Source organism: Lolium perenne, chromosome 7 (genome assembly GCF_019359855.2).
Source record: "Lolium perenne isolate Kyuss_39 chromosome 7, Kyuss_2.0, whole genome shotgun sequence".
Taxonomy (NCBI): Eukaryota; Viridiplantae; Streptophyta; class Magnoliopsida; order Poales; family Poaceae; genus Lolium; species Lolium perenne.
Genome location: NC_067250.2, coordinates 120468806 through 120540894, shown reverse-complemented (window position 1 = coordinate 120540894; position 72089 = coordinate 120468806). Strand labels below are relative to the sequence as shown.

Sequence of the window (72089 nt, the reverse complement as noted above, 5' to 3'; positions counted from 1 at the left end):
GGGACAAGGTTATTGTTAACGGTAATGCGAACATTATCAACTCTCCCCAAAGGTTTCTTTGTAGAATTATCAGCAAGATTAACATCCAAATAGCAATTTTTCAATGGTGGCAAGTCAAGCTTATTATAGATTTTCTTAGGCATAATGGAAATACTTGCACCAAGATCACATAAAGCATTACAATCAAAGTCATTGACCTTCATCTTAATGATGGGCTCCCAACCATCCTCTAGCTTTCTAGGAATAGAAGTTTCGCGATTTAGTTTCTCTTCTCTAGCTTTTATGAGAGCATTTGTAATATGTTTCGTGAAAGCCAAATTTATAGCACTAGCATTAGGACTCTTAGCAAGTTTTTGTAAGAAATTTATAACTTCAGAGATGTGGCAATCATCAAAATCCAAACCATTATAATCTAAAGCAATGGGATCATTATCCCCAATGTTGGAAAAAATTTCAGCAGTTTTATCTCAGGCAGTTTCAGCAGTTTTAGCAGTTTCAGGCAGTTTTTCATGTTTTGCATTAGAAGTGGAAACATTGCCAACACCAATTCTTTTACCATTAATAGTAGGAAGTGCAGCAACATGTGGAGCATTAGCATTGCTAGTGGTGGTAATAGTCTAAACTTTAGCTATACTAGGAAAAAACCCGTGCGTTGCTACGGCTCGGTTTCTATTAAATATATATCTATTGAAAACCCTATTCGAAAACCTAACAATTCTCATGCCCAACCGAAAACTCTTGGTCTGTTTCCTTCGCCCTCCTTGCCAACCCCGTGGAAATTATCATAGCGCACCACTCCTACCCTCATGTCTCCTCCGTGCCATCGACCTTCCACAAATTCTCCAGCGCGCCATCGAGCATGGGCATACATCGACATGCACCGACTGCTCCCTCGGCATACCGCCATGTTGATCTTTACTAAGTATAATTTTTTTAAATTCACCGAGAATTTTACTACTGAATATAAGTTATCCCATGAATGGAACAATAAAATTAGTTCAAATATCAAATAGTAACAAATCTGAGTTCTTCTCCGCTAACAAGCGCCCGACAAATCATAATTAACCCATCATGAGCTAAGGATCAACGCCCAAAAGCATATACGATCGCTCTATCGCTGAAACCTTTAGTTAAGCTAAGTCAATCGAGCGGCCATGGTTTTATATTTATCAATGTCTTGTGGAGGGCCTTCTCGTCGAACCGGCCACACCTCGGCTGTCACGGGTTGGCCGGAGACATAATTAATTGATGTAGCCACATATAGTGTTGTTCCATTCTGGATCGGACTTAAACCAGTTCAATTACGAACGCTTCCAGCCGGGTTGGATGATGGACGACGGATGGTTACTTGAGGCGAATAGGCGATGGAGACCGGACTTGGAGTCCCCGTCCCGTATGCGTGCGTATATAGACATGTAGTATAAAATACAGAGAGGTCTTGGCCGGCCGACCGGCTCCGTATGAGATTGGAGTTGCAGAGTCAGGGTTCAAACCGAGTAGGATTTAAATAGGCCAGCTTGATTGATTGACCGGGTTTCAAACAGATTACAACTTCAATCTCACGGCGACGGGCGGTTTCTTTTTGGAGAAACACCAGCCACACCAAAAGAAATGAAGCGTTACATGACACACATTATTTGAATCTTTTTTTACTTAGGGGTGGCAAAGGGGGTAATAGTTACTTTTCTAGGAGGGCAAATCGGTCTAAAAAATGTTGGACCGGAAGAAACCTTATTTTCTTTATTATTAGGTATATATTATCTTCTTTCTCATTTTTTTCTTTTTCCCACCTAGCACGCAATTCGGCCATCAATCTTATATTCTCATTAATTCTAACTTGGATGGCATTTGCTGTAGTAACAATCTTATTATTATGATTTTCATTAGGCATAACTTTCGATTTCAAAAGATCAACATCAGTTAAGACTATCGACTTTAGAAGCAAGTATATCAATTTTCCCAAGCTTTTCTTCAACAGATTTGTTAAAAGCAGTTTGTGTACTAATAAATTCTTTAAGCATAGCTTCAAGTCCAGGGGGTGTGTTCCTATTATTGTTGTAAGAATTCCCATAAGAATTACCATAGCCGTTGCCATTATTATAAGGATATGGCCTATAGTTGTTACTAGAATTGTTCCGGTAAGCATTGTTGTTGAAATTATTATTTTTAATGTAGTTTACATCAACATGTTCTTCTTGAGCAACCAATGAAGCTAACGGAACATTATTAGGATCAACATTAGTCCTATCATTCACAAGCATAGACATAATAGCATCAATCTTATCACTCAAGGAAGAGGTTTCTTCGACAGAATTTACCTTCTTACCTTGTGGAGCTCTTTCCGTGTGCCATTTAGAGTAATTAATCATCATATTATCAAGAAGCTTTGTTGCTTCGCCAAGAGTGATGGACATAAAGGTACCTCCAGCAGCTGAATCCAATAGGTTCCGCGAAGAAAAATTCAGTCCTGCATAAAAGGTATGGATGATCATCCAAGTAGTCAGTCCATGGGTTGGGCAATTTTTAACCAAAGATTTCATTCTTTCCCAAGCTTGTGCAACATGCTCATTATCCAATTGTTTAAAATTCATTATGCTACTCCTCAAAGATATAATTTTAGCAGGGGGATAATTTCTACCAATAAAAGCATCCTTGCATTTAGTCCATGAATCAATACTATTCTTAGGCAGAGATAGCAACCAATCTTTAGCTCTTCCTCTTAATGAGAAAGGAAACAATTTTAATTTTATAATGTCACCATCTACATCCTTATACTTTTGCATTTCACAAAGTTCAACAAAATTATTGAGATGGGCAGCAAGATCATCGTAACTAACACTGTAAAATTGCTCTCGCATAACAAGATTTAGTAAAGCAGGTTTAATTTCAAAGAATTCTACTGTAGTAGCAGGTGGAGCAATAGGTGTGCATAAGAAATCATTATTATTTGTGGTTGTGAAGTCACACAACTTAGTATTTTCAGGAGTACCCATTTTAGCAACAGTAAATAAAGCAAACTAGATAAAGTAAATGCAAGTAACTAATTTTTTTGTGTTTTTGATATAGCAAACAAGATAGCAAATAAAGTAAAACTAGCAACTAATTTTTTTGTATTCTGATTTAGTGCAGCAAACAAAGTAGTAAATAAAATAAAGCAAGACAAAAACAAAGTAAAGAGATTGGAATGTGGAGACTCCCCTTGCAGCGTGTCTTGATCTCCCCGGCTGACGTGGGCATTACCCTTCGGGTAACCAGTATTGCCCTATCTGGTATTGACAAATTGGAGGCCCATGAAGATACCTGAAGGCGAGATGGGCCACTAGGTCGGCGCATCAGAAGATTCCTTGACAGGCAAGACAAGGAAGCGAACAAACAAGGAAAGATTGGATCTAAAACTACTGTAAACTTAGTCATCCTCGGTTAGGACCCTTGAGACCTGGCCTCCTATAAAAAGGCCAGGAGAGGGGCTGCCGAGGGACACGAACAATCTTAGCAACCTTAGCCAGGAAAAGCTTAGAGCTAGGTAACCCTAGCAACATCAATCTCGACTAGATCGCAGCCGAAGTATTCGGCACCCCATTGTAACCTGTTTTCATCATAATCAAAGAACAGACAGGCAGGACGTAAGGGTTTTACCTCATCGAGGGCCCCGAACCTGGGTAAATCGCTCTCCCCGCTTGTCTGTGTACCGATGTCTCGTGTCAGCTTGCAGGATTCCATCAACCCTAAGCCCCTATCGGAGGGCATTGCCGAGGAGCACCCTCGACAATTGGCGCCGTCTGTGGGAAGCCTGTCGGCACAAGGCAGGACATCGGCAGCTCCGATCATGACATCGGCCGTTTCGCCGGCAAATTCGCCGGCAACTCCATCGGCGACTTCGTCGACTCCATCGTCGCCAATCCTGGGAAGCCCGATTCGATTCGGCTCCTACGAGTTTACTCCACACAGCGATTCCTCCCGCTCGAACTTTTCAGATCTACAAGGGAACATGGAGATGACCTTCGGTAGCGTCCACTACAACGTCAACGCAGAAGGAATCCTTCGATTGCTGGAATCTCCCACCTCCGGATCGACGAGGTCAAGCGCACCATCATCACCCGATCTGTCGGCTGGTCTGACAGAATCGACGTGCTCACCAGCGCCCTCGACTCCCCGCTCGGTATCCTCCATGTCGGTAGGGTCTGACGATCCCACGTCTTCGGAATTAACCTCGTACTACCGCTCGAATCGCGACACTGTGCACGGGCTGGGATCGAGCGACACGCCGTTCATCTGCAACGCCCAATATTCGTCGGGAGAGGACAGTATCGACAGCACCGTCCAGGGAATCACCCGAAGACCGGCACACCATCAGGTTTATGTCGCCAATAACACGGGAAACACAAGGCGTAGAGGTGACAAGGATCATACCCCTCGTTTCAGTAGAAGGGCGAGTTTTGAGAACAGCGCCAGCAACCGTGACAGCGATTACACCATCGCGGATGAGGAGTGGGCAGCAGCAAGGGCAGCAGTACTTAACAATACGCCGCTCCCCGCGGGGACTTCGGTTGGAACCCTCAATGCTTATCGCTCCATACTAGAGAAGAACCGGGAGCACCTGTCGAAAGAGCAAGCCTCCCTCGAGAGACGCTTATCTGCAGCGGATCGATCCAGCGAACGACGAAGGGGCTCACAAGGGAGTGCCTCCCGAAACACTCAGGGAGCAGGCAAGCACCGGTCAAGGATATCGAGGCTTTCGGAAGATGACGCCAGAGAGATAACATCGAATCTGACTAAATCCTTTATGACTACGGATACCGCGGGCATGCCACGGCCAAAAACCGTTGCAGGAGCAATGGCCAACCTCGCCGCTTACCTCATCAACCAGCGCCCCGAAGGATCCATGGCTCAAGCTCATCGAGGCGCCCTGGAAAGCCTCGCAATATTGGAGAACAACCTAGTCCCGTCAAAGGAAAAGACCACCTACCAAGGCAGTGGGTCGAAACATCATGCGAGGGATGCTCGGGACGAAATCACTCAGAGCAAGATCGACAAAGCAAGGCGGCGACGCGCCGCTAGAAAGGACGATGACAGTGATTCTTCGGATGAAGACTAGGAGTACGACGGCGAACTCAGGGGAGCCGATTGTCTAAGTTACAAGATCCGCGAAGCAATGCCGCCCAAAAATTTTAAGCCTACTCCTACCGACGCTGCCAAATACGATGGGCAGCAAGAACCAAGATCCTGGATAGACGACTACTTGCAGACTGTGATCTTGCACAAAGGAAACCAGATAGCGGCAATGCAGTGTTTACAGCTCTACTTGAAAGATTCAGCACGGGCCTGGCTAAGGGGGCTGCCGAAAGGTTCTGTCAAATCATGGGACGACCTAGTAGATGCCTTCGTTGCCAATTTCCAAGCAACATACAAGAGGCCCGACGGGATCGAAGAGCTACGGAACTGTCGGCAGAAGCCGAAGGAGTCAATGCGTTCATACATCGGGAGATTCACGAAGCTCCTCAATGCCGCCGAAGACGTATCTGTCAACAGAGCAATCGACGCTTTCAGCGACGGCGTTCAGCGGGAAAGTTACATAGAAGAACTCGGGCGCAAAAAGCCAAAAACCATAACCAAGCTAATGGAAATCGCCAACAGCTGGGCCGATGGTGAGGATAACGTACGAAGTCCACGGCAGCGTAGTGATGACGAAGACGATGACCAGCCGAAGCACGACTCGGGTGGCCGAAGGGATCGTCACAAGAGAAGGAAAAACCGCAACTACATGACAACAATCTGGTAGCCGCAGGGTATTCCGATCGGCAGGACGATCGAGACGACAGGCACGATGGTAACCGGAACAACTCTGGGAACCGTGGTAACTATAAACCACGACAGCAGAGAACTCCCGAACTACCTTACGCCGAACAGGTCAACGCCCCCTGTTACCTACATTCGTATGTCGATTCCAAAGACGGCAAGACGAAGTCAAGTCACCTGCTTAGGGACTGTCGGCAGTTCCTTGACATGCACAAACTCATCCAGCAGTCAGGTCAGCAACAGCTACCACCACCACCCCCACCTCCACCGCAGCATCAAGTCCAGCAGGCTCAAACCCATCAACCCAACGAGGCATTTCCACCACCACGTGGGCAGATGAGCATGATCCACAGGACAAGTGTTTCGAAAAGGGAGATGAAGAAGCTCACCCGAGAGATCAACTTAGCAGAAAGCATCATGGCAAATATCCCTGAATATGTCGATTGGTCTTCTCAGAACATTACATTTAGTCGAGCAGATCACCCGATGACCATACCAAAACCCGGACACGCCGCATTGGTAGTCGAAGCACAAATTGGGGGGTTCAAGATGAGCAAAGTCTTCATGGATGGTGGAAGCGGACTAAACCTGATATTCGTCGACACAATCAGAAGCATGGGGATCACCATGAGCATGCTGGAAGAAACAGACACCTGCTTCCACGGGATCCTTCCAACCGCACCGGGCCACTCTCTTGGCAAAGTTTACCTGAATGTTATCTTCGGTAGAGCCGATAATTTCAGGAAGGAAAAAATCGAGTTTGAAGTGGTGAACTGGGAGTCACAGTATCACGCTATACTCGGGAGACCAGCGTATGCCAAGTTCATGGCTGTACCACATTATGCATACCTCAAGCTGAAAATGCCTGGGAATAATGGGACAAACATCACAGTCTATGGAAGTTTTTCGCACTCGGACAATTGTGATCGCGACTTTCAGAGGATTGCTGCGAAGTTCGGGAAACAGCAAGAAATCATCGACCTTCCGCCCAAGCTGTCTTTACAAGAGATCAAGGAAGAAAAAGATGGCCGGGAAATAAAGAAGAAGCCAGCCGCTCTCGCCCTTAAAGCTTCGGCAGCAGAAGCTTCGCAGCGTAAGCTTCGCAAAGAAAGGGTTCGGCAGTTGATGGCACAGAAGATTTAGGAGAAAGCAAGATGCTGGCAACCACCGCTCAAACCCCTGATGAAACCAGCAACGCTGCAGCAATCACTAACGCGGAGAAGAAGCCAGAAGAAGAGAAGAACCCCTTCCTTGACTAAGCAGTTTACCAGCCTTTACTTTCTTTTTTTCCCTTCATTATAAACAGGGCCTTCCTCTTTTCGCCCTCTAGCATCGTGCTTACCTTATTAATAAGAACTTAAAGCTTCGATTCTTGTTAAGCATTGCAGTAACTACAAACTTCTAAGCCCCATCACTATGCAAACATAGTACAGGGCGGAAGATCGTGCTCCAAAAAGCCTCTACGAGTGCTAAAATGACGTCACCTTTCCCTCCGCTTCAGATGCCTCTACGAGTGCCGTATAAAGCAAGAGTTTGGAAAAACTTATACACAACCCACGCTCGATATTTCACTTATGGAAATATCAGAGAGCAACGGGCTCATCGGCAGAACCATTACACCCGAAAAATTCGGGAATGACTGTCGAAATTTACAAACGGTTGAAAGCAAAGTTGCGCATACAACAGGTTTAGCAAAACCTGCAACACGAGCTGATCACTCATAATGATTTGCTAACCAACTAGTACTCATACATCCAACGGGCAATTAAGCTTCGCCCCTTTAAATATTTGCCAACGGCATGGTAAACGTACACATTCATGTACCAACCAGAAAAGAAGTTTTTGGCCCAAAAAACCCGAACACTCGGATGAATTTACCAATACAATTTACAAAAGTAACTTTACACCTTTACATCACCCTTGCGGAGTTTCCTTTTCCTCAGGTACCTTTGACATCTCCTCAAGCCTGTCGACAATTACATGAGCAGGAGCTAAGACCTTCGGGTACAGCTCCTCGAAATCACCAGTTGCATTGGCAATAGACAGCAAGCAAGCTGAAGGATAACAAGCAAGCACAAGGGCAAGCGTACATTTGGCCCCTGCAAAGACTTGAGATCTTACTAGCTCCCGAACCTTCTTGGCACTTCCAAATTCAGACATCAAAGTCAAAAGGGTAGGGGGAACTGCATTGAGAGGAAACATTGTTTTCCAAACTATCCTCATGGCCTTGTAGCACTTGTCGAAGAACTGGTGGACCTATTGCACTCGATCTTGAAATTTGACGACGGCCGAAGCCTTCGAGTGTTCCCGCCAGAAAATCTCTTCGGATGAGGAAAGCTGAGTCAAAGCATGCACCCGCTCGTGTATCCGCTTGTTCTCTTCCGCAGGGTTCAACGCTATGACTGCCAAAAGAATTAGTAAAAGACTCAGACAAGAAGTTGCTAACAAGCAGGCAAAAGGATCAAGAAACTTACAGTTTAAACTTTCGGTAGCCTTATGCAGCTCGCCAAGAATGTACCGCTCCACGTCGGCTGCAATCTCGCTCTTTTTATTGACGATGGCAGCTAAGGCATAAGTGCTGCGTAAATCCTTCTCCATCTGTGTTATTCGGTCTTTCATGCGCTGGATCCGATCGCTTTCAGGAAGCGCACCCGACGAGTCGTCTGCAAATGAGGGTACTGGGAAGAACTGCAAGAAGTACTGGTTATAAAAAAGTGATGGATATGGTACAGCCCAACGTCCAAAATAACTCCCATCGGGAGAAGTGCAAGAAAGTGATATCATAGCAAAAGTGGGCCTACAACAAATTCTAGCACGAAGTTTATTACAAAACATGAGTTTGGCGGCAGAGCAATGTTTTGCATCAACTCAAGGCACAAGTTTGGTACAAGAATCAAGGAAGCTGAGTTTGAGTTGATGAACTAGGGCCAGTCGACGATTTCCTTGATGAAACCAGTTCAAGAAGCTGACGGGCACAAGTAAGAGCAGATGCCTTAAAGGTGCTCAAATCAACAGGCTGCCCGTCTTGCCCTTTTGGAAGCCCCTTAGTCATTTCCTCGATGTCACCCTTAAAGCTGTAACCCATCATAAGCTGGAAGGCTAGGACAGCACCAAAAGTGCGCGATGTGCACTTGAATACCTCGATGACCTCCTTGGTGTCAACCGTGAAGGTATCGATCAGCTGTCCCAGGGTCTTCTCTTGCTTAATCTTGGGGAAGATCATCGAGTGCATCCGCGCCAGAGCACCCTTCCCCTTCACAAGAAGCTCTTGTGTAAGCTGGTGAGAAGCGAGAATCGTTGACACCGCGTTTGCTGGGGAATTATTTGGAACTCTTTCCAGGGCATCGACAGGAATGTTTGCTGCCTCTGCAATAGAAAAGAAGGAAAAAATTCAGTCATTGACAAAAAGTTTAAATCCATAAGAACGTCTCCCGACAAAAGTATGTTAGAGATTACCAAGCAAGGCCAAAGAAGATTGACGAAGGACTTCATCCTTTTCGGCTGCTCGAGCCTCAGCTACCTGCCTGGACGCTTCTTCTTCCTTCAGCTTCCCTTTCAGTTTGGCCAGCTCCTCCTTCAGAGAATCAATCTCTTGGCGAGCCGCGGCAGCTATCTTGACTGCGCCATCTAGTTTTGAGGAGGAAGATTCGACTTCTTTTTGCAGCCGAACTTTGTCAGCCTCTAGAGAAGTGAATCGAGAGGCGAAAACCTCCAGAGAGGAGATAACGCCACGTGATACGTCTCCGACGTATCGATAATTTCTTATGTTCCATGCCACATTATTGATGTTATCTACATGTTTTATGCACACTTTATGTCATATTCATGCATTTTCTGGAACTAACCTATTAACAAGATGCCGAAGTGCCGCCTCGTTTTCATTGTTTTTGGTTTCAGAAATCCTAGTAACGAAATATTCTCGGAATCGGACGAAATCAACGCCTGTGTTCCTATTTTTCCCGGAACCATCCAGAACACCCGAGAGCCGCCAGAGGGAAGCCCTGGGGGCCCCACACCACACCCTGGCGCGGCCAGAGGGGGGGCCGCGCCGCCCTATGGTGTGGTGGCCCCAGGCCCCCTCCGAGGCTGCCCTTCCGCCTATTTAAAGCCTCCGTCGCGAAAACCCTGGGACGTTCGACGAAACCCACAGAAACCTTCCAGAGCCGCCGCCATCGCGAAGCCAAGATCTGGGGGACAGGAGTCTCTGTTCCGGCACGCCGCCGGGACGGGGAAGTGCCCCCGGAAGGCTCCTCCATCGACACCACCGCCATCTCCATCAACGCTGCTGTCTCCCATGAGGAGGGAGTAGTTCTCCATCGAGGCTCGGGGCTGTACCGGTAGCTATGTGGTTAATCTCTCTCCTATGTACTTCAATACAATGATCTCATGAGCTGCTTAACATGATTGAGATTCATATGAGCTTTGTATCGCTACTAGTTGTGTGCTACTCATGTGATGTTATTAAAGTAATCTATTCCTCCTGCATGGTGTAAAGGTGACTAGTGTGTGCACCATGTGGTTCTTGTCGTAGGCTATGATCATGATCTCTTGTAGATTGTGGAGTTAATTATCATTATGATAGTATTGATGTGATCTATTCCTCCTTCATAGTGTAATGTGGGCAGTGTGTGCACTATGTTAGTTCTTGGTTTATTTTGCAATGATCTATTATGCTCTAAGGTTATTTAAATATGAACATTATTGTGGAGCTTGTTAACTCCGGCATTGAGGGTTCGTGTAATCCTACGCAATGTGTTCATCATCCAACAAAAGAGTGTATGTAGCACATATGAGAAAGAGTTATTTATTATGCGATCAATGTTGAGAGTGTCCACTAGTGAAAGTGTAATCCCTAGGCCTTGTTCCTAAATACTGCTATCGCTGCTTGTTTACTGTTTTACTGCGTTACTACTGCTGCAATACTACCACCATCAACTACACGCCAGCAAGCTATTTTCTGGCACCGTTGTTACTGCTCATATATATTTATACCACCTGTATTTCACTATCTCTTCGCCGAACTAGTGCACCTATTAGGTGTGTTGGGGACACAAGAGACTTCTTGCTTTGTGGTTGCAGGGTTGCATGAGAGGGATATCTTTGACCTCTTCCTCCCTGAGTTCGATAAACCTTGGGTGATCCACTTAAGGGAAAACTTGCTGCTGTTCTACAAACCTCTGCTCTTGGAGGCCCAACACTGTCTACAGGAAAAGGAGGGGGCGTAGACATCAAGCTATTTTCTGGCGCCGTTGCCGGGGAGGAAAGGTAAAAGGTACTCACACTCCGGATCTCGGCTACTAAGCTATTTACGCCGTTGTAAGTACTCGAAGCTATTTCCTTTAGATCTTGCAATTGCATCTTTTTGTTTCTTGTTTACACTAGTTAGGCATAATGGAAAACAACAACAAAATTGGTGAGCTTTTTAATCTTTTTCCTGATTTAGAATTGTTTGATGTGAAAATTAAAAAACCTATGGAACCTTATTTGCATGCTAGTAGCGATGTTATTAGTATGAATGCAATTACTGCTAATGCTATGGAGAAGTCTAAGCTTGGGGAAGCTAGTTTTTGTGATCTTTTTAGCTTCCCATCTTTAGGGGAGAAAATTTGCTCTGATAATACTTTATCTCCCATATGCAATAACTCTAATGATGCTTGTGATATTTTAAATGCACCTACTGAAAGTATTCCATATAAAATACCTATGAAAATTATTGAACGTGTTATGGATAACCACTATAAAGGGGATGGAACTGTCCACCCTAGAGATCATTTACTGTTTTTGCATGAATTATGCGGGTTATTCAAGTGTGCAGGTATCTCTATGGATGAAGTGAGGAAGAAGCTATTCTCTGTTTCGCTGTCTGGTAAAGCGGCGCATTGGTATAAATTGTTGGAGAATAGTCATTCTCTTGGTTGGGAGGAAATTGCATCTCTCTTTTATTCTAAATTTTATCCTCCTCATGAAGTGCATATTGATAGGAATTATATTTATAACTTTTATCCTTGTGATGGAGAGAGTATTTCTCAAGCGTGGGGGAGATTGAAATCACTAATGCTCAAATGTCCCATTCATGAGCTCCCCCGTAATGTTATTGTTAATAATTTTTATGCGAGGCTTTCAGGACAACACAAGGACCATCTGGACGCGTGTTCGGAAGGATCTTTCACAAGCAAGGAGGTTGAAGCTAGGTGGGATCTTCTTGATCGGATTGAGGAGAACACCGAAGGATGGGAGAACGACAAAGGTAAAGAGTCAGGTATAAATTATGATTATGAATGCATTGAAGCTTTTATGGATACCGATAAATTTCGAAATATGAGTGCTACTTATGGTCTTGACTCTCAAGTTGCTGCAAATCTTTATAAAGCCTTTGCTTCTCATTTCGAATTGCCTAAAAATAATTTTGATAAGTATCATGAACCTTTTAAAGAGGCTTGCATGAAGAATGAAATTGTTGTTAATTATTGCAATAAGCATGCTCAAACTCCTAAGAATGCTATTTCCTATAAGCATGTTAATTTTTGTGGAATACATAGACCTTGTGGAATTAATCAAATCAAAGATAAATATTGTATCCATCATGCTAATGAAAAAACTAGAAAGTGGTTTAGGGCTCTAGATGATCTTGGTAAAAAAGTTTGTGCCCTCTATCCTTTTATTTGTGAAGTTTGCCATGAAGTGGGTCATTTTAATTTTCAATGCTCCTCCAATGATAATTTGAACCCAATGAGTGCTACAAATTTGTATTGTGATGATGAAATTACTCCTAATCAGCATGATGAACTTACTTTATTTTTGGGGTGTGAAGAACTGTCGAGAAAAATCTCTTTGTTACATATGAGTGATCTTGATATTGATGATGTCCTGCATGGGTGTTTTTCTTATTGCATTGATAATAGCCATACAAATACTTACATACAAAATATTTTAGAAGATGACACCTTGCCAAAATATGATAGGGCCGCTGTGTGTTTTCAACTAATTAATGAAAAGGAGGGATTCTCCCAAGTTTTTTCTATTGTTTCTAAAAGTAAATCAGGTTATGCGGACAAGCCACCCTTCAAGCCTCTTCCTCCTAAAGAAGGGAACGAGGAGAAGGAAGAGAAGAAGAAGAAGAAGGGAACGAAGAAGAAGAAGAAGAAGAAGGGGAATAAAAAGAAAGAGGTAACAGCATATCCCCGCGTATATGAGATAACGATAGGTAACCGTAAGTATGTTGCTCCTAATGATTATTGTGATAATGAATCTGAATACGATGATCTTCCTATGCCCTTTACATACATTAGCAATCATGATTTGAATGAGCACACTACTTTTGATATTGCAAATCTCTGGGAAACTAATTCTGAAAATGATGATGATAATAATTGCCATAGTGTCAGTACTATCCATGCTTCCTCCCATAATGATATAGAAAGCTCTAAGCTTGGGGAAGAGGTGTTTGCAAATCCTTTAGCTACTGGTCATTATGTTCTTGATACATCTCCTTCTAATAACAATAAGGGTGTGGACACAGATAAACCGATTGTGAAAGATAACTATTCTATTTCTTATGATGACATTGTGCCTCCGATCTCTAAAGATTATTATAAAGAATGCTATGATATAGGTTCTAACTACCCTTATGAAACTTGTCATAGTCATGATTGGGTTACCAAAAACAATTCCCTTAATATGCAACTTGTTTACAATGTTCAAATTCTTGATAATAATCTTGCTCCAATTACTATTAATGAGAATAACTCTTCTTATGCCAAATTTAATGATACTTCTATGCATATGAACCATGATAAGAATGTTTTAAGTGATGGGTATATTGTGGATTTCATCAATGATGCTACTGAAAGTTATTATGAGAGAGGGAAATATGGTTATATGCATCTTAATAATATTAAGTTTCCCCTCTTTATGTTGAGAATCTTAAAGTTACTCGTGTTTTATCCTCTTATGCTTGTCACTTTGTTCTTCATGAATTCATTTGTGTATAAGATTCCTTTGCATAGGAAGTGGGTTAGGCTTAAAGTTGTTTTGAATTTGCTTCTTGATGCTCTCTTTTGCTTCAAATACTATTTTCCCGCGAATGCATCACCAAAACTGCTGAGCCCATCTTAATGGCTATAAAGAAAGAACTTCTTGGGAGATAACCCATGTATTATTTTGCTACAGTACTTTGCTCTATATTTGTGTCTTGGAAGTTGTTTACTACTGTAGCAACCTCTCCTTATCTTAGTTTTGTGTTTTGTTGTGCCAAGTAAAGTCGTTGATAGAAAAGTTCATACTAGATTTGGATTACTGCGCAGAAACAGATTTCTTTGCTGTCACGAATCTGGGCTAAATTATCTGTAGGTAACTCAGAAAATTATGCCAATTTACGTGAGTGATTCTCAGATATGTACGCAACTTTCATTAAATTTGAGAATTTTCATCTGAGCAAGTCTAGTGCCATTTTAAAATTCGTCTTTACGGACTGTTCTGTTTTGACAGATTCTGCCTTTTATTTCGCATTGCCTCTTTTGCTATGTGGGATGGATTTCTTTGTTCCATTAACTTCCAGTAGCTTTGGGCAATGTCCAGAAGTGTTAAGAATGATTGTGTCACCTCTGAACATGTGAGTTTTTGATTATGTACTAACCCCTCTAATGAAGTTTATGAGAAGTTTGGTGTGAAGGAAGTTTTCAAGGGTCAAGAGAGGGGGATGATATACTATGATCAAGAAGAGTGAAAGTTCTAAGCTTGGGGATGCCCCGGTGGTTCACCCCTGCATATATCAAGAAGACTCAAGCGTCTAAGCTTGGGGATGCCCAAGGCATCCCCTTCTTCATCGACAAATTATCAGGTTCCTTCTCTTGAAACTATATTTTTATTCGGTCACATCTTATGTGCTTTACTTGGAGCGTCTGTATGCTTTTATTTTTGTTTGTGTTTGAATAAATTGGATTACATCATGCTTTTGTGGGAGAGAGACACGCTCCGCTGTAGCATATGGACAAGTATGTCCTTAGGCTCTACTCATAGTATTCATGGCGAAGTTTCTTCTTCGTTAAATTGTTATATGGTTGGAATTGGAAAATGATACATGTAGTAATTGCTATAATGTCTTGGGTAATGTGATACTTGGCAATTGTTGTGCTCATGTTTAAGCTCTTGCATCATATACTTTGCACCCATTAATGAAGAAATACATAGAGCATGCTAAAATTTGGTTTGCATATTTGGTCTCTCTAAAGTCAAGATAATTTCTAGTATTGAGTTTGAACAACGAGGAAGACGGTGTAGAGCCTTATAATGTTTTCAATATGTCTTTTATGTAAGTTTTGCTGCACCCGGTTCATCCTTGTGTTTGTTTCAAATAACCTTGCTAGCCTAAACCTTGTATCGAGAGGGAATACCTCTCATGCATCCAAAATACTTGAGCCAACCACTATGCCATTTGTGTCCACCATACCTACCTACTACATGGTATTTCCTGCCATTCCAAAGTAAATTGCTTGAGTGCTACCTTTAAAATTCCATCATTCACCTTTGCAATATATAGCTCATGGGACAAATAGCTTAAAAACTATTGTGGTATTGAATATGTACTTATGCACTTTATCTCTTATTAAGTTGCTTGTTGTGCGATAACCATGTTTCTGGGGACGCCATCAACTACTCTTTGTTGAATTTCATGTGAGTTGCTATGCATGTTCGTCTTGTCTGAAGTAAGAGAGATCTACCACATTATGGTTAAGCATGCATATTGTTAGAGAAGAACATTGGGCCGCTAACTAAAGCCATGATCCATGGTGGAAGTTTCAGTTTTGGACATATATCCTCAATCTCATATGAGAAAAATAATTGTTGCTACATGCTTATGCATAAAAGAGGAGTCCACTATCTGTTGTCTATGTTGTCCCGGTATGGATGTCTAAGTTGAGAATAATCAATAGCAAGAAATCCGATGCGAGCTTTCTCCTTAGACCTTTGTACAGGCGGCATAGAGGTACCCCTTTGTGACACTTGGTTAAAACATGTGCATTGCGATGATCCGGTAGTCCAAGCTAATTAGGACAAGGTGCGGGCACTATTAGTATACTATGCATGAGGCTTGCAACTTGTAAGATATAACTTACATAATACATATGCTTTATTACTACCGTTGACAAAATTGTTTCATGTTTTCAAAACAAAAGCTCTAGCACAAATATAGCAATCGATGCTTTTCCTCTATGGAGGACCATTCTTTTACTTTCATTGTTGAGTCAGTTCACCTATTTCTCTCCACCTCAAGAAGCAAACACTTGTGTGAACTGTGCATTGATTCCTACATATTTGCATATTGCATTTGTTATATTGCTTTGCATTGACAACTATCCATGAGATATACATGTTACAAGTTGAAAGCAACCGCTGAAACTTAATCTTCCATTGTGTTGCTTCAATGCCTTTACTATGAATTTATTGCTTTATGAGTTAACTCTTATGCAAGACTTATTGATGCTTGTCTTGAAGTACTATTCATGAAAAGTCCTTGCTATATGATTCACTTGTTTGCTCATGTCATATACATTGTTTTGATCGCTGCATTCACTACATATGCTTTACAAATAGTATGATCAAGGTTATGATGGCATGTCACTCCAGAAATTATCTTTGTTATCGTTTTACCTGCTCGGGACGAGCAGAACTAAGCTTGGGGATGCTGATACGTCTTCGACGTATCGATAATTTCTTATGTTCCATGCCACATTATTGATGTTATCTACATGTTTTATGCACACTTTATGTCATATTCATGCATTTTCTGGAACTAACCTATTAACAAGATGCCGAAGTGCCGCTTCTGTTTTCTCGCTGTTTTTGGTTTCAGAAATCCTAGTAACGAAATATTCTCGGAATCGGACGAAATCAACGCCCAGGTTCCTATTTTTCCCGGAACCATCCGTAACACCCGAGAGCCGCCGTAGGGAAGCCCTGGGGGCCCCACACCACACCCGGCGCGGCCGTAGGGGGCCGCGCCGCCCTATGGTGTGGTGGCCCCAGGCCCCCTCCGAGGCTGCCCTTCCGCCTATTTAAAGCCTCCGTCGCGAAAACCCTGGGACGTTCGACGAAACCCACAGAAACCTTCCAGAGCCGCCGCCATTGCGAAGCCAAGATCTGGGGGACAGGAGTCTCTGTTCCGTCACGCCGCCGGGACGGGGAAGTGCCCCCGGAAGGCTCCTCCATCAACACCACCGCCATCTCCATCAACGCTGCTATCTCCCATGAGGAGGGAGTAGTTCTCCATCGAGGCTCGGGGCTGTACCGGTAGCTATGTGGTTAATCTCTCTCCTATGTACTTCAATACAATGATCTCATGAGCTGCTTAACATGATTGAGATTCATATGAGCTTTGTATCGCTACTAGTTGTGTGCTACTCATGTGATGTTATTAAAGTAATCTATTCCTCCTGCATGGTGTAAAGGTGACTAGTGTGTGCACCATGTGGTTCTTGTCGTAGGCTATGATCATGATCTCTTGTAGATTGTGGAGTTAATTATCATTATGATAGTATTGATGTGATCTATTCCTCCTTCATAGTGTAATGTGGGCAGTGTGTGCACTATGTTAGTTCTTGGTTTATTTTGCAATGATCTATTATGCTCTAAGGTTATTTAAATATGAACATTATTGTGGAGCTTGTTAACTCCGGCATTGAGGGTTCGTGTAATCCTACGCAATGTGTTCATCATCCAACAAAAGAGTGTATGTAGCACATATGAGAAAGAGTTATTTATTATGCGATCAATGTTGAGAGTGTCCACTAGTGAAAGTGTAATCCCTAGGCCTTGTTCCTAAATACTGCTATCGCTGCTTGTTTATCGTTTTATCACATTACTACTGCTGCAATACTACCACCATCAACTACACGCCAGCAAGCTATTTTCTGGCACCGTTGTTACTGCTCATATATATTTATACCACCTGTATTTCACTATCTCTTCGCCGAACTAGTGCACCTATTAGGTGTGTTGGGGACACAAGAGACTTCTTGCTTTGTGGTTGCAGGGTTGCATGAGAGGGATATCTTTGACCTCTTCCTCCCTGAGTTCGATAAACCTTGGGTGATCCACTTAAGGGAAAACTTGCTGCTGTTCTACAAACCTCTGCTCTTGGAGGCCCAACACTGTCTACAGGAAAAGGAGGGGGCGTAGACATCACCACGCATGTCCTTAAAGAGAGAAAGAAAAACAATTAAACAGGGCACGCTCCAAGGAATTTGTATTAAGATCAGAAGAGGACTTACAGAAAAAGGAGCTGCAGTAGCAGCAGTTGGAGAAATATCCTTCCCTTTGGAAAGGGAAGACGCAGTCGATGCTTGAGCCATGGGGGCAGCCTTAGGAGCCGAAGCTTCGGAAGCCACCACGACCGGCGAAATAGCATCAGATTTGGCCTTTTTAGGAGGAGACTCGATAAAGCCCTCGTCACTACAAAAGTAAACAGTCGACTGTGATTATAACAGGAGTATGGAAGGTAAAAAAAGGCACAGTATAACTTTCAGAAAGGAACTACTTACATGTCGAAGAGATCATCTTCATCGGCAAAGCCGCCGGTTGATCTCTGATGCGTGTAGTTGACACGTCCGTTGGGAACCCCAAGAGGAAGGTGTGATGCGCACAGCGGCAAGTTTCCCTCAGTAAGAAACCAAGGTTTAATCGAACCAGTAGGAGTCAAGAAGCACGTTGAAGGTTGATGGCGGCGGGATGTAGTGCGGCGCAACACCAGAGATTCCGGCGCCAACGTGGAACCTGCACAACACAACCAAAGTACTTTGCCCCAACGAAACAGTGAGGTTGTCAATCTCACCGGCTTGCTGTAACAAAGGATTAACCGTATTGTGTGGAAGATGATTATTTGCAGAAAACAGTAGAACAATATTGCAGTAGATTGTATTTCAGTAAAGAGAATTGGACCAGGGTCCACAGTTCACTAGAGGTGTCTCTCCCATAAGATAAACAGCATGTTGGGTGAACAAATTACAGTTGGGCAATTGACAAATAAAGAGGGCATGACCATGCACATACATATTATGATGAGTATAGTGAGATTTAATTGGGCATTACGACAAAGTACATAGACCGCTATCCAGCATGCATCTATGCCTAAAAAGTCCACCTTCAGGTTATCATCCGAACCCCCTCTAGTATTAAGTTGCTAACAACAGACAATTGCATTAAGTATTGCGCGTAATGTAATCAGTAACTACATCCTCGAACATAGCACCAATGTTTTATCCCTAGTGGCAACAGCACATCCATAATCTTAGAGATTTTCTGTCACTTCCTGCATTCACGGAGACATGAACCCACTATCGAGCATAAATACTCCCTCTTGGAGTTACAAGCATCTACTTGGCCAGAGCATCTACTAGTAACGGAGAGCATGCAAGATCATAAACAACACATAGATATAACTTTGATAATCAACATAACAAGTATTCTCTATTCATCGGATCCCAACAAACGCAACATATAGAATTACAGATAGATGATCTTGATCATGTTCGGCAGCTCACAAGACCCGACAATTAAGCACAATGGGGAGAAGACAACCATCTAGCTACTGCTATGGACCCATAGTCCAGGGGTAGACTACTCACTCATCACTCCGAAGGCGACCATGGCGGCGTAGAGTCCTCCGGGAGATGATTCCCCTCTCCGGCAGGGTGCCGGAGGCGATCTCCTGAATCCCCCGAGATGGGATTGGCGGCGGCGGCGTCTCTGGAAGGTTTTCCGTATCGTGGCTCTCGGTACTGGGGGTTTCGCGACGGAGGCTTTAAGTAGGCGGAAGGGCAGGTCAGGGGGCCACACGAGGGCCCCACACCACAGGTCGGCGCGGCCAAGGGCCAGGCCGCGCCGCCCTAGGGTGTGGCCGCCTCGTGGCCCCACTTCGTCTCCTCTTCGGTCTTCTGGAAGCTTCGTGGCAAAATAGGACCCTGGGCGTTGATTTCGTCCAATTCCGAGAATATTTCGTTACTAGGATTTCTGAAACCAAAAACAAAGAAAACAGAATCGGCACTTCGGCATCTTGTTAATAGGTTAGTTCCAGAAAATGCACGAATATGACATAAAGTGTGCATAAAACATGTAGATAACATCAATAATGTGGCATGGAACACAAGAAATTATCGATACGTCGGAGACGTATCAGCATCCCCAAGCTTAGTTCTGCTCGTCCCGAGCAGGTAAAACGATAACAAAGATAATTTCTGGAGTGACATGCCATCATAACCTTGATCATACTATTTGTAAAGCATATGTAGTGAATGCAGCGATCAAAACAATGGTAATGACATGAGTAAACAAGTGAATCATATAGCAAAGACTTTTCATGAATAGTACTTCAAGACAAGCATCAATAAGTCTTGCATAAGAGTTAACTCATAAAGCAATAAATCAAAGTAAAGGTATTGAAGCAACACAAAGGAAGATTAAGTTTCAGCGGTTGCTTTCAACTTATAACATGTATATCTCATGGATAATTGTCAACATAGAGTAATATAATAAGTGCAATATGCAAGTATGTAGGAATCAATGCACAGTTCACACAAGTGTTTGCTTCTTGAGGTGGAGAGAAATAGGTGAACTGACTCAACAATGAAAGTAAAAGAATGGTCCTCCAAAGAGGAAAAGCATCCATTGCTATATTTGTGCTAGAGCTTTGATTTTAAAAACAAGAAACAATTTTGTCAACGGTAGTAATAAAGCATATGTATCATGTAAATTATATCTTACAAGTTGCAAGCCTCATGCATAGTATACTAATAGTGCCCGCACCTTGTCCTAATTAGCTTGGACTACCGGATCATCGCAATACACATGTTTTAACCAAGTGTCACAATGGGGTACCTCCATGCCGCCTGTACAAAGGTCTAAGGAGAAAGCTCGCATTTTGGATTTCTCGCTTTTGATTATTCTCAACTTAGACATCCATACCGGGACAACATGGACAACAGATAATGGACTCCTCTTTAATGCATAAGCATGTGGTAACAATTATTATTCTCATATGAGATTGAGGATATATGTCCAAAACTGAAACTTCCACCATGGATCATGGCTTTAGTTAGCGGCCCAATGTTCTTCTCTAACAATATGCATGCTTAACCATAAGGTGGTAGATCTCCCTTACTTCAGACAAGACGAACATGCATAGCAACTCACATGATATTCAACAAAGAATAGTTGATGGCGTCCCCAGTAACATGGTTATCGCACAACAAGCAACTTAATAAGAGATAAAGTGCATAAGTACATATTCAATACCACAATAGTTTTTAAGCTATTTGTCCCATGAGCTATATATTGTAAAGGTGAAGAGTGGAAATTTAAAGGTAGCACTCAAGCAATTTACTTTGGAATGGCGGAGAAATACCATGTAGTAGGTAGGTATGGTGGACACAAATGGCATAGTGGTTGGCTCAAGGATTTTGGATGCATGAGAAGTAATCCCTCTCGATACAAGGTTTAGGCTAGCAAGGTTATTTGAAACAAACACAAGGATGAACCGGTGCAGCAAAACTCACATAAAAGACATATTGTAAACATTATAAGACTCTACACCGTCTTCCTTGTTGTTCAAACTCAATACTAGAAATTATCTAGACTTTAGAGAGACCAAATATGCAAACCAAATTTTAGCATGCTCTATGTATTTCTTCATTAATGGGTGCAAAGCATATGATGCAAGAGCTTAAACATGAGAACAACAATTGCCAAGTATCACATTATCCAAGACATTTTAGCAATTTACTACATGTATCATTTTCCAATTCCAACCATATAACAATTTAACGAAGAAGAAACTTCGCCATGAATATTATGAGTAGAGCCTAAGGACATACTTGTCCATATGCTACAGCGGAGCGTGTCTCTCTCCCATACAATGAATGCTAGGATCCATTTTATTCAAACAAAACAAAAAACAAAAACAAACCGACGCTCCAAGAAAAGCACATAAGATGTGATGGAATAAAAATATAGTTTCAGGGGAGGAACCTGATAATGTTGTCGATGAAGAAGGGGATGCCTTGGGCATCCCCAAGCTTAGACGCTTGAGTCTTCTTAGAATATGCAGGGGTGAACCACCGGGGCATCCTTAAGCTTAGAGTTTTCACTCTCCTTGATCATATTGCATCATACTCCTCTCTTGATCCTTGAAAACTTCCTCCACACCAAACTCAGAACAACTCATTAGAGGGTTAGTGCACAATCAAAATATACATGTTCAGAGGTGACATAATCATTCTTAACACTTCTGGACATTGCACAAAGCTACTGAAAGTCAATGGAATCGAAATATCCATCGAACATAACAAAACTGGCAATGCGAAATAAAAGGCAGAATCTGTCAAAAACAGAACAGTTCGTATTGACGAATTTTATCGAGGCACCAGACTTGCTCAAATGAAAATTCTCAAATTGAATGAAAGTTGCGTACATATCTGAGGATCACTCACGTAAATTGGCATAATTTTCTGAGTTACCTACAAAGAATTTTGCCCAGATTCGTGACAGCAAAGAAATCTGTTTCTGCGCAGTAATCCAAATCTAGTATGAACTTTACTATCAATGACTTTACTTGGCACAACAAAACACAAAACTAAGATAAGGAGAGGTTGCTACAGTAGTAAACAACTTCCAAGACACAAAATAAAAACAAAGTACTGTAGTAAAAACACATGGGTTGTCTCCCATAAGCGCTTTTCTTTAACGCCTTTCAGCTAGGCGCAGAAAGTGTATATCAAGTATTATCAAGAGATGGTGCATCTACAGCGGGATGCGGAGTTTTCTCAACTAGGCATAGTATATTAGATACATAAGTTTTAGCGTCCCCCTTTTCATTAGTCTTGGGCTTGCTACTCTCATCAAACAAATTTTCAGGAACAAGCCAAGCATAATTATTTTCTAGTGCATCATTCATTGCTAGGAGCTTACATGGTATTGGTGCTTTGATCTCCCCACCATCATTAATATTATTAGTGTACTTTATTCTATCCATATCCATCTTTTCAAGGAGACTAACAAAATTGGTATAAGAACCAAGCATATCATATTTAGCAAAGACCTTTCTAGCCTCTCTTGCTATACCACCAAATTCTCTAAGAAGGGTTTCTAAAACAAAGTCTTTCTTTTCCCCTTCTTCCATATCACCGAGTGTAAGAAACATGTGTTGGATTATAGGATTGAGATTAACAAATTTAGTTTCCATCATGCGAACTAAAGCAGCAGCAGCAATTTCATAAGTAGGAGCTAGTTCTTCCAAGTGTCTATCTTCAAAATCTTCAACGGTACTAACATGATTGAAAAATTCTTCTATATTATTTCTCCCAATTATAGACCCACGTCCTACCGGTATGTCTTTCGTGGTAAAATTAAAAGGAAACATGATGAATCAAGTAAAGTAAATGCAAGTAACTAATTTTTTTTGTGTTTTTGATATAGAGTGCAAGACAGTAAATAAAGTAAAGCTAGCAACTAATTTTTTTGTGTTTTGATATAATGCAGCAAACAAAGTAGTAAATAAAATAAAGCAAGACAAAAACAAAGTAAAGAGATTGGGAAGTGGAGACTCCCCTTGCAGCGTGTCTTGATCTCCCCGGCAACGGCGCCAGAGATTTGCTTGCTGCGTGTAGTTGACACGTCCGTTGGGAACCCCAAGAGGAAGGTGTGATGCGCACAGCGGCAAGTTTCCCTCAGTAAGAAACCAAGGTTTAATCGAACCAGTAGGAGTCAAGAAGCACGTTGAAGGTTGATGGCGGCGGGATGTAGTGCGGCGCAACACCAGAGATTCCGGCGCCAACGTGGAACCTGCACAACACAACCAAAGTACTTTGCCCCAACGAAACAGTGAGGTTGTCAATCTCACCGGCTTGCTGTAACAAAGGATTAACCGTATTATGTGGAAGATGATTGTTTGCAGAAAACAAGAGAACAAGATTGCAAGAGATTGTATTTCAGTAAAGAGAATTGGACCGGGGTCCACAGTTCACTAGAGGTGTCTCTCCCATAAGATAAACAGCATGTTGGGTGAACAAATTACAGTTGGGCAATTGACAAATAAAGAGGGCATGACCATGCACATACATATTATGATGAGTATAGTGAGATTTAATTGGGCATTACGACAAAGTACATAGACCGCTATCCAGCATGCATCTATGCCTAAAAAGTCCACCTTCAAAGTTATCATCCGAACCCTCCAGTATTAAGTTGCTAACAACAGACAATTGCATTAAGTATTGCGCGTAATGTAATAAGTAACTACATCCTCGAACATAGCACCAATGTTTTATCCATATTGTAAAGATCACATCAATAATCTTAGAGATTTCTCACTTCCTGCATTCACGGAGACATGAACCCACTATCGAGCATAAATACTCCCTCTTGGAGTTACAAGCATCTACTTGGCTAGAGCATCTACTAGTAACGGAGAGCATGCAAGATCATAAACAACACATAGATATAACTTTGATAATCAACATAACAAGTATTCTCTATTCATCGGATCCCAACAAACGCAACATATAGAATTACAGATAGATGATCTTGATCATGTTCGGCAGCTCACAAGACCCGACAATTAAGCACAATGGGGAGAAGACAACCATCTAGCTACTGCTATGGACCCATAGTCCAGGGGTAGACTACTCACTCATCACTCCGGAGGCGACCATGGCGGCGTAGAGTCCTCCGGGAGATGATTCCCCTCTCCGGCAGGGTGCCGGAGGCGATCTCCTGAATCCCCCGAGATGGGATTGGCGGCGGCGGCGTCTCTGGAAGGTTTTCCGTATCGTGGCTCTCGGTACTGGGGGTTTCGCAACGGAGGCTTTAAGTAGGCGGAAGGGCAGGTCAGGGGGCCACACGAGGGCCCCACACCACAGGTCGGCGCGGCCAAGGGCCAGGCCGCGCCACCCTAGGGTGTGGCCGCCTCGTGGCCCCACTTTGTCTCCTCTTCGGTCTTCTGGAAGCTTCGTGGCAAAATAGGACCCTGGGCATTGATTTCGTCCAATTCCGAGAATATTTCGTTACTAGGATTTCTGAAACCAAAAACAGCAGAAAACAGCAACTGGCACTTCGGCATCTTGTTAATAGGTTAGTTCCAGAAAATGCACGAATATGACATAAAGTGTGCATAAAACATGTAGATAACATCAATAATGTGGCATGGAACACAAGAAATTATCGATACGTCGGAGACGTATCAATCTCTTCGCAGGAGAAGCTCTGACCCCATCCGCAGCTGCATCAACAAAAGTATCACGATCAGTGTCGACGTTACGCACTGATCCATCTGCGATACAAGTATTATCGGCTGAGGAGGGAAGATCAGCGCGGGCAACTTCAAGATTCATTGGACCATTATATTCATCCTCTAAACCTGTTTGATCGATGGTGTGGAAATCTACTGGGATTGAGGAGCCTTTCCCCTCAGAGGTATCACCCGGTGAATCACGTGTATTTTCAGAAGCTATAGGGATCTGGCAAAGAAGAATGACAAGTAAGAACAAAGGTAATCATGTCGGCTAAGCAAGGAGCTATAATAGAGATGTGAAAAAAGGAAAATACCCCTGATGGTGGATGATCAACGTCAAGGGGAGCATAAGAAGAGATCAGCGGAATCGAATCTTCCTGGTTGAAGGAAGTAAGACGACGAACTTCGTCAAGCAACTCTTTTTCTGATAGATCGGCAGCATTGATCCTCGTCTCATCCTTTGGACCTGAGTACAACCACATTGGGTGAACTCTGGCCATGACTGGCTGGATTCGGCGCTTCAGGAAAACTGCTGCCACCTCCGTACCAATCATAGTTTGGCCATCGGCCTCTTTGATTCGAAGGAATTTGGCAAACAATTCTTCGGCTGAGGCCCTTTCGTTGGCTGAGAGGATGTTCTTTCAAGAGTCCTTGGGCTTGGCTTCAGTAACGTCGGCATAGCAGGGGAGTCGACATTCGGGTGACGAGGAATCTTTAACGTAAAACCATTTCAACCTCCATCCTTGCACAGACTCTCTCATTGGAAAATTAAAGTAATTAACTTCTGAGCGAGTAACAAAACCTACTCCTCCGGTGACAAAGTACCCATTACTACTGCTGTATCTTTTCACATAGAAGATCTTCTTCCACAGCCCGAAATGAGGTTCAATACCCAAAAACGCCTCGCAAAGGGTGATGAACACAGCAACATGGAGGATTGAGTTGGGGGTAAGTTGCCACAATTGGATTTCATACGTCCGCAAGAGATGGAGGAGGAATCCATGAGTGGGGAGTGAAAGGTCTCGATGAAGAAAAGATAAGAACATCACAGAAAATCCAGCAGGAGGATCAGGCCGAGAGATCGCACCTGGAAGGATCACATCTCCCGCGTCGGAGGATATCAATCCTAAGCTTCGAGACCTCTTTTCGCCGCGCTTGGTGACGGTTGAAGCTACCGAGTCCCCAGGTTTGGCCATCGAGCCCGACGGCGCTGGCGGCGCCGGAGCTGGGGGAGGGGCGTTTGGAGCGCTCCCCTTCGGAAGAGAAGAGGAGGACTTGGTAGCGGCACCTTCGCTGGTGGAGCTAGCAGCGGCGGCGGTATTCTTCTTCTTCACCATTGCGAGATCTGAGGAAGATTGAAACTGTGGCGGCGGCGCAACAATGGCGAAAGAAGGAAGAAGAGGGAGAATGAGGAGATGCTGCGGGAACCGTGGAGAAAATTGAGAACTTTTTGTCCCTTGGAGATTTTAAGGAAAAATTGAAGTAAGCACGTGGCGCTTGAGGAAGGGAAGGAAATGACTGCCCACTACGCCCACGATTGCGCGAAAATCGAGGAGCCACCTCGGTCGTTACGCGTATAGTGGTCAAGCCCTAAAATACTGATTGAGCAGGGCTAGGGCTAGCTCGTCATGATGGGCCCGTCAAATCAGCCTGCAGCAGTTACACGTCAGCAATGACGTCATAATTTGGAAGCATTCGAAGGAAACATAAAAAGTTATCGGATGAAGGATTCGAGTCCACGCACAGATTTCAAGCATCCGTACCTAGACTCGGGGGCTACTCCCATCGGGAGCGCTGACGCGCACCCGATAAAATGAAGACTCGACAGAATGGGCAGTCGAAGGAAGAAGGTTTGAGTCAGCACTCGGTTGCAAAGCGCGTGCACCCAGGCACTCGGGGGCTGTTACTCCCATCGGGAGCTCGTGATGCATACCTGATAGAAATTTTTTGCACTCCAGGATCATGCCCGGGGACTTGATTCTGTGTAGGGTAACGGTGTTTTGCCATCGGCAGTTAACCAAACAACAGTTGGGCACGTTACTCATTATCCTTTGCATAAAGAAAATATATCGGATGACTTATGAAGATCTCGGCAGAGGAAAGTATTTGAGTAGTACAACTTGAGTCTATGCACGGATTGCAAGCATCCGTACCTAGACTCGGGGGCTACTCCCATCGGGAGCGCTGACGCGCACCCGATAAAAAGAAGATGAAGCATAATCAAGATGAACAAAAGCAATGAAGGAGAAGAATGTTAGGAGAAAACATGCATTAGTCTCTACCCGAATTATCTTCGGCTAGACACTCGGGGGCTACTGACGTGGGCATTACCCTTCGGGTAACCAGTATTGCCCTATCTGGTATTGACAAATTGGAGGCCCATGAAGATACCTGAAGGCGAGATGGGCCACTAGGTCGGCGCATCAGAAGATTCCTTGACAGGCAAGAGAAGGAAGCGAACAAACAAGGAAAGATTGGATCTAAAACTACTGTAAACTTAGTCATCCTCGGTTAGGACCCTTGAGACCTGGCCTCCTATAAAAAGGCCAGGAGAGGGGCTGCCGAGGGACACGAACAATCTTAGCAACCTTAGCCAGGAAAAGCTTAGAGCTAGGTAACCCTAGCAACATCAATCTCGACTAGATCGCAGCAGAAGTATTCGGCACCCCATTGTAACCTGTTTTCATCATAATCAAAGAACAGACAGGCAGGACGTAAGGGTTTTACCTCATCGAGGGCCCCGAACCTGGGTAAATCGCTCTCCCCGCTTGTCTGTGTACCGATGTCTCGTGTCAGCTTGCAGGATTCCATCAACCCTAAGCCCCTATCGGAGGGCATTGCCGAGGAGCACCCTCTTTTTTTGTATTTTGATTTAGTGCAGCAAACAAAGTAGTAAATAAAATAAAGCAAGACAAAAACAAAGTAAAGAGATTGGAATGTGGAGACTCCCCTTGCAGCGTGTCTTGATCTCCCCGGCAACGGCGCCAGAAAAAGAGCTTGATACGCGTATAGCACGCGTTCGTTGGGAACCCCAAGAGGAAGGTGTGATGCGTACAGCGGCAAGTTTTCCCTCAGTAAGAAACCAAGGTTTATCGAACCAGTAGGAGTCAAGAAGCACGTTAAAGGTTGATGGCGGCGAGATGTAGTGCGGCGCAACACCAAGGATTCCGCGCCAACGTGGAACTGCACAACACAACCAAAGTACTTTGCCCCAACGAAACAGTGAGGTTGTCAATCTCACCGGCTTGCTGTAACAAAGGATTGGATGTATAGTGTGGATGATGATTGTTTGCAGAAAACAGTAAAACAAGTATTGCAGTAGATTGTATTCGATGTAAAGAATGGACCGGGGTCCACAGTTCACTAGTGGTGTCTCTCCCATAAGATAAATAGCATGTTGGGTGAACAAATTACAGTTGGGCAATTGACAAATAGAGAGGGCATGACAATGCACATACATGATATGATGAGTATTGTGAGATTTAATTGGGCATTACGACAAAGTACATAGACCGCTATCCAGCATGCATCTATGCCTAAAAAGTCCACCTTCAGGTTATCATCCGAACCCCTTCCAGTATTAAGTTGAAAACAACAGACAATTGCATTAAGTATGGTGCGTAATGTAATCAATAACTACATCCTCGGACATAGCATCAATGTTTTATCCCTAGTGGCAACAGCACATCCACAACCTTAGAACTTTCTGTCACTGTCCCAGATTTAATGGAGGCATGAACCCACTATCGAGCATAAATACTCTCTCTTGGAGTTAAGAGTAAAAACTTGGCCAGAGCCTCTACTAATAACGGAGAGCATGCAAGGTCATAAACAACACATATATAATAGATTGATAATCAACATAACATAGTATTCTCTATCCATCGGATCCCAACAAACACAACATATAGCATTACAGATAGATGATCTTGATCATGTTAGGCATCTCACAAGACCCGACAATGAAGCATAATGAGGAGAAGATGACCATCTAGCTACTGCTATGGACCCATAGTCCAGGGGTGAACTACTCACTCATCACTCCGGAGGCGACCATGGCGGTGAAGAGTCCTCCGGGAGATGATTCCCCTTTCCGGCAGGGTGCCGGAGGCGATCTCCTGAATCCCCCGAGATGGGATTGGCGGTGGCGGCGTCTCTGGAAGGTTTTCCGTATCGTGGCTCTCGGTACTGGGGGTTTCGCGACGAAGGCTTTAAGTAGGCAGAGGAGATAGGTCAGGGGGCGTCACGGGGGCCCCACACGCTAGGGCCGCGCGGGCCCCCCTTGGGCCGCGCCGCCCTAGTGTGGCGGCGCCCCGTGGCCCCACTTCGTCTTCCCTTCGGTCTTCTGGAAGCTTCGTGTGAAAATAGGCCCCTGGGCGTTGATTTCGTCCAATTCCGAGAATATTTCCTTACTAGGATTTCTGAAACCAAAAACAGCTAAAAACAAAGAATCGTTCTTCGGCATCTCGTTAATAGGTTAGTACTGGAAAATGCATATATATGGCATAAAGTATGCATAAAACATGTAGATATCATCAATAATGTGGCATGGAACATAAGAAATTATCGATACATCGGAGACGTATCACGGGGCAGTTCTTGAAGGGCGGCAGCCTCCTTTCGCCCGCCGGGTCGGAGACGTCCTTCAAGTAGAAGAAGCCCCCTGACCAATACCGCACGGATTCGTGGCGGTCGGTATGGGGGTAGACGCGGCCAGGGCGGAGCATGAAGGTGATGGACCCGCATGTCGCCAACTCAGAGGTTTGGCGGATCTTCTCCTTCTTGACAGAGAAATAGTATTGGAAAAGAGAGAGTTCGGGAGGTACCCGGAGATGGCCCTCGCACAGAGTGACGTGGTTGCTGATCGCTAACACGCTGTTCGGTGATATGTTGTGGGGTTGAAGCCCGTATACCTTCAGGATTTCCGAGAAGAAATCTGAAGGCGGAAACGAAAAGCCTCGCTCCACCAGCGCCTTAGTCAGCACCATCTCGTCATCCTGAGGGGCTGGAGCCAAGGAGTTCGGAACTGTTTGCCAGCTTCCGGGTTGCAGGAAACCTTCCGCCTCCAAGTTCTTCAGCTCCATTTCAGTGGTGGTGCAGGGCCACCATTTCCCTTTGGCTTCGGAGTCTCGTTGACGAGCCTTGGATTTCTTGGCGGCGTTTTCTTCCGCCTTCTGCTCTGCCTGCTCCGCCCCGGAGGTTTTCTCTGGGTTAGCAGAAGTGCCCTCGGCGTCCTTACCGGAATCCTTAGTGGGATCCAGTTGGACTAGGACGAAGGGAGGAGGGGCGGAGGAGAGGGGCGTTGCCATGATTGGATCGGAGCTCGGAGGCGGAGTCGCAGAAGACATCTGAAGACAAAGAAGTGGCGAAAAACATGGCTTAGTCGGATCCACATCGTCATCTTAAGGATCGTCCCTACCAACTACGGCGGAAGGTTGAAGCTCGAGAACTCACCGTGATGGATTCCGCGGTGGTCGGAGTCGCCGGTGGCGAGGATTTCGCGCGGTGGCTCGCCGAAGTTAAGAACTCGATGAACTGTGCGGTGGTGAAATCACTCCGGCGAGACTCCGGCGGATTTTCCGGCAGACTCCGGCACAGCGGAGGAGGAGCTCGCGGGCGGCGCTTCGCAGAGAGGTGAAAGAGGGGGTGAATGGGAGGTTTAGGGTTGACGGTGGATATTTATAGGCCGCGGGGAGGAGATTCGTGCTCCGCATCCTATGGTCAGAATGCAAGCGTCGCGCCGTTGGATGCGTGGCACGTGTCCAAACCCTAAACGGTAAAAATGGCTAAGGATAAGTTACCGCCCAAATCGCGCGAAAATGGCGCCAGAATTGGCGGAACCGTTTGAGTCTTTTAAGATTCCGGGTAATCGCGGGAAGATAAGCAGTTCTCGTTCGCAAGCAGGGGAGTAACCCGGAGACATGTCTTGAATTGTCGATGGATGAAGTCCCGCAGGATGGGAATATTTTCCGACTAAAGGTTGGGAAGAAAAGGAAGCGTGAAGTTGGAGTTCTTCAAGTTTCTCCGCGTTACCAACATTGCCAGAGACCATGAGGCGCTAGCAAGGCGGAAATAGGAGGTGAAACTCGGAGAACTCTGGGGGCTACTGTTGTGGGTATACTTCATGGGTGTACCATCGACAGTGCCTAGATCCGGCAAGCCCGGGTGGCCCACAGATGGTGATGTGGCATGTGTCCCATCGGGCGGCCCAGTTGTTGTTGATCCTGAAGGATGAAGTCCGGCCCAGGAGAAGGGAGCCTGATCCGACCGACCTCAGGAGGAACCCGGATCCACGAAGGCCCATTAGGAACCCGGATCCGGTACGACGTACAAAGGGAGGCGTATCCTTGACGTGCACGATAAGATATTGTACCGTAGTTAGGCAACCTGTATCCGGCTAGGACTCTCCATCTAAACCCTAGATCCGTGCGCCTTTATAAGCCGGATCCCAGGAGCCCTAGAGGCACAACCACAACTCATTGTAACATCGCGAAAGCGCCCAGATAATTCCAGACAAGCAGCAGTAGGCCCTGTCATCGTGCAGGTGTTCCGAAGCTGGGTAAATCGCGTACCACCGTCCCGTGGCCCCTACTTCTTCTCCCCCTCGTGAGGATCCCTCCTCCGGGATACCGTCGATTAGGCAACGACAGCCGCCATGGCAGAACCCATCTCGGGGCTCTTCCCGGCACCCTACCGGAGGGGGAAATCATTGCCGAAGGCATCTACATCGCCATGCCCGCGTCCGAAGTGATGCATGAGTAGTTCATCCCTGGACTATGGGTCCATAGCAGTAGCTAGATGGTTGTCTTCTCCACTTTGTGCTTCATGTATAAATCTTGTGAGCTGCCATACATGATCAAGATCATCTTTATGTAATCCTACATATTACGTTTGCTGGGATCCGATGAATATTGTATACTATGTTGAGATTGATTATATATTCATGTCATATGTTATTTGTGATCTTGTGTGCTCTCTGTTGCTAGTAGAAACTCTGGCCAAGTGGACACTTGTGACTCCAATAGGGGGTATTTATACTCGATAGTAGGTTCATGCCTCTAGATTTCTGGAAGAGGGACAATAACTTCTAAGATTGTAGATGTGATGTTGCTACAAGGAAGAAAACAACAATATTTTATCCGAGGGTAATTCTATTGTTTACTTTACACACATTTCTTAATGCGATAATCTATTGCTTGCAACTTAATACTGAAAGGGGTTCGGATGATAAGTAGAACGTGGATTATTAGTCATAGACGCAGTTGGATTACGGTCTATGTATTATGTTGTAATGCCCAATCAAATCTCATAGTAATCATCTTATCATGTATGGTCGATATTCTGTCAATTGCCCAACTGTAATTTGTTCACCCAACATGCTATTTATCTTTATGGAGAGGCACCTCTAGTGAACTGTGGACCCCGGTCCTGTTTCCTTTACTGATAAATTCTACTGCAATCATGTTCTGTTTACTTTCTGCAAACATCTCTTTCCACTCGATACGTCTAATCCTTTGTGTTCAGCAAACCGGTGAGATTGACAACCTCACTGTAAGTTGGGGCAAAGTACTTTGGTTGTGTTGTGTGCAGGTTCCACGTTGTTGCTGACTCCGGTAGTGCGCCCTGCCACTAGTCAGCTAGCAACACCTTCAGAAGTCACGCCTTTCTCCTACTGGTCGATTAAATCTCGGTTTCTTACTGAGGGAAAACTTGCTATTGTGCTCACAATACCTTCCTCTTAGGGTTCCCTAATAGTGTGAAGTCAGCGTTACGATAAGCACCATCACTTGACGCGAGGATCTCAAATGTGAAAACATATCGTAATTTCTACTTACGGTTTCAAGATATTTCATTTTAAAAAACGAATCTAGAAAATAAAGGAAAAACTAACACACCCCAATCCCCTCTGTCTGCTCTCTCCTCTCTCATCCCCACATTGCTTCCCCATGCAACACATGGTGAGGGATTTTCTAGCACCACAACGCGCCACTTGTCGCGTGCGGAGGAGTTGTCTTCCCTTCGCGAAGGTCGGCATTTTTCTAACGATTTCACATACCTTTTTGCGAATCATAAAATCTCAGTAATCTTTGGAAGGTGCATACATGGAAATTCAGGCATAAAATTGTCTACGACTCACCAAAAAAGGAAAGCAAGATATTTGTTAATTTTAAAAAATCAGTTCTCTTCTCATGCAATGTGCATGCAAATATTTCAAAATATATCTACGATAACAGGTCAAAGCCGACAATACAGACCAATCAGTTGCACAATCTTGATACCTCATCGTACGGCCACAATGCAAGGAGCCCATGCTCTTTTGGCACTAAATTTGTCCTGGCTTATTTTCTTGTTTTGTTCCTCTGGTATCACCATTATCTTCAGCGAGTACAATTAGATCATTTCTAATATATATATATATATATATATATATATATACATATACATATATATATATATATATAATTTTAGATGGCTTTTAACAACCAGAGCTCACTAAATTTGGCCTGGCTTATTTTTCTTGTTCTGTTCCTCAGGTACCACCATTATCTTCAAGGCGAAGAAAGTTTCATCATTGCTATTCCTTGGTGACACCCAACCACGATCCTACACAGATTAATCAGTACTTCATCAGGTTATTATCAGTTATTTTAAACATGTTTCCGTAAAATTAAGACTATATAATTGAGGATGGCACAAAAACATGGAGGAGTATTTGAAAGTTTACTACATGATGAGCAACATTGCCAAGATCATCAAACACGATTAATATATAACATGTACCATAAAGGTGAAGTCGAGATGCATCATCAAACATTATTAATTACCAAACTAGATAAAGGATAAGAAATTCATTATCTATTACCTTCTTGAGCCCTCTATACATCCCACATCATAAACTGCACCAAGGTTGAAATCAATTATGTTCTCAAGCCTGTAATGATAGAGATGCCCCATGCACTGTTAATTAGTACTCGAGTAATAAGAAATAAAAAATACTAGCACTAGATCCCTTTTGCATGTTGAAAATAAATCTATGTATCTATGTAGCCATAAGGTCGGACAAATTGAAGCAGTACACACTTGTAGGTAGTAGAGTTCCATATGCGTATGGTCCCGTCAAGTGAACCTGTAATTAGCACTGGAAACTCCGGATGCAAATTGACGGTACTGATATGATCGGCATGGCCTTCTAGCTTATCAACACATATTTTCATCCCCGCTTTCCAGATCTGGTTCAACAACAAGAACAAATTAACAGAGGACCAAACATTAATGTTAATGGGAATTCAGAGCAAGATTGATTTAAATGTATAGTCTGTGTCAGTGTAGTTGAAAGTGTATTTATCAAGGGAGCAGGGACTAGTGTACATACCTGTGCAGTCCTATCCTTGCAGCCTACGATCAGATGCTGCTGATCACGTCGTGTGAAGTAATCAACACAGAGCAGGCTTTCAACACTCCCCTCTAATTTCAAAGTAATGACGTTACCAGGGTCATCAGAAGAAATACTCCAGATCTACCATTAATTAAATCCGATTATAAGTGCATATAAAAAGATAATCTAGATATTAAAAAATACACAAATATAAATAGAAGAAAATTATAGCCAACCTTGACCGTGCCATCCCAGGAAGCACTAGCGAAACTGTCCTTGTCCTTTGGGTTATACGTTACCTGTGTCACTCTGTCAGTGTGCCCCTGAAATGTTCGGGTGCATTTCCAGTCCTTATTCCAGTCCCAAAGCTTAATCATGTGATCATCGTCATCAGATGATGATAGCACAAATGAATCTGTCGGATGCACAGCCAATGTTGTGATACAACTATTATGAGCATCAAAGCTCTTAAAATATGTGTCTTGTTCGTAACTGTACACATGGATGTCCCCATTTCTATCACCGGCAACGAGCCATTTCTCTCGTACAATAAATTTAGCTGCATGAACTGTGTGTGGCCAACAAAATAAATTTATGAGAAATATTAAGACGTGCTCCCACTTGTATGGTTTACTGTAATAACTGTGACATGTGGGAAGGCAAACGTGAACGATTAGTCAAGTACACAAACATTAAGCACACTTGCCTGGTTCATATGCCACTAACTGAAAGGTGTTCATCATCTCCAGCTGCATGCATTCCCGCGAAAGTTCATGAATGGTAACTTGAGTCAGTTTGAATATACACATGCATGCTAGTATCATTGACACCAAATTTGGACCCACCGTGTTCTTGTAGTAGTTCCAAAGACGAAGGCTCCCAACATGATTAGTTGTCATGATCCTTCATGCATATACATGTAGGATGAATTAACATATATACACATAGATATTATATCCACTTTACACTTTAACGACTTTGTTTTGCTTTATCGTTTGAGATATTATCTTGATTATTGTAGGATACTTGAACAGCACAGAAACATCATCGTAGCATGCTAATTTTGCTTATATACCATCTTATTCCAGTTTACCAATATAAAGGGGTATATAGCGAAAACATTGTACATGGCAGTATTTTTTTAATGCAATTCACTTTGGAGTATCTTGTAATCAGTAATAGAGATAGTAAAGTTGACTTAAAAAATGCACATACAAACATACAAAGGTATATAAGACATGCTAGTGGGAGTACATAATTACTTTGGTACACACCACCATTTTCCGTATTAATTAGGTAGAGCACACGAACACGCTCACCATGGCTCCGTTGGATGCACATCTATGAATAAAACTTGCTGAGCATGGGGCATTCCTATAATCTGAAAGATTCAAGGCCAACAAAAGATGGATTGTTAGATTAATAAAAAAGATTGATCCAAAAAGAAAAACAAATAAAAGACTGAAGGTGATCGATCGAGATGCTAGAAGCCTGCCAGATCACTCAAGGAAAGAGAAATAAAACCGAAACGAAGCCATATATGCAGAAACAAAATAACCAATAGGAGAAGTTTTTGATGAGTAAAGTTAATCTAAGATTTCTTATCAGTCAACCTGCAGACTTCTAATTGCCACAGAAGATGTGACATGATCAGCTTGTCTTCTTTGTTTTTTTTGTGGAGGCCCATGATCATCTAGTTGATAACAACGAACCTTCAACGTTACCTCTTGCACCTCATCGCGTGTCGCCTTCTCTTTGGCTTTCTTAAAGAAGTTTCTGTACTGGACCAAGACGGAATCTTTCTCAACATCCCTAAGGTCGTATTGTCCCACCATGACGCTATACAGTGTGAAGAAGTCGCTGCAGTCCAACAGCGGCGGTGGCTGCATGATCTTATTGGGCATCATTGTGAGAGTGAGGGTGTAGGTGCACCTTGGTGGCACAATGCCACAGAGTGGCTTCTTTGTCAAGTACCTCTTGGGCCTGTTAGCCACAAGCATGAATGCGACTTGATCGTCTCCCCTATTGTTAAGCTCCAGTGTGCAGGAGATCATGGCTTTCTTGTTTGATTCGAACGACATGAATGGGAGGAAGCAGAGCTCCATGGGGTGGACGTCAAGCAACTCGCAGTTAATCAAGGTTTCTGTCTCATTGATCATATTAAGGATATTGGTGATGGCAGGTCTCCTGTATATTTCATGCTCCACACAACTCAACCCTATCTCCAAGCATTTCTTAACTTGTTGGCAATAACCTTCAACTGACGTGACATGCACTGTTTTCTGTAGCCTCTCCCTCCATTCTTCATGTGCCTACAGAATTTGATAAAAGAGTACATACCACCAAATTAATATACAACATTAACACAGTTCATGTCAGTGTAACAAATGACCAACTTACCTCCTCGATAAACTGCATAGAAGAAATATGATGAAGGTTCATATCAAGAAACCCCAATCTGGTCCCAGTCATCAGTTCTATGGCTATAACACCCAGGCTGTATATGTCAAACTTTTTCGTGACTACCTGTCTTTGAACGAATTCTGGAGGCATGTATCCACTGCATAGCGATACAAGAAGTATTACATTTATTGTCAGTTTAAAGCATATGGATCAAACACTACGTACAAGGGAAAGAGTGCATAGCTAGGGTAGGGCATTTATTGACAGTGACATCATCAAGATTTTCGGGATGGATTCGAAGTTGCAAAATATCAATCAAATAAACCTAAAATTGATGTTGTGGCAGCTCAAGAGTTTAGGATGAGCGTTCAAATAATAGTGTTCTATGAAATAAGCCAAACAAAGTAAAATGAATAACCAATAGAAAGAAGACACGTTACACATTTCACGGAAAAAGAGATGGGTAAGAATATGACACATTTTTATTCTTAATGGGTTTTATAAAAAAAAAAGATGAAATATGAACAACATTTCATTATTTTAAGGAATTTTTATAAGATCAACAGTAGTAGACCTCACGACCTTGCTGACAAAGCTCAAGACGGTAAGCCTCCTTACAATTTGTGACAAAATCGGGTTCCTATTATTATTATTATTATTATTATTATTATTTAATTTTCAGTACATGAGTAATGCAACCACTTAACTACTTATTTGTTGTCAAACCCTGTGGGTGTAGATCGTCTGTGCTCCTGCCCTTTTCTTCATTAAGGAATCTTGGGATACCGAAATCGCCTATTTTTGGTATCATGTTCTCATCCAGCAATATATTTCTAAGTTTTAGATTCGTGTGGATGATAGGATTTTTCAATCCCTCATGGAGGTGTTTTAAACCCTCACATATGCCTTTAAATATTCCATACCGTGTCTGCCAATCAAGTCCACAACTTATTTCTGTAAAAGTACACAAAGGTTGTATATAAATTATTAGTTTATTTTTGAAAAATATAGCCAAATAATATATCATGTTGCAGTGTCATATATACCTGAAATGTACTGATCAAGGGATCCATTTGAAAAATACTCGAAGCACATCGCCATATGCATGCGCTGACAATATAAATATCTTCCCCCGAATGGCACAACACATTCTTTTCTTTCCAAGCTGTAGCCAACTAATTGTACGATATTCTGATGATGGACATTCATGAGTGTTACAAGTTCTCGCATGTCAGTGTGCTTAAATCTTCGTAAGACACGCACCATCCTTACAGCAATGAGTTGTCCATTCCCGTAGACTCCCTATTTATTAATTTAGCATGCCGATCTTATCACCAAGCACTTAAAATAGTCGAAGTTAACTTGCGTAAAGCTGAGGGTACGAAAGAATTGGTTGAAGCAAAGCTAGCTCTCAGACAAGCCAGGATACAAATCGATGTGGATCCCCCATCCAATTGAAGACAATCCAATGGTTTATAGTTGATACAAAGAAAAAGAGAGCTAGCTGATTCTTTTTTTTTTTTGCGAATGAGAGAGTTAGCTGATTCTTAGTATGACCAGAGGCATGACTACGTTATTTTAATAGTGTCTGACAATATAAATCCTGACCATACCTTGTAAACATTTCCGAACGGCCGTTGACCAAGTAATCGCTTGTAAGAGAAATCATTAGTGAGGCTTTGCAGTCTGTTGAACGGCATAGCCTGAGGCTCCACAGGCTTAAACTTGGGTACACGGTGATCTTGTAATTGTTGTCATTAGAAATAGAGAATGAACTTATACGAAACTAGTCCACGATCAAGTTTTCTAGTTAAACTAAGATAAGCCTGCTAGCATGCATGCACTAACCTGAAGAAGGTGCGCGGATGTTGATGTTGTTGACCTCAGAAGGAAGGGTGTACTCTATGTTGTCTTGATATAACTGTAATATAGAAGAACCAGGTAAGCATACATATAGATATTTCAAACTACTCATGTGTATGCAATATCTTATTCTACTCGTTGGCCACCACAGATAGCTAACCACCAAACCAACCAACCATGGCGAAACCCAGCACTCAGTCCCGCATCATAAAATTTCCGTGAAGCTAGATCTCGGGAACATGAATTGATGATCATGTGAGTTAGTTAATAAAGTAATACAAGTACATTATAGAAAACTCCTACACCCATCAAAAGTAATACCAATTAAATAAATAATAGTAATACAAGTACCCACATGTACTTGTAATACAAGTACATTCTAGAAAACTCTTACACCCAACAAAGTAATACAAAGTACATACAACAGTAATTACTTCATAAAGTAAAATAATTTTGTATTACTTTTGTGGAATCATGGACCAACAAATGTAATACCAATTACACTCAACCTCTGCACAAACAAAAGTAATATAAAATTGATATAGTTGGATTTCTTATTTAAAAGGAATTTCTAGATAAGACTAAAATTCGTATATGTCAGTGTGGTTGAACCTGTTCATTTTGCATCCCTCGTTCACCAATTATTGTTTCAGTCTCATTCAAACTTGAAATGATATCATTTATAGTAGGCCTTTCTTGTCGGTTTGTCTTCAAGCAATCTAATGCTATCTCAATGCATATTTTCACCTGGTTGCAGTATACTTCGATTGAAATGTGATTCGTTTCGCACAACCTTTTTCTCCAACTTTCATGTACCTCAAATATTGGATTCTGATTCAGTGTTTCCCATAACCTTTTTCTCCAACTTTCATGTACCTCAAATATTGGAACTAAAGTTAGAGTGATACAACAAATAGATGTTAACATAACATTTTGTTGATGTTGGAACTGACAAATATACAAACTTATACTTACAAGCTGAACAAACTTCCGGGTTGTCATCTCAACAATTGAATTGTAGCCTCCATATCCGGTCATTATCTTTACTATGATAACACCCAAACTGAATATGTCAAACTCTCTTGATACTATTTGATGCTTTATATACTCTGGTGGCCAATATCCGCTGTTATGTATGTATGGCATAAACTATTATTCAGCAGACTAGAAACCCAAAATCAAATAGGTGTCAAGAATTCATGAATTGCTAGGAGTACCATTTATAGTTGGATTCTAGAACAAATATACAAAGTAAATATGAAGTGTCTAGAACAAAAAAAAAGAATTCTAGATCAAGTAAAAAAGTAAATATGAATTCTACTCCCTCTGTCCATAAAAGGATGTATCAACTTTATCAAAATTTGAATTTATCTACACCCATTTTAGTATATAGATACATCTAAATTTGTCTAAAGTTAAGACATCTTTCTATGGACAGAGGGAGTATAATAAATATACAAAGTAAATCAAATCTAGGATCATTTATAGTTGGATATTAAGGTGGGATATTTTGATTTATCATTATCTGAGTTTAGACACCCACTAACATAATATTTCTTATTTTAACGAAGGAAAAAATCTAAAAACCAGAACTATAGTTTGGGATTCATTTTTAACCCGACTCTCCAAAACCCTTTAATTTTTCGGATTTTCTATGTCTCGTTCAATCGAGTTAAGGTGACTGAGATATAAGAAAACCCCTTAATTTTAACACTCCACTATTTACACTGTCCAATCTCACCTCTCAGATGGTTTTGCATGTGGTTTAGTCCAATCAGACTGCACACTGGCGTCCATGTAAGTCAACATATTGGTCAAACGTTAAAACTGAAGAAACATGGATTGAAAGTGGATGATATGGAAAGATGGAGAGAGTCATGTTAAAAAAATCGAACTCATAGTTGTTTGAAAGATCTAAAAAAATCCTTAACATTTTTAAGCTTTTCAGAATTTAAGAACATACAATGACCCAGACGGCCAGACCCAACTTCCGGATTGGATTCTTACCATGTACCTACGGAACTTATCATCTGATTTGTGTTTTCTTCACCAAAGAGCTTTGATAAACCGAAATCTGCAATTTTCGGCATCATATTCTTATCTAACAGTATATTATCGGGTTTTAAGTCGAAATGCATTATTGGGGACTGCACTCCCTCGTGGAGATATTTTAAGCCATTACAAATCCCTTTGATTATTCTGTAACGTGTATGCCAGGTAAATCCCATACATTCATCTGCAACAAAGCAAAGAAAAGGAGTATGCTAAAAAATGTAATCTGAAGAATAATTATTTACGCGCTAAGCAAAATACACATGCACGAGAGGGCAGCAACTTAATTACCAGAAATATGCTTGCTTAGGCTACCATTATGTACATACTCAAAGCAGAGCGCCATACGCAAACGCTCAGCAGTAACGTGTTTCCCTTCGAACACCACAAGTTCTTCCTCCGATTCATTGCAGAAGCCCACTAACTCCACAATATTTGGATGCTTGAGGCCCCTTAGATTGTCGAACTCTTTGTGAAATTCTGTGTCATCCAATCCTGAAAAGTTATGTAGTACCTTCACGGCAATCTCTCCACCGTTCTCAAGGACACCCTGTCATCGTATATTGTTAATACTCAACATTCTGCTTGTGATATAGCTGTCATGATAATGTACAATTGTAGAAACTGCAAGCAATAATATGATTTGCTCCGTCTAGGCATCTTCAAAGTACATCTTCTTTTTTATGTAAGTTGAAGTAATGAATATGAAATGGCAAAATTGTGGCTACTTTTATATGAAATATCCATCAATACATGATGTGAGCATGTGGCAAATTCATCTATGCCACTCTACACTAAACATTTTGCATGGGTTGTAGAATAAAACCATACATCTTACCTTGTAAACTGTTCCGAATCCACCACTCCCAAGTATTCGATTCTTATGAAAATCATTTGTGATCTGCTTTAGAAATTGGTACGGTAGTTTGGATGGTTCATCATGTCCCTTGTTCTCCATGCTACGGCTGTTGGTGCCAAAAATAAAAGCTCTTGCATAAGAATAAATGACAAAAAACATCATATTTGGGGCATAATTACCACGTTTATCCTGATTCACATGAACACAACTTTTGAGGCTGGTTTGTGACACGCAGCACTGGTTCTGTGATTAGCTCGGTTCAAAACTTTTTTGACAGCTTGTGAAAATCCAAAGGCAGTTTCTCCACGGTATCATTTTGCGAGAAAGCCCCAAATCTTATTTACGTACCACATATGGATCCTCCTCAATTTCCCCAATTAGAAAACTGATGAATGAAGAGAAAAATTCTCCCGACTTGCAAGAATGGAGCAGCGAGCACCATCTGTTAAGAATTTTATAATTTACCACACTTTGTTTTAAACTTGTATTATTTGTCACATGACCAGCATATATCAGTGACTACGACGGGTGGTGATCATGTAATAGTTATGTAATAACGAAAAGTTTTAAACCTTGTGCGTGTTCTCGCTGCAGTGGCCGAGGCAGGCTCATATTCGACACTGCGGAGAGCCGGATCCGTGCTGGATGAGATCACGGTTAGGCATTGTTTGGTACTAGAGTGTTTGTGGGGATTAACGGGAATAATACTCTAGAGTATTAGATGAATCCCTAGTGTCACCCAATCTCCACAAAATCCCATCTGCAATCCACTAGGTAGGGGTAGAGTATTGGGATTGAAAAAAATACACTAGGATTTGGGAAAAAGTGGGGATAAGCGGGAATTCAACTCGCTAATACTCTAGCACCAAACATGGTATTTAAAATAAGTGGGGATTCGAAATTTGGCTGGGATTTCTCCTAAAACTCTAGAACCAAACGGCCTTAAGGAGTGGGATCACAACGGCCTCCTCCCGTCGACGCCGCCGCCCGAAGATGCGTCAGAGGAAGGAGGACCGATTTGCTTGAGGCTGGACCACAACCGCGCCGCCGCTCTTCTGCAGCCTGGGAGCTTAAGCCACGCCTACCTACGTGACCACGGGGTGACAGTGACACCGGGCAGATGTGCATGGTCGTGCTCGTTCGCCGACGGCCGGTGGTGGCACGCTAGATGGGACAGGTCGCGTCGCCGGAAGATCCACCCGTTAGCCCTCGAGAGAACCGAGCGGCGCGCCAGCTAGAGGAGAGCAAGGCTGGTGGGCGAAGATGGGGCGCTGGAGCCTGGAGCTGCGGCTGGCTGGAGTTGGAGGCGGCCGTCGACATCGGCGCGGCGAGCGGGTGGCCTCGTTCAGTGAGGAGGCCGGTGCAGGCGGGCGTGCATAGGGAGCTCGGCCATTAGCGCGCCGGAGACGGGTTAGAGGAAGTCCTCCGGCGGAGCTCTCCTGTATCCCCTCTGCACACGAGGTCGTTGCCGCGCCGTCCATCATGGAGGAGTCCGCCTCTCCGAGCTGCTCCCTGACAAGCCGCCGCGGGGATGGAACACCGTCGGCCGGCCAGCCGCCACGACCTCGAGGCGGACCTGCACCTCATCGACGACTTCACTGCCACGGGGGGCCCTTCCGGTACGACGCCAGACGCAGCGTCATACGCCTGCTGCAGTTGCGGAAGGGCAACGTCAAGGAGTACGTCGAGCGCGCCAGGGACCTCGTCGTCGACCCCGTCGCACCGGCCGACGTCGGCTGGAGCATGGCCTATGGTAACTGCGTTGTCGCCAGCCCGACGGAGCGCGGGGAAGGCGGCGGAGGTGAAGGCCGCGGCCCAGGGCGGAAGCTGGAGCCGACCCACCCGGGCGGCAGGAGGTTGAAGTAAGCCAAGCGGCGGCGGCCCTTGAGGAGGATGTGGTGCGCCTTCAACACACCAAAGCCATACCTTGTCCTCCAGTCTACTTGGGTCCGCCTCACTGGGGTTCCAGAAGATCTGATCGAGCGTGAGCGGCTGATGGTGGCCTTTGGGATGGTGGGCAGGGCTATTGATGTTGACGACCTCTCTATCTTGAAGAGGGAGACTGAGCCGATTCGGGTGCGATTCCAATGCCGCTATCCAGACCGTATCAAGGGCTCGGTGCAAGTGTTTGTCAATGGCGAAGGCTTCACCGTGGGGGTTCAGGCGGAGCATGCTCCGAGGGGTGGGAATGGTGGGGGGGCTGGGGACCCGCCGCCGCCACCACCTCGCGATGACAGGGAGGAAGACGACTCGGATTACTTATCTTCAGATGGTGAGTGGAACAAGCACGGGAGGAAGATGAAGGACAAGGACCAACGGGCCGAGCCGGGGCTCGGGGCTGCGCCGGCGGATGGGTCGGGTCCGGCGGGGGCCAAGACGGTCGCCATGGGGCTGCTGGGTCCTGGAGCGCCCCTACAAGTGCTCGTGCAACATACTGGTGTGCCAATGGGGGTTTTAATCAATACGGTACCAATCTCGGAGTGGCCATTGAATCCCTCCCGTTTCAGCTGGACAAGAACGATGAACTCAAAGGAGTGGAGAAAGAGAGGACTACTACGCCTGCAGGGACTATGGGCCTGATTACGAGGGTAGGGGACCCGTCATTGTCTACAGACACCACCTCACAGATCACTGATCCTGTCCCATCCTGGGTGGATGTCAGCCAAGTGATGGAGGGACATCCGGAGAGGATGGACATGACAGGGGCTAGGAGGCCCAGGGGACCGACTCTGTGATGTTGGAAGATGACACGGTCTCGGTGGACAATGCCGTGGTGCAGCCACGGGACGACCTACACAAGGCTCTGAGGGAGACGGCTCCGGTAGCGCAGGGTCGACGCTCCAAGACCATCGCCTAGTCCAGGAAGAAGAAGTCTGCGACTCCCGGGATGCCGGTCCGCAAGAGTTCGAGGAACACTGGAATGAGGGCGTCCACACCGATCCTTGAGAGGGCTATGAAGCGTGCGGAGGCGAAGGGGCTGGACGGCGTCGGTGAATGTTAATGTTGATGTATTAGTGTGGTACTTGCTTTCCAGGTCCGTGTGCTGTTGCGTGTGCTGTAGGCGCTGGAGGTACCAGTAGGTTTGGGTTTCATGCGTGTGTGGTGTGGATCTTGATCTTTAACCTGGATGTTTGTGGCTTTATTAATTTAAAGCTGGGCTTTATGCCTACTGTTTAAAAGGAGGATGTGGTGCGCGGTGGGGAAGCGGCGCAAGCGCCGGCCGGGGAGGCGGCGAGGATGTTGCGGACGGCGAGGGAGACGCGGGTGGCAGACTCAGCGCGGTGCCAGGAGCGGCAGACGAAGGAGGCGACACTACGGTCGCGCGGGGTGGCGAGGAACTGGAGCACGGTTTGGAGGATGTTGTCGAGCACTCGAGCACCTGGTCCGGCGGCGGCGTGGCGCACGGCCGCTTGGGCGGGGTCTGGTCCTTTTCCTCCTCCGACATGGTGCGCACGGAGGAGTGCGCGGAGGGGGAGGCGGCGCTGTATAGATTGAAATCCGGCTTCATCGGCATGGGCATCCGCCGCCCGCTGTCGTGGAGGTGGGATCTTGGCTAATGAAGGTGGAGTCGGCGCCACCCCCACCGCGGCCTGCGCCCGGAGCCCTCCGCCACGCGAGCTAGCCGTGGCGGCAATGGCAATGGAGATGAAGGGCGCGCGCGGGAGGAGGCGCTGTCGGTTGGCATCGGGGCGGCGTGCTTGAGACCGGCAAGGAGGAAGCGTTGAGGACTGCCAGGAAGTGCGCTGGAGAGAGACGGCGAGCGGGTGGTGGTGTGAAGTCGAAACAGAAGGATGGGGAAAGCAGTTCCGACGGGAGGAGGTGAGGGAAGTTAATAGCCAAGTTAATGCTTGTGTCAGACATAATGGAAATAGACTTCATATACGTAACAAGAATACATATGTTGATACACACGTGGTGCCTCTTTATTGGCTGCGTATTCATCCTCGGGAGTACCCGGGTTCCGATCGGCATTTTCGGTGTCACGACTTGAAAACAACGGGCCAAGCTCCTTCCAGGGTGTAATTAGACTAATATTTGTGCTTAATATAGCTTAATGATAAGATAACGACTGAGAGGTGGCCATTGTCACATTGGATGACAAACTGGTGGGGGGGGGGGGGGATCTTATTATCTATATCAATAAAGTTATTGCAAGATATAATATGAGTGAGTTCATTGCGGCGGTGGCCGGGAAACTAAAACATATTCACTCATCATTACAAGCTGAAACTGAAGCTTGTGCAGCTGCAACTAAAGGAGCAGCATCTTTGGGTTTTCATCGTGTTGTTTTCGAATCTGATTGCTAGATTTTGGTGAATGTGTTGAAGAACGGGAGTTACGATCTATCTGTTATGGGTGTCCTTATCTGTGAAGGTAGAACCGTTTGCACTGCTTCCTTTGAATCCTACGAGTTCAACTACTGTCCTTGTTCATGTAATAATGTCCTCGTTCATGTAATAAAATTGCACGTGAGCTAGCTCAACATAGCCTGTGCGCTGATGATGAGTGTGTTGGATGGGGCGATAGTGCCCCAGACTTCGTATCTGTTATGGTGACCAGTGAGATCGCCGAGTCCTCTGGTTAATGGATCTCCATTTTCCTCCTCCGCTATGGCTGCCGGCCTAGTCGCCTGCACGTCGTCGACCTCGTTCCCCTGCGCGCCGTCGGCCTGCTCCCCGCACACCTCCCACCCACGCTGACCTCCCGCCGGAGCTCGTCCTCAAACGCGATCTCTACCTCTCCTACCTCCTCCTCATCCCGCCGCGAGGGCACCATGGCTCGACCTCCGCGAGTGTGCCTCCTAGCCTCTCCATCGATGTTGCGAAGTTAGGGCTGGTGTTACCGGTGATACGATTTTAGGACCGAAGTCCTAGCTCCCTCGGCGCCCGTCGTTGCTGGAGGCTACAACTGGTGCTTCCAACAATGGCGAGCCATGTTTCCGGGGACGGTAGGTCGTGGTGCCACCAGCTACGGAGGATGCTACCAACCAAGGGGAATGGTGCTGCCAGGTTACGTTGGTTGTGCTGTCCCGCGGCAATGGTGGTGCATCCACCGGCTACGGCAGATGCCGATGCTGCAAAGAGCGAGTGTGAGAGTTGCAATTGGTCTGCGGCGATGCTGCAACTTGCGAGCGGCGGAGCTGCAAACGGTTACCTACGGTGCTAAAAACAGTCATCAACGATGTTGCAAACGGTTAGCGCTGGTGCTTGATACGTCTCCAACGTATCTATAATTTCTGATGTTCCCTGCTTATATTATACCAATTGCTACATGTTTTATATGCACTTTATATCATATTATGGTATTTATTGGACTAACCTATTAACAAGATGCCACGATCAGCTTCGTTTATTATGTCCGTTTTATTGCGTAAAAGGCCCAAAAACCAAAGTGCTCGGAAAAATCCGGAAAAATCATAGAAATTCTATTTCGCCGTAAGACTCACGGAGCCGTAAGGGCCGGGCGTAGGAGGCCCAGGGCCTCCTCCCCATCAGCCGGCGCGGCCAGGAGGGGGGCCGCCCCACCCTATGGTGTGGGACCCTCGGGACTCCACCGACGCTGCCCTTTCGCCTATATAATCCATCGCGACGAGAAAACCCGAAATCAATCAATCATATTCCAGAAAGACTCCAGGGGCGCCACCGCCATCGCGAAACCTAGTTTCAGGGGTCAGAAGTTCCTGTTTCGGCACGCTGCCGGGACGGGGAATTACCCCCGGAGTCATCTCCATCGACACCACCGCCATCTTCATCACCGTTGTTGTCTCCCATGATGAGGGGGGAGTAGTTCCCCCCCGAGGCTGAGGGCTCTACCGGTAGCTATGTGGTTCATCTCTCTCTCCCATGGTGTGTTCTTTATGTGATCATGAGCTTTGTATCACTATTAATCTATGTGCTACTCTAGTGATGTTATTAAAGTAGTCTATTCCTCCTCCATGATGTAAAGTTGACAGTGTGTGCATCATGTAGTACTTGGCGTAGGTTATGATTGTAATCTCTTGTGGATTATGAAGTTAACTATTACTATGATAGTATTGGTGTGATCTATTCCCCCTTTCATAGCTATTGTTGACAGTGTGTATGATATGTTAGTACTCAGTTTAAATTGCAACGGTATTGTCTTGGATTATGATTTGATGAGGATATCCTTATGAATGGTGTTTGTCAAGTACTTGATGAACTTTGAGCTGAGCTTTTGTAGCCACTACATGATTAGTGATTCCAATAGGAGAGTAATTCAGAGTAGCACAAGCGAAGAGAAGTTATTTATTTATGTGATCATTGTTGAGAGTGTCCACTAGTGAAAGTATGATCCCTAGGCCTTGTTTCTAAGCATTGAAACACCGTTTCCAACAAGTTCTGTTACATGTTCGCTTGCTGCCATCTTTATTTCAGATTGCAGATACTACTTATAATCATCCATATTACTTGTATTTCACTATCTCTTCGCCGAACTAGTGCACCTATACATCTGACAAGTGTATTAGGTGTGTTGGGGACACAAGAGACTTCTTGTATCTTAATTGCAGGGTTGCTTGAGAGGGATATCTTTGACCTCTACCTCCCTGAGTTCGATAAACCTTGGGTGATTCACTTAAGAGAAACTTGCTGCTGTTCTACAAACCTCTGCTCTTGGAGGCCCAACACTGTCTACAAGAATAGAAGCATGCGTAGACATCAGTGCTTCAAATGGTTAGCGGCGGTGCTGCATATAGTCTGTGGTGGTGCTACAAGAAGAAAGTGACGATGCTACAAGAAGCAAGTGACGGTGCTTCTAGCCGGAGTTGGGATCTTGTTGGCTCTCGGCTATGCACCGACGAGTAGATGACGATACAATAGTATACCTATTTTGCTACTTCAGTACAAAATTGTTGCTACAAGTTCTCCGACGAGGTCTCCGGCAAGGTAGGTTTAGCTTCACTAGCACAAAGTTTTTGCTACCAACACTTCGGTGAATCTCCAGCGAGATCTACGTTAGACTGGTTTTCTCTATTTTATTTCTAGGCGGACATTTTTTTTTGCTTCAATGAAGCAAAAACGAGACTTTTTTGCTATGACAAAGCAAATCCAGAATCCTATATAATTAAGAGCATCTCCACTCGTCCCCCCCCCCCCCGCCCCCCCGAAGGCCCTCACGACCACTTTTTTTCATCCGGACGGCGAAAAACGGCCCAGTCAGGCCCCCGGTTCCTCGTTTTGGTCCGGATTTGAGCTTATTTTCGTCCGGACTCCCCATGCCATCCTCGGTTTCCCGGGGGTCTCCCGGGGATTCCGGATGGAGCAAAACCAATCGCCCACGCTCACGTGTCTCCTCTTTCGTCCGGACTCCCCGGGCCATCCTCTTTTCCCCGAGAAACGCCGCTTGGAGAGCACACGACTGGAAATATACTGCCTCCCAGGCCAAATTTTCGTCCAATCCGGAAAATTTCGCCGGATTTGGCGTGAAGAGAGCCAACGAGTGGGGATGCTCTAAGTAGTTCATCCACGCTAACCTATTTCTAACATGCAAGCTGTGCACCTCATCAAAAGATCTTCTAAGCAATAATTGGCTGCCATGTCATGACTTTTTTTACCTCTACATGCAGTCCACATCATCGTGCGTTTCTATAAAAAAAAATTCCTACTTGCCAGCGACGCCCAAATTACATAGCCTGATAGTCTCTTGGTATCCTCCATTATTACCGCTCCCCTTCACATCCTCCACTATCTCCCGATCTGTCCTCTCCATAACCCCTTTATCTTCACCTTCCTCACGCGTCGCTAATACGAGCTCCCGACGCCATCCAGCATGTGGCCGTCCCTCTGTCTGTTCGTCATCCTCGGCTAGTTTTCATTTTCTGTTTCTATGTTTCAGTTTCTCAGTTCCCAGCAGACTCCTCACCATTAACCGTATCAGCACCCCATCCCCCGTCATCATGTATTATTGATGTGAAATCGGGACAGATCACAGATGATGCCCTATCGCAAGTCCCAACGAGGTCCATTGCTTCTCCTTCTCCAGATCAGTGAGATGTTGGTGTGCTGCGGTTGGAAAACAAAACTGGCAGGGCTTGAGGGGAACGAGTGAAATATTTGAGAGGAGCAGCATGGCCTGCACCGTGATATCGATAATTGATATCTGAACAGAGCAGGTTCCATCCGATCCATTCACCCTTATTTACTTTTTGCTTTGCCTTTGTTGTTCAAGTACGTCTTTCCGTCATCAGTTTATGTTATTGTGGGCGTATTCTTTTTTCCTAATGTAGGGTCGAGGGACTCGTACAGTTGGATGAAATCATCTTTTGGGATTTCTTAAACTGCTGACAGGTTAGTGCATATAACAAGCTGTTGCTGGACAAGATATGTGTAAGCACTACTGCTATATGTTAGCTAACCTCCATGTTGATATTGTCTTGCAGTTGCGTTACAAGTCCTAAGGTAAATATTCTTTGAATTTTATTTGCCCACCAAATTGATTTAATGATTTTTTATTTTTTTGTATATATATGTGCTAAGTGTGTAATTTATGTGTCGTTCTCCATTTTTCCATACTATTTATGCATTATGAGTTAAATCTTTTTAGTACTTGCCAATTCACTTTTCCATGGATGCCCCTTCAAATCAGAAAGTCGCTATAAAAAGTTCATTCAAATCAAGTTGCTGTCTATTGGATTGATGATGCATTTTTTCACCAAGTTTCAAATCGGTAAGGTGTGATACATCTTTTTCAGCAATCTGTAGCAACATCTAACAGCGGAACAACAAAGTTATTCCCACAGCACGGCACAAGGAGTCATGTCATGTTATCTTGATTCATTTTCTCTCTCTTGGGTGTGCAATGCTCTTTAGACAAACTACTTTCACCAAAGACGCCCTGTGGTCATCCATATATGTACCGACATCACCCTAGAAGACATCGTCAATGCTCCTCTACTGCGAGATCTACGTCATCAGGTAAAGCCACACCAGATCTACATAGAATATTTATTTGATATTAAAGCATCTCCATCGGTAGCCCTCAAATAGGCGTCGGCAGGGACGTCGACACCTCCGTTTGGGGGACGCCAGCACAGCATCCTCCATTTAGGAGCTGCTCCCATACCGGCGCCCCCAAACAGGCGGCCCCAATAGATTTTAAAATTCAAATACAAATTTGCGTTCGAACGAAATTTGTACAAATTTAACACGAATTCAAACTAAAATACTAAAAATAAACATCTAGCGGCGCGGGGAGTTGAAGATGCTGAAGTCCAGTTCGTCGCCTCTGGATGACCCAAAGGACTAGCTGTCGGCGCCGTCGCTCTCCTTCTCGTCGGCCTTCTCCTCCTTTGGCGTCGGCAACTCGGATGGTTCGGCGAGGTCGACGTAGTTGGCGCCATGGTCCCTGGCGGACCACACCGCCGCCTGCCGCGGGTCGATTGCGATGTGATGATAGTCCTCGTCGATGGAGCGGCCGATGATGAAGCTCTGGGTGGGGAACTCCTCCTCATCGCCGTCGCCACGGAGGGCCGCCTGCGGCTCGGCCTCCCCCACCATTTCTTCTTCGCCGGTGGAAGTGGTGGCAAGGTGTAATCCTCCTTGACGCGGGAGCGACGGCCCGACCCCGTCGTCCGATGAACCGGAGCAGAGGAGGCGCGTCGCGTCGTCGCGGATGACGATGCCTCCGAAAGGAGGCGCGGGCGCGGCCGAGCGCGTGCGTCCGACGGCGGACGATCCAGTGCGGGAGGTTCCGGACGCCGCGGTCCGTTCCGGCGCCATCTGCGTGGTAGGCGGCGGCGCCATGGTCACCGCCTGCGGGAAGTAGACCGGCTCTCGTTGCCCACGGTGGCATGGACGGTAGCCGTTCTCGCGGAGCGTGGCGTCGACGTCGTGGCCGTACCACAAGGCACGGCGGCCGACGGTGTTGAAGCGGCCGCCCGAGGGATTCGCCGTCCGCGCGAGCTCGCCGGCGCGCTCGCTGCCGAAGTGCTGTTCCTAGGACGGGCTGTCGAGGGCATTCTCCGGGTTGTCGAGGGCTTAACAGACCATCTTTGGTTGATGCTTATATGTCCCGTGGCAATTCGCGAGGTTTCATCTAGTTTTGCTAGAAACTAGACACGTGTGTGTCGCGCTGTGAATTTGGAGGCTGGGAGAACAATATCCTATGGAGGATTTCTAACGCTACCCAAACAACAAGCTTAGGAAAACGATGTTGCTGTCCATAAAAAAAATATTTTAGATTTATCTAACTATCAAATTTAGATAAATCTAAAATATCTTTGTATGGAAGGAGGAAGTAGCAAAGTATGATGTACTACAGTCCTTTCAATCTAGCATCACACAAAAACAGTTGCCGATGCAAAGAGAAATACTACTCCAGTAGAACTGTGTGAGATTTGTTGAAGGTATAACTGGTACCGCACGTGCAAATTAAGTTGCATAATGAAGATCTGTGCTAATCAGAACACATAGCTGGCTCTTCTTTCCAGATCTACCACACCTAAAAGTTGAGCAGTTGCTTCGCGAAGTCAAAGAGATGAAGATCAACGGCGCTAGACTGGGTGGATGCTAACAAGATAATTTCTTTCGCTACTACTCCGAAAGGCCCAAAAATAGTTACCGTATAAAGAGAAAATAGTGATAATTTTGTGAGGAAACTAGTCACAGAATGCAAAGGGACTCCTTTTCAGATCTAACATATGCCTTGATGACCGAAAGAAGGGCAGTAATTAAGCACTTAATTACCAGTTGGAGAGCAGCAGAGCACGCGATGTATGCAGATGAAGCCAACTTGTTTGCCCGGCCGGAGAGAAATAGCCAGAAATAATGGAGTGAGCAGCTTGGCCACCCTCTTGATGATGGGGAAGAACTGAAGAAGCCAAGAAGGATATGGATGGAACCAACATCAGATGAGATTAAAATATTGTAGAGACTGTCGTTTCTACTGCGAATCTTTTACTTGTTTACGATATATATAATACTACCTCCGTCCCAAGAATAAGGCGCACACGTATTCCAAGATGAACTTTGATCATAAAAATTGAGCAACAAAATTTTGGTTATATTATATGTAATTAGTATTGTTGGATTCGTATTGAAAAGCACTTTCTAATGATATTAATTTTATACAAATAATCTTTATATATTTGAAGTAATACTTAGTCAAACGAAAAGCACGTAAAACGAGGACGCCTTATTCCTTGAATCGGAGGTAGTATTGCACATTATTGATGTGGGGATGCTGGACGGCCATCTAGCTGCCTAGGAGATAGAGACGGACTAGTTTTGGATAGCCTTTTTTTCCAAAATAAAGCCATAACCCCACCCTATGCACTTTACAGAAGACTAGTGGCTGGAGCGCCCCATGGGGGCATGGGGCGCCTCCTTGTCGGTCCTGTGCGGCTCAAATTCGTTTAAATCATGATCCAAATTCTGTCTGTATCCATCCTTTAATTTTTTTGGCTGCATGGTCTTGCACCGCTCATGTGCATCCTGTGCCTTTCGGCTATATTCAGTCGCCCCATTCTTGCACCACGGTATTGCTCTTGAGAAAAATCCCTATTTGACACTTGTTAAAGTTTAAGTTCCTTATTTGGCCCTAAAAAACTTTTTCTTCCCTATTTGACATCCTAACTTCATTTTCTTCCCTGTATGACATTCTAGTGCATTTTGAGCCATAACAGTGTTAGCTAGGGACCTAAGATGACATTTTTGCCCCGTGAGTCAATATGTGACCAATTATTTTTACACATGCCAAAATTCACAGTACCATAATATATTTGGAGCAACCATTTGGATTTTGATACAGAACATACAGAAATGACTCATCTACCTAGATGTGACAGGATAAACAAAATTGCTCAGCAACCGGTACTGCTATCTGTTTCTCACACAATCCATGGATGAAAAACCAATCTCGGTCTGTGTCGATCTTGCCAGCCCCGTCGCTAACAGAAGCAAGAATAATAAGAGATCCCAGCCGCGTACGAGCCCCGAGGTTGAGCTCGCATCCGTGCCCAAACCTGCAGCCATGCCTCCTGAGCTCGCCGACGGAAGCACCACAACGGCGGCTTATCCCTGCGCTGCAGTGCCATTCGCCGCCGTGCCCGAGTCACCGTCCGGATCCCTGACTTGCCCGCGCTCCGCCACCGTGACCGGTCCGACCTGCACATCCCCTCCGCCCCTGCTGCGACCAGGTGGACTCCTATAGCTAGAGCCCCTGTCGCCCAATGTTAAGGGTCTGTTTGTTTGGGCTGCAGCTGTAGCTTGTGAGCTGTGAAAGAGCAGCTGCAGGAAGCAGCTGTTGAAAGCAGAGATTTGCGGTTTGGCAGGAGTGCTTTTTATGGCTGCAGCTGTTGGTTTTAAAAGTGAAATGTCTGAAATACCCCTAAGTGCCGAAGATGTAGTATAAATACAGATTTGAAACAAATTAGATATTTCTAATTAGTTTATTACATAATTACCATGTTTAATAACCGAATTATTCTGAGATGCTGTCGTTTGCCGTCGCAGGTTCGTGGTGCACCAGGGAGGCGGAGATGGCCGCCGGCTCAAGCCTCCGTCTCCTGGGCGATCGGCGGCGGGCAGGTGTTGGCGGCGGGGCGGCCGATGACGGCGGGGCCGGGTGCTAGCGGCTGGGCCGGGCGCTGGCGGCGGGGCGGGGACGAGATCCGCCGAGGACGACGAGCTCCACCCAGGACGGGGACGGCGTGAGCAGGGACAGGGACGGCATGAGCAGGGGACGGCGGCCGACGGGGACGACCCACGGAGCGGAGGGGACGTGGTCGGTAGGGGAGGAGGACCGTCGCGGGCTCGGGGACGACTGTGGGGGCGCGCGGGAGTAGCCTTGGATGGCGGCTGCCGGGAACGGGGGTAGGGGAGGAGGACGGCAGCGGGGTCGGGGAAAGACTGGGGGAGCGGGAGGAGGCCATGGATGGCAGCGACCGGGAACGGGGGAGGGGCGGCGGCGGGTCAGGGGATGGCGACCGAGCGGACAGGTCGTGGGACGCCTGCGGGAGAGGAAATAGAACGAGCAGAAAAGGAAACGGGGTAGGTCGGGAGTGGCAATTTCTTTGCAAATAGCTTGAAGTATCGAGGGAAGTTCCGTCCGTTGCAACTCGGGAAGCAGCAAAAGCGGGGGGGAAGCACCCCTGGGCTAGCTTTTTGTTCGCCCCGCTCGCTCAGTGTATTTTGCCCAAGCACTTCTTGGCAGCGCTTTTCCATTTCGTGCTGTTTATTTGAGCATCTGCTTTTAGACCTCCAAAAGCTCCAAAAGCAGAAGCGGAAGCCTAAACAAACAGGGCCTAAGGCTAGCGCCGCCGCTTCTGTTTGGTCGGGACTGAGAGGGAGATGGACGGGAGGGGGAGGGGTCTGGGTGAGGGACATGTCTCGGCCTAGGACCTGGGAATTTTGGCCCCTTTTCCCCCAGCTTGTGTTGATTGAGGCAGGGGCACTTGAGTCCAATAAAAACGAAGCTAACGACAGGGGTTAACGGAATTCACGGCAGTGTCATATAGGGCAGAAAATAAAATTAGAATGCCAAATAGGGAAGAAAAAGTTTTCGAGGGCCAAATAAGGAACCGAAACTTTACCTAGTGTCAAATAAGGAATTCTCTCATTGCTCTTTCCCCCTCCCGCGCGGCCACGCGGGCCTGTCCGGTTTTTCCATACCTGAGCTGCCAGGTGGCGAATCGAGCCATGTGAGGTGCCGTGCCGATTTGCACGGCAGCACGGCGAGCGGTTGAGAGCTGGCGCTGCGTCTCCGGCAAGGTAGTGACCTCCGGCCAGATTTAGATGTTGTTCCTTTGTGTCCAATCTGAGTGCCACGAAGGCACCCTGCAGCGTTCTTTTTACTGCCAAAGGTTGATTGTACAGGAACATTTATATGCACTGGTACAATTTCAGGGGTTAGAATTTCATAATCTATGAATCCGAACAATATCATCAACGACGATGGGAAAGGGTATATTGAGAGCTTGGTGAACTTGTTAACGTGGCATGCTAATCCCTTTTTTGGCATTGCCTGGGGAGAGGATCAGTTATGCGTGGCCCTTGGGGCACCTCCTCGACAGTCTGGTGCATACAAATCAGGCGCATGATGGTTGAAGCTAGGCGCTTCAGCTATTTCCTGTGTTAACTGTTTATTTGCAGGTTTAAGCATGTGGCAGTTTCAAAATTATAGTTGATACTGAATCCACAATGAACACCCCACATGGTGTGGCGCTTTCGGTTTGGGTCGACGAGTTCTCCAATTCTGGCGGTCCGGTGGTGGTCGGCGTTCGGCCGTCTTGACGGCAGTATATGCTGGCCACTGCTGGTTGGTGTTGTGGCTGCGAGGGTCACCTCCTCTTTACTCAGCTATCAACCTGCATCGGATCGCCGCTGGGGTTGGCGGGTGCCGTGGTTTCGCAGTGGCGGCCATGGTGGTGATGTGCTCCCCACCCGGGGGTCGTCGTGGCTGGGTGTTGAGCCCCTCTGTCTTGCCATCAGTGGCAGAGGACGCTGCTCCTATCTGTTCTGGTGTGCCCCATGGTGATGCAGATGGCGGTCATGGGTGCGGTCTCCTCTCCGATGCGAGGTGAGCCGTGGCAGTGGTGGTGGTAGCTTCTTCTTGCCGGTTGCTGGGCTCCGGTGTCGGGTCCTTGTCAGAGCTCTTTGGCGTGTCGAGGTTTGGCATGTCGAGGGTGCTCCATGTGCAAGTGCTCAATGGGCTTGTCTCTGCTTTGTGATGCCCTTCGACTCCAGCTGGTGGCACACAGACGTCGTGGCGTCGCCTCGGCCACGTGCGACCTTTCGGCCACACCCTTGACACATGTGGTGTCGATGCGTAGTGTGGTCTCGGATGCGCGTGGCCCTTCGATTACATCGATGGTTGCAGTGTCGTTGCTGGGTCTCGACGGACCAAAGCCGTTCGATTACTCCAATGGAGCCTCGAGCTGGGTTGTCCCTCTGGTGTGTCCTCAGGACTCTTCCTTGTGATCGTTGTACTTGGGTCGTATTCTCATCGGCCAACTGCCCCCAGTTTTGTGGGGTGGCCACTTTTTTCTCCTCGGTCTTGTGTGTTGTTGGTGTGTGTGTTTTTTTCTTCTCTCTTGTAACCCCGTGTACTCTGGTTCATTTGAACCTATCTTGTAGAGGCTGAAAAGCTTCATAGGCAACTTGATTGAATATATGTTCAGGCTGGCTCACGCCCGCCGTAGTTACAGTCAAAAATAAAAAAGATGCAACAAATCAAACCTTCCATTTTGGCTTTCGTCATGCTTAACTGTACAGTAAGATCTTCTATTTCTGTTGAGTAACTACATTAACAAATTTGTACAGGACAAAAGCCTTAACAGGAAACCAACTAACTGCTGCTATGGCTATCTTTGGGAAGTATGCCACGAACTATTAATCTTCTCTGACAACAGATAACTTCACCTTGCTGCATTGCTTCTAATCGTAGACTGGAATAAGCTTTACAGATCATGCTTTCACTTTGGTAAGAGTTCAGCTTTCACTTCTGGATCTCCATTTGGCAAAACACTTAGGGATTGAGCCAACTGTTCTGATTCCTGGACAAAAACAAGCCGTTAAAAAACTAATGCAGTAAAATAATGGTTAAATATAAACACTAACATTCAGGGGACAGTCCAATCTTGAAGCAAAAAATAACTCGTAGGACAAAGCCATAGCTGGTGTAATTTACAAAGAGCACATTACCATCAGCTAGCAAAAAAAAAACATATCCATCTAAGTAAGTCTTAAACGCCAAGACCAATCTGTAAGTGGCAGGTTGTAATTGAACACATATTGTCGTCTCACCAACTTAAGCTAACACTTGGTAGAGTGCAGAATGAAATGAGCAGTATTGTGATGAACGAAACACGAAACTATTGATGGTTTCTAATGTGGTTAGACATAATCACTTCTGCTCCTGTCACATTGGCAGATTTGTATTAAACAACATTCTAAGAAAATAAACATATATCTTAAAAATGCATGCGTATTTCTACTTACAACAGCAGAAGTAGCACGTATCTGCCTGTATGCTTCAACGCCTTCAGGAAGAGCTTCTTAAGCTCCTCAAGAAGATGTGTTCTCGGACTCTGAAACAAACATCTTCAGAATATTATTTTGCCATTGCAACCGGGAGCTATCTCTTCTTGAAGTTCTCATAGACGACTAACCAAAAGAATCGGAATAAGAGGAAGCAGTTAGAAAACTGCTCATGTAATTTCTGTCAGTAGTTCAGGACAAATATCAGTGCACAAAGTCACCACAACTCAATACATGGGAGTTGGGACCAAAGCACCATACAGGGAAAATGACACGCGGAACTTGGGAAAATAAAGCCACAGCTCAAATTATAGTCAGAAGTACATCTATACCTAATAATAAAGGAGAAAGCGTTTCCGTGGTTTGGTCCGTCCAAGCTTTTGTCCGTTCAAATATGCGTCTTCGTCCGTCTTCGTCCGATTGTCCCGAATTCCTGATGTCGAGCCTTGCGTACATCCATCAAACTACTGATTTAGTCGTTCATCATCTTCTATAAATTATTTCCCTAACTCGGGAAGTAAAGGAAAGGACGTTCCGACCGGCTAGCCCGATGTCGTCAGGTCTTATCACGGCGGTGTAGACGGTGAATAATCAACCAGCTGGTCTTGGTATCGTCACTACGACATCCGAAGAACAGTATCACGATCTTCGTGTTTATATTAATTCCAGCCCACCTTTGTAATGAATTTGCCCCAACAACTAATTTTCACACGTTCATCATCTTCTGAGAGCACCATGAATTTTCCTTCTATACTCACATCTGCTGGATGGTATTGAACAGTTACAGGTTCGTCTTGCGCAAAATCATCTGACAATGCACGCCTAGCTATTCTCTGCGGCATGAAAATCATGGTTCAATGCTATGTATCAAGAATCAAAACAGAACAGTTAAAAATCAGACAAAATAATTTTAAGTCACACTTACGATCTGATTTTTTTCCGACAACAAAACATCCGTTTGTGTCAATGTATGCACAATCAAAGAAAATGTACCATCCGCCCAACGATACTTGTATACGGATAACACAAACTTCTGTATCTGTAGCCTCTCTAATACTTGAAGCTCGGTGCGACGATACAATCAATACGTGACATTGCAAGATCAAGTGACTTCTGAAATTACGAAAAGAGGATTCCGTCATAATACTATCAATCTAGCAACCACATGCAATTGGAAGAGAGGGCAGTAACAATCATGGAAAATAAGAACTTGATTATGCAAACAAAGAATTTGAAAGATCCAGTTACAGTATTCAAATTAGTGACGTTGCCAAAACCTGAAACTGAACCAAGAACTGAAGAAACAGCTACAAGTAGTCGACATCAAAGTTTTTATATATTCACTTAGGCCACATCAAATTTATACTAAATTATATGTATGTTCATATTTAGATTGCTCCTGACTAAATCTTTTTCTAGTGATAATTTCGTGCAGTAAGCTATGAGAGTTCTACACGATCATTTATATATATTCATCCATCGGAGTTATGTCGCCAAGATACGTATGCTCTTGCGAAGGCATGTGGTTGGAATGTTAGATGCAATCAAGCTGAGAAGAAAAATCAAGCGACGGACTGGGAAGCAAAATAGAAGTTTAGAGATCAGGCCTTGTTCGTTTGGGCAGAGGCAGAGGCGTCGACGGCGTCTTGCTGGTTTCCCGAGCCATCTTAAGAGACTGCATGACTCGACCCGCCATCGGCGACATCCGCCGCTACAGGTCCACGAGAGCACCATGCCGCGGCCTCCGATGGCGGATCGGAGGGTGTGGAGGATGTCGCCGATGGCGGGCAGAACAGATGTTGGAAGTTAAACTACCGAGTTCTCTGATGGAGCATTTGATTGGGTTACACATCATCGCCTGATGAAACAGGCAGAGAGAAGTGGCACATGCTCTACATGAGCCTGCTGCTGCGCCTAGAGATAAGGATTCAGGCCTCGCTAGAAGATAAATAGCGTGTGAGGGAGGCTCACCTCGTTGAGGAAGGACATGGCGGCGCGCTCGTCGGGGACGGATGCGGCGATTGCGATGAACTTGCTGCGCTTGATCTCGCGCTCGCAGCGGACGCGCCCCGCCAGCGTCGTCTACGGAGAGGGGGCCGACGACGTGGAGGAGGATGACGGCATGGCGCGTGCGGAGTCGACGGCGGCGGCGGAGCTTCGGCAGGAGTAGCTCCGGTGGACTGCGGCCGCGGGGAGCAGGAGGGGAATGGAGCGGAGGCGTGGGGCAACGCGCACGGCCGCCATCGCGGGGCGCCGTGGGTGAGTGGAAACCCGTGGGTGCGCTTCCGTGTAGCGGCAGGACTCCATCAAGCTGGGCCAAGACATGGCATGTGGCCCAGATACTTCCAGTATGAACGGGCAGATCTGGTGATGGGCCGAGTTCGTCTGTGTATACGCGCATAAACATTTACTCTACTAGCAGTACATTCCGCTTAAAAAAAGGACAGTGCTAGGAATTCTCCGGAGGCTCACACCTTTCCAGTCTCCTGCTTGCATGACACGTATCTATTTTTACCTTAAATCTGGTTTTTTGCTTCATCGTAGCAAAAAAACCCCGCTTTTGCTTCATTGAAGCAAAAAATGATTCGTTTAGAAATAAAAAAGAAAAGACTCAGCGGCACCATAAATCTAGTTTTTGCTTTGTTGTAGCAAAAAATGTCTCGCTTTTACTTCACTGAAGCAAAAAATGGTTCATCTAGAAATAAAAAAGAAAAGACTCAGCAGAGATAGACCTCGCCGAAGACCTTGGTAGCAACAGTTTTGTACTAAAGTAGCAAAACAATAAAACATTTGCAGCAAAACAGTTTGTACTATCGTAGAATCGTCCACTACTCGTCGGAGACCTCACCAGAGACTCGCAACAAATTTTTGTACTAAAGTAGAAACAACGCAGAATAATTGTAGCAATAAAAATATATTATTGTAGCATCACGTAATTTTTTAGACATCTCTGATGAGGTCCTTGCAGCACCAGCGGCAGCACTAACCTATTCCTTGGTAGCAATCAGTGGCATTTCTTTGCCGCATCGATGACACCCATTCGCAGCTCCGCTCACACTCTCTTATAGCATCGGGCATCTGATGGTTGGCTTTGCAGCTCCACCTGATGGCCTTTGTAGCAAAGCTATCAGCAGTTTGCGTCAGCGATTGCAACAACAATGCTCGAGATTAATAGCACTGGTAGCATCGCCGCAGCTCCACTCAGAAGCATTTGCAGTTCCACACGATAGCCTATGCAGCAACGATGTCGTCCATTTGCAGCAACACAACTTTAAAAATCGTAGAACTGGCAACTCCACCGGCATGGGTAGTAGCACCACCGGACATGGCCGGTGGCACCACCACATCCCGCAAAAAGCAAACGAGTCGTCGCCGTTGCAGCAATGTCAGACACAGTATGAAGCTCTGCCACACACAGGTCAGGCCATCACCACCGAACCTCGCAGCATTGCCATGCGCCGATCCTCTTGCAGCAACACCACCGTGAGGAACGGCTAGTGGCGCTCCGTAGGGACGGCCGGCGACGAGGTCGCGTCGGCTGCAGCAGCTGAGGAGGAGGCTGGGGGAGACGACGGTCTCCCTCAGGAGAGGTGGTTCTCGGTGAGGGGGCAACGAGGGTGCGCAAGCTGCGAGGGAGGCGGCAGCCAGCTGCAACTCCTCTCGGGTCAGAGAGCTAGACGTCGGCGCGGCGGCGCATTGGAGGTCGGCGCGGTGGAGTACGGCGGCAGATCCCACTGGCAGCGCGTGGCTCCAAGTGGTGGTTGGCCGGAGGCCCATGGCGACGACGGCGGCGCTGCAACGGAACGGAGGCGCACGATCCACAGAAGAGATTGGTTATTGTTGACTTTATTAAGGGGACTGCTGAGCGTCCCCCGAGGGATTAAATTTCTAATCCCCCGGGTGGACAGCCGTTGGATTAGCTCGATTGGACCGTACAGATCGTGACACGTGTCATAGTATACCTCAGTCCCACTTTTGCTACTATAATGTACCAAAGTAGCAAAAACAGTTCGTTTGTAGCAAAATCAACTCAATTGTAGCAAAACACGGTTCACCCAAAATACACACAGATCTCGTCGGAGACTCGCCGGAGACCTCGCCGGAGACGATGTAGCAAAAAAATTCGGGTACTGTAGCAACACCGACCTCATCGGAGAGCTCGCAAAAAAAACTCGCCGGAGATGTCACCCGGGAACTCGCCGGAGGCGTCGCCGGAAACCTCACAGGAGACATGGTACCAAAAAGAATATGCTAAAGTAGCAAAAAAACACAAAAATTGTAGCAGCTTTTTTTTGCTATTGTAGCAAAATCGACCTCGTCCAAGACTCGCCGGAGACCTCGCCGGAGGACTCGTAGCACAGCCGCCGTGCCATGGTAGCAGAGCAGGCCGCCGCATGGAGCACCACTGCCATGCCATGGTAGCAGAGCCATCGGCCGATCATAGCTGAAGCCAAACGCCGACGGTAGCAACGCCCACTGCCGGTAGCAGCAGCACCCACCGCCGCCAGTAGCAGCAGCACCCACCATCGTTGGTAGCAGGGAACCGCCGCCGGTTGCAACAGTGTCCGCCGCGCTATGGTAGCGAAGCCCGTCAACATTTTTAGCAAGGCCGCTGTTGGAGATATGCCCAAGAGGCAATAATAAAAGTGGTTATTATATATCTTTGTGTTTATGATAAATGTTTATATACCATGCTATAATTGTATTAACCGAAACATTGATACATGTGTGTTATGTAAACAACAGTGAGTCCCTAGTAAGCCTCTTGTATAACTAGCTTGTTGATTAATAGATGATCATAGTTTCATGATCATGAACATTGGATGTTATTAATAACAAGGTTATGTCATTATATGAATGATGTAATGGACACACCCAATTAAGCGTAGCATAAGATCACGTCATTAAGTTATTTGCTATAAGCTTTCGATACATAGTTACCTAGTCCTTTCGACCATGAGATCGTGTAAATCACTTATACCAGAAAGGTACTTTGATTACATCAAACGCCACTGCGTAAATGGGTGGTAATAAAGGTGGGATTAAGTATCCAGAAAGTATGAGTTGAGGCATATGGATCAACAGTGGGATTTGTCCATCCCGATGACGGATAGATATACTCTGGGCCCTCTCGGTGGAATGTCGTCTAAATAGCTTGCAAGCATATGAATGGTTCATAAGAGACCACATACCACAGTACGAATAAAGAGTACTTGTCAGGAGACGAGGTTGAACAAGGTATAGAGATACCGATGATCAAACCTCGGACAAGTAAAATATCGCGTGACAAAAGGAATCGGCATCGTATGTGAATGGTTCATTCGATCACTAAGTCATCGTTGAATATGTGGGACCCATTATGGATCTCCAGATCCCGCTATTGGTTATTGGTCGGAGAGAGGTCTCAACCATGTCTACATAGTTCGCGAACCGTAGGGTGACACACTTAAGGATTGATGTCGTATTAGTAGATATTGAATATGGAATGGAGTTCGAAGTTTTGTTCGGAGTCTCGGATGGGATCCAGGACATCACGAGGAGTTCCGGAGAATAAGATTAATATATAGAAAGTCATTTTATAAGTTTGAAAATGATCCGGTGCATTTATGGAAGGTTCTAGAAGGTTCTAGAAAAGTCCGGAAGAAATCACTATGGAAGGCGGAGTCCCGGAGGGACTCCACCTAGCATGGCCGGCCAACCCTAGGGGGTGGAGTCCCAGGTGGACTCCACCAAAGGTGGCCGGCCACCCCCCCCCCCCCCCCTCATGGAAAGGTGGGAATCCCACCTTGGGTAGGTTTCCCTATACATGGAAGGTTTTGGGTTTGGGTCTTATTCGAAGACTTGTAGTCCAACACTTGGGGGTTCCACCTATATAATGAGGAGCAAGGGGAGGGGGGCGGCCACACCAAAGCCATAGCTGGCCGCACCCCTCAAGTGGTCGGCGCCCCCCTCTCCCAAACCCTAGCCGCCCCTCCTCCACCACCTCTCCCGCATACGCTTAGCGAAGCTCCGCCGGAGATCTCCATCGACACCGCCACCACGCCGTCGTGCTGCCGGGATTCCAAGGAGGATCTACTACTTCCGCTGCCCGCTGGAACGGGGAGAAGGACGTCGTCTTCATCAACACCGAACGTGTGACCGAGTACGGAGGTGCTACCCGATTGTGGCACCGTCAAGATCTTCTACACGCTTTTGAAAGCGGCAAGTGATCATCTTCTGCAACAACGAGATCTAATCTCGTAGGCTTTGGAAATCTTCAAGGGTTAGTCTCGTTCATCCCCTCGTTGCTACCGTCTTCTAGATTGCATCTTGGCTTGGATTGCGTTCTCGCGGTAGGAATTTTTTGTTTTCTATGCTACGAATCCCTACAGTGGTATCAGAGTCGTGTCTATGCATAGATTGGTTGCACGAGTAGAACACAATTGTTTGTGGGCGTTGATGCTTTGTTGTCTTTAGTTTGAGTACTTTGCATCTTTGTGGCATAGTGGGATGAAGCGGCTCGGGCTAACTTTACATGACCACGTTCATGAGATTTGCTCCACGCTCGACATGCAACTTGTATTGCATAAGTGGCTGAAAGATCGAGATGTCGCCTAGAGGGGGGTTGAATAAGCAATTACAAACTCTTGCGGATTTGTCTTGTAAGAATGCGGAATTAAACTATCGTTTAGTTTACAAGCACAAACCCTAAATACGCTAAGCTCAACTAAGTGTAACAATAGCAACTAGAGCTAAGCAAGATAGACACAAGATATATGTAGCACAAGTGATAGCAAGATATATGTACTTCAAGCACGATGGCTATCACAAGGAAAGAGAGCTCGGGTATAGAAATAACCGAGGCACGCGGAGACGAGGATGTATTCCCGTGTTCCCTTGCTTTGCAACAAGGTACGTCACGTTTGGAGGAGTGGAGGTCCCACGAAGGATTCCCCGCGCCACGAAGGCTCACCCTATTCTCCGAACCACACCCACGAAGGATAATGGCCCTTTCCTTATGGTTAGCTTTTCCTCCGCTCCAGAGATGGCAAGCTCCACAACCACTTCACAAGCTCCACGAAGGAGAAGCCCGGGCCCCTTCACAATCTTCCACGAAGAGATCACCGGGACACCAACCAAGCCAACTAGGAGGTCACCCTCCAAGAGTAACAAGCTCACGGTCTCTCACTCGAACAAATGTGGTGGAGAGCTCAACACTATGCAATGATGCAAAGCAAGAACACCGGAGGTGTTCAAGTCCTTCACACTCAAATCCCACCAAAGCAACGAATGCTAGGATGAGATTGGAGAGGAAGAACAAGGGGGAAAGTCAAGCAAAGACTCCAAGATCTAGATCCCAAGAGATTCCCTCACTTAGAGAAGAAATGGTTTGGTGGAAGTGTAGATCTAGATCTCCTCTCTCAAATCCTCAAGTATGAGCAAGAATGGTTGGAGGAATCAAGGGAGAGAGCAACTTCTTCAAATGCAACAATGGAGGTGAGAGAAAGGGGAAGAAGTTGTTGCTCAAGGTGGAAGAAGGGCTATTTATAGTCTAAGGAGAAAAATAACCGTTGGGGAAAAAGCAAGGTGAAAATCGCATAAAAACGGGCTGAAAAAGTGCCCAGCCGGTTGCCAGGCCGGCCGACCGGCCTGGGCGCTGAGGAGCCCGGTCGGCAGCCTGGCCCGACCGGCCCAAAGAACCGGCGGCATCGATCGCGCTGTGGCGGCAGGAAGGCTCGGCCGCGCGGGCGCGCCAGGCCGCGTGATGGGCCGAAGGCGGAGAGGCGGCCGGTCGGGCTTCCGGCCGGACCGGAGGGCAGCTGGCGGGCCGGTCATGGACCCGGCCCAAGGCCGGCCAGCCGGTGGGCGCCCGGTCCGGTTGGCGCTGGACCTGGCCGGCTGGGCCGGCGCGTGGCCTGGCAGGCCGGGCGCCCAACCGGCGGCCCCTCTCCTCTTTTTTCTTTTTCTTTTATATTTTCTCCTTTTCCCTTTTCTTTAATAACTATTGCTCCCGAACTCCGATTGACATGAAACTAATTTCGTTGGAAAGATAACAACGAATGATATCCAATAGAAAGTGCAAACACAAGAAACTCTAGGAGGGGATTTTATCATGAATATAAAAGGGTAGAACCTTATATCATGAATAACCGGTAAAATCACCCAACCTCGAAAACGCAATAGAAGATGCATGCGAACTCCATTTTCGATGAACTTGGGCTTGTTGTAAAGCTAGCAACAAGCTCAAGAACCTCACATAGAGAAACACCAAGAAGAAATAAGGATATGCAAAGTATGCAAAGGATTGAGCTCTCTAAGACGATGTGATCAAGTTACTCAACCGAAAGCCCCTCTTAATAGTGCGGCTATCTATCCTATAATCCGGTCTCCCAACATCCACCTTGAGACCGGTAAAAGGAAAACCTAGCAAGGCCATACCTTTGCCTTGCGCATCCCGCTTGATCTTGATGATAACTCTTCAAGCTTCACTCAAGCCGGAATGCCTCACTTGACCAACGTTGCTTTGTGAAGACTCACAAATGCTCCCCCATACACTATGATGGGAAAGCTCCATTGATGCACATCTTCACTAGTCCATTATCATCAAATGGGCGGCAAGCTTCAAGTATGTGATTCACTTGAGACGCTCATCTTGAACTTGCCCAACTCAACCTTGTATCTTCACATACTCACTTAAGATAGCGCATGGCTAATATTGAGTTCCACATAAGAACTCCATCTTCATTTCTTCTTATTGATCATATCACATATATATATCTTCATACCGATGATCTTGATGCCAATACACAAGGTATACCTTTATCTTCATGGCATCCATACTTGAATCCAACACATGGAGAGCATGTAGTACCTATGGAATATTCCTTCATATAAAGTCAATGAAAACATTAGTCCATAGGGGTTGTCATTAATTACCAAAACCACACATAGGGGCAATGTACCCTTACAATCTCCCCCATTTTGGTAATTGATGACAACCACAATAAGAGGGTTTATATAATGAATATTAGTGACAAGTACGCAACTTATCCGAGAATAAGTTGTATACAAGAGGTTGTGTTTGATATGGTCAAGTAACACAAAGCTACTAGTCCATATCAAAACCGGCTCTACTCACACAACTACAACAAATGAAATGGATGTGAGTAGAACCAATATATATAGAAAAAACTCCCCCACAATGTATGCACGTGTGATGAACATGAATTCATTGCATACATTGTCAAGATTAACCTTTGGGATAGTTTCCACTATATATATACAACCATGCAAGACATATAAATATGGAATGCATGAGAGGCAAAACACTTAAGCACAAACCAAACTTAAGTATAAAACCATTCCCTTAAACCCTCTAAACTTCTCCCCCATTGGCATCGATTGTCAAAATGGGTGAAAAATTTAGAAGGCCAATATAATGTGAGTTCCTCCCCAAAGTGTGCACTTATCATAATTTGAGTGGAATCAAGTGCACATATCCAATGATGAATACTTGAAGGAAGTCAAACTATATTGAGGATCAAAGATTGCAAAAAGGTAACATGGTGAAATGAGCTTCAACAAGTGAAGCAAGCAATCAAAGACCCAATTGGACAAACAAAGATATCATGATAAGAGAGATATAGTGCTTCTAAAAATAAGAAAGCTCCCCAAGGTTCGTGCAAAATTTATAATGTTTGTATTTGAATACAATATGCACAAACATGGAATCCTCACTCCCTATATATCATTTAGAACACAATAAAGATAAAGAGAATATGCTTATCAAGAACAACTTGAGTCCAACAATTACGAGATATGAGTGCATGAAGAAAAAACAAATGAACCAAGCACTCATAAATCTTCTTTACCAATAACACTAAAATCAAAAAGGATAAGAAGATAGTTGGCAAAGAACAAGGATATCAAGGTGATGGATTAACGCTCTTATGTATATAAGTTTCTAGAGTGGACAAAATGATCCATAAAGAAACATGCACACACAAGAGGTTAACAAAATAAATAAGACTAGATATCCGAAATGAAGTCATAAAATATACCAAGGATGTTTGCTCAGGAAGCATATATAGCCTATGGCTCCAATTTTCACTTATGGTATATGAATGAGCTTCAACCAAGTTAGATCTCAAAAACATTACAACTAACAATAAGGGAAGTAGAGCTAGTTGGAGTGTTTTGAGAAAGGCAACAAGTATCACAAATACGGATTTATTTCACAAATTCATCAATATTGCACACAAGAGCTTTTTGAGGAATTGATATGCAATAAATTGCTAGAGGGCATATTTGTGATAGGTGAATCATAAAACATGATATATATATAACCTATCATATGCATCTTCTCAAATTACTCAAATGTTCAATAAGAAGTTTTACTTTTAAAAGGGTTTTTCAAGAACCGCAATATTTTCGAAATAAATAATTTCATGCCAAGATACAACCTACAATAGGTTGGATGCTATATGAGAGTGCATGAATAAGATACTTGTTACCGAGATGGCAATGGCTTGATGTAGTAGATAAGAGTTCATCGATCATCCTAGCTTGACTCCAATTCTCATATGGTGACAACACCTTCCTTATAGATGAGACAAGCCTCCATTGCATCTCCAATGTACCTAAAACATTATTCAAGTACATCTTGGTCCCCAAACTTATTGGGTCCAACATGGTTAGACTAACCACAATATATAGGACACACTCCATATAAACATGTGCATATTTAGATGAAGTTTGAATTTCATGCACATCTTAGCCATTTAGGATTTGATGGAGTATATCCTACATAATGGATCAAAAGAAAGCAAGCATGCTACAGGTATAAACAAATTACTTATAAGCATGCACCAAAACTTTTAAAGATCCAAGAAAGATATACTTTGGACAAAACACCAAAAGAATTAAATAAGGCATAGAGGTGCCACAAAACAAATTTGTTGTCCAAGTTATATCTAAGAAGCAAATCTCAAAAGATTTGTTCAACAAAGTTCAACAAATGAACTAAGAAGAGACCATTGAGCATAGAGGATGAAATAAAGCAAACATGCTCAAAGATTTATCTCATTCAAGCTAATAAAATATGTAAGAAGGAATGAGATAGCAAACTCCCCAAAAGAGCAAGGTTCGAACAAATAAACCAAACCCTCACTTTTCACAATGGCACAATGTACCGTAAAGAAAAGGTATGTATTCCAAAACAAACACTTGATATGAATCAAGATGATTTATCAAAAGATTTTTCAAAGGGACAAGGAAGACATATGGGAGCTATAAAGATTTCTTGGAGATAAAATAAGGAAGTAAGAAACAATCCAAGGTGAAGATGATCCAAAAATTCAACCGCATACAAGGTTATCAATTGTCAAAGACAATGAGTATATTGGAAATAATTTCCGGTGGTGAATTGACAAAGATAGTAAGGATCAACTTCACAATAAAAGGCATAGGATAAGTATATAGAATTAAGCACTATGCACGGATGAAGATTCTTGATAACTTCAACTAGTCACACAATCACGCACGGCAATGATTAGAATAACTTGAAGCAAACGGTGTCCCAAATAAGATATAGAGATATGTATTTGAGGAAAAACCGTACCAAGAATTTCATATTCAAACAAGAGCCCACAAGATGAGTAATAAAATATTTTTATTAGGAATGGAGCTTGTTTGAGCAAACATGCCACCTAGGAACAAGATAATTAAGAGCATCAACTCTAAGTGGCATAACCTCATATGTTCACATTTTCTAGGCTTGTGATATGTACAAAACATATTACTCCCCCATAATGTGATAAAACATTTCTTCTAAATATGAGGCAACTAAAATTCAACTAGAGATGATTAATGGATATTTAGAATTTGAATTTCTCATGAGTATGACACACCACATAGTGACTAGATAATCTTGCAATATCAATACTAAGTGGTGGTACTCATGTACACTCATTTTAAAGAAAGAGAGATGCACAAAGCATATCACTCCCCCAAAATGGGATGTTCCATTAATCACTTGAAAGAGAGCCAAATAAGATATCATTAAGATGCATTAGGCTCAAAACAATACACAAGTATATGATGAGTCAAACAAACATACTTGAATACACAAGATAGGCAAGTAAGACACAACACATACATACACATATTTGGTACAAAACCAAACATGCAAAGGGGCAAGTAACTTACAATAAACATGAAGAGTTGAAGTATAAGTTACCGCAAAGAGGAACATTGGATATAAGATATAGATGATAATCCATACGACTTGGCTTGGTAAAAATATAATATATGAAGATCCCTTAATTCTTCATGAAGTAGCCAAGTCTCCAATGCCCTCCACTTGTACCTATTGATCAAGTTTGAGATTGTTGGTCCCCAACCAAGTTGGGTCCTAAGAGGTTAGTCACAATAGGCTTGGCAACCCAAATGGTTCTTTTCTTGAAACCACTTTGAGTTCCAACAAACTTGGCAAACACATTGCCATCCTTATCCTTCCCTAGAGAATAATCATTATCAACAATTATAGGGTTAGATAAGGTACCACCTAAGCAAGAAGAAGCAAAGTGCCCCTTCTCACGACATAAGTAGCAAGTGTTCCCCTTTCTCTTCTTTATTGATTTCTTCTCTTGGGGAACAATATCTTGATTCTTCTTGGGAAGTGGCCTATCTTCAACTTGAGGTCGAGCATGAGCTTGACCTTGACCTTGTGGTCGTTTCCCTTGTTGCTTCTCACTCAAGTGCTTCTTCTTCTTCAATGGGCATGATCTAACATGATGCCCTTCAACCTTGCACTTGAAGCAAACCAACTTGGCCGGATCATCGACTTTATCTTGGCCCTTCTTCTTGTTGCTCTTTCTCTTGGACTTGTTCTTGTTATTGGAGTTGAATCCAAGTCCACTCTTGTCATTGGGGGATTGTTGCGCACTCAACATCTTGTCAAGTGCGGATTTCCCTTCATGACGCCTTTCCAAGTCTTTCTTCAAAGAAAGGACTTGGGCCTCGAGCTCTTTTATTTCCTCTACATGGTTAGTAGAAATACAAGTACTAGAGGAAGTAGAAGCTTCATTGTTAGAGCAACAAGGCAAAGTGAGTAATCCAACACAAGGTGTATCACTAGTTTGACTAGATGGATTACAAGGACTAGCACATGGCAATATAGCATTTGTAGTAGAGATTGTGCTAATGTCCACATGAGGCTCACAAGATATTACCTTAGTGATACTAGCCTCATGAGCTAACTTTAGCCCATCATAGGAAATTAGAAGATCATCATGAGAGCTTGAGAGCTTTTTATGACTTTCTTCCAATTCCCTATAATTGCTAGTTAGCAACTCAAGTTGAGCCCTTAGCTCAACATTCTCCTTTAAGGTCGATGCTTCACAAGAATTAGAGTTAGTAGCACAAGCATCATCAATAGATTTTTCATTTTCAAGCTCATAGGATTCAATTTTTTGTGTAAGCATAAAATTAGTATGCTTCTCATCTTTTAGCTCATGCTTGAGGAGAGTGAATCTCATTTCCCCATTTTCAACATGGGACTCCAACTCCACTATGGTTTCCCTATATTTATACAAGGTATCCATAGAGTGTTCGAGATTAGCACGAGCTTCTTTATTACCACGAAGAGAAGCATAAACCATTGCCATGTTATGCACCAAGGTATTATATTCTTCATCATTATCATCATCATCATTCTCATCATTAGAGGACGTGTTAGGAGTCAAAGTAGGAGATACCTTTGATCCATTTGCCATAAGGCACATGTGCATACCGGAGGATGAAGATGAAGATATTCTTGAATCCTCATTTGAATTCATGTCTTGATCCATAGAGTGTTCGGTTTCCTCTACATTGTTAGTCAACAAGCAACTAGAGGAAATAGAAGCATTTTGATTATGGGAGCAAGACAAGGCAAGCATATCATCATGAGATCTATTTAAGCAATTTACACATGATATGCAAGGACTATCAACACAAGCATGTAGATTATTTTCAATGCTCGATGTGTTTAAGTCCAAAGAGGAAACATTGCAATGAGATAGAGATGAAGAGTCATCACTATTGAGCACAATATCAACATTGCAATTTCCCTCACCACTCACCATATCATTACCTTGTGTCTTGCAACACGTTGGTGAAGTGGAAGTAGATGATATATCATCACGGCCGGAGGTGGAAGCAACTTGGAGCTCTTCATGATGTGAAGGGGAAGAGAGCTCCTCGGAGACACCACCAACCAAATGAGAAATGGATCCACCAAATATTTCTTTAAGCTTGATCCACATCTCATGAGACGACTTTCGCTTTATATATATCAAGAACCTACGAAAATCGGGTCTCAAGGAGAATAAAAGCTCATTAGATACTTGAGCTTCAAGATGTAAGTTTTTCTCATCCTCTAAAGATAGATTTTGAGAATCCATCGGAGGAGAAAAACCTACATCTAGAAATTTCTCCATATTTGGA

The 72089-nt window shown here is 44.7% G+C and overlaps 1 protein-coding gene and 2 long non-coding RNA genes across 6 annotated transcripts; 1 reads left to right on the top strand and 2 right to left on the bottom strand.

Annotated features, from left to right (window-relative positions):
- Nucleotides 1–33298: 33298 nt before the first annotated feature.
- LOC127323797 (uncharacterized) lies at nucleotides 33299–52513 on the bottom strand. Of its 2 annotated transcripts, XM_051351921.2 has the most exons (21): nucleotides 52332–52513; nucleotides 41608–41734; nucleotides 41061–41319; nucleotides 40725–40953; nucleotides 39693–39843; nucleotides 39330–39593; nucleotides 38703–38775; nucleotides 38468–38595; nucleotides 37901–38156; nucleotides 37562–37808; nucleotides 36852–37011; nucleotides 36065–36763; nucleotides 35771–35832; nucleotides 35297–35354; nucleotides 35158–35200; nucleotides 34945–35019; nucleotides 34688–34866; nucleotides 34449–34592; nucleotides 34157–34305; nucleotides 33939–34007; nucleotides 33299–33679 (listed from the first exon to the last, which is right to left on the bottom strand). In XM_051351921.2, the coding sequence occupies exons 1-21, from the start codon at nucleotides 52490–52492 to the stop codon at nucleotides 33625–33627; spliced, it is 3588 nt and encodes a 1195-aa protein (XP_051207881.1). In that variant the 5' UTR covers nucleotides 52493–52513; the 3' UTR covers nucleotides 33299–33624. The 2 variants fall into 2 exon arrangements, with proteins under 2 accessions (XP_051207881.1, XP_051207880.1); XM_051351920.2 differs by having other exon boundaries at nucleotides 33300–33679; nucleotides 34688–35019.
- On the top strand, nucleotides 49294–50676 carry LOC127323798 (uncharacterized). Its single transcript, XR_007865962.2, has 3 exons — nucleotides 49294–49759; nucleotides 49874–49934; nucleotides 50027–50676. It is a non-coding gene; the product is annotated as an uncharacterized lncRNA (long non-coding RNA).
- A 3195-nt stretch (nucleotides 52514–55708) lies between the features above and the next one.
- On the bottom strand, nucleotides 55709–59929 carry LOC127323800 (uncharacterized). Of its 3 annotated transcripts, XR_011748841.1 has the most exons (6): nucleotides 59595–59929; nucleotides 59231–59446; nucleotides 58549–58736; nucleotides 57956–58456; nucleotides 57585–57804; nucleotides 55709–57139 (listed from the first exon to the last, which is right to left on the bottom strand). It is a non-coding gene; the product is annotated as an uncharacterized lncRNA (long non-coding RNA). The 3 variants fall into 3 exon arrangements; XR_011748840.1 differs by having other exon boundaries at nucleotides 55710–57139; nucleotides 57585–58456; XR_007865963.2 differs by lacking the exon at nucleotides 59231–59446 and having other exon boundaries at nucleotides 55711–57139; nucleotides 57585–58456.
- Nucleotides 59930–72089: the final 12160 nt, after the last annotated feature.

Excerpts from the sequence above, each read along its gene's own strand:
- LOC127323797 (XM_051351920.2), bottom strand. The coding sequence starts at position 52,492 with ATGTTGGTTCCATCCATATCCTTCTTGGCTTCTTCAGTTCTTCCCCAT. Across the intron at positions 41,735-52,331 it reads GCTCTGCTGCTCTCCAACTG|CCGTAGCATGGAGAACAAGG; the intron begins GTAATTAAGTGC and ends TGGCACCAACAG. Across the intron at positions 34,008-34,156 it reads TGGAACTCTACTACCTACAA|GCTTGAGAACATAATTGATT; the intron begins GTGTGTACTGCT and ends CTATCATTACAG.